General features: G+C 42.5%; 2 protein-coding genes across 2 annotated transcripts; one reads left to right on the top strand and one right to left on the bottom strand.

Annotated features, from left to right (window-relative positions):
- Positions 1-5,054: 5,054 nt before the first annotated feature.
- On the bottom strand, positions 5,055-7,892 carry LOC110491287 (beta-crystallin A1). The gene is made up of 5 exons (XM_021564639.3): positions 7,841-7,892; positions 6,799-6,990; positions 6,414-6,555; positions 5,936-6,078; positions 5,055-5,683 (listed from the first exon to the last, which is right to left on the bottom strand). Exons 2-5 carry the CDS (start codon positions 6,963-6,965, stop codon positions 5,536-5,538), a joined length of 600 nt encoding a protein of 199 aa, XP_021420314.3. The 5' UTR covers positions 6,966-6,990; positions 7,841-7,892; the 3' UTR covers positions 5,055-5,535.
- A 4,291-nt stretch (positions 7,893-12,183) lies between these two features.
- On the top strand, positions 12,184-63,939 carry LOC110491276 (protein unc-119 homolog A). The gene is made up of 5 exons (XM_021564629.3): positions 12,184-12,683; positions 50,338-50,451; positions 50,585-50,684; positions 50,910-51,082; positions 58,862-63,939. Exons 1-5 carry the CDS (start codon positions 12,560-12,562, stop codon positions 58,972-58,974), a joined length of 624 nt encoding a protein of 207 aa, XP_021420304.1. The 5' UTR covers positions 12,184-12,559; the 3' UTR covers positions 58,975-63,939.
- Positions 63,940-72,089: the final 8,150 nt, after the last annotated feature.

The following is a 72,089-nucleotide window of genomic DNA, read 5'->3' as shown; positions in this document are numbered from 1 at the left end:
CTTCTGTGTGTTCTCTGACCAGCTCATGTTATGGACAGAAATGCGCTACATGGCAGACCAATCCAAACTCATCTCTCGGCATGTCCAGCCCACTCATTATCTCAGCCAATCATGGCTAGTGGGAAACCCCTCCTGTCTTGCCGTCTTTTTCTGTGGCTAAACCAACTAGGCTTGTAATCTGGGTTGGCGCCGTTGGGTTGTGCCGTGGCGGAGATCTTTGTGGGCTATACTCGGCCTTGTCTCAGGATGGTAAGTTGGTGGTTGAAGATACTGTATCCCTGGTGTGGGGCTGTGCTTTGGCAAAGTGGGTGGGGTAATATCCTTCCTGTTTGGCCCTGTCTGGGGTATCATCGGATGGGGCCACAGTGTCTCCTGACCCCTCCTGTCTCAGCCTCTAGTATTTATGCTGCAGTGGTTTATGTGTCGGGTCAGGGTCAGTTTGTTTTATCTGGAGTACTTCTCCTGTCTTATCCGGTGTCCTGTGTGCATTTAAGTATGCTCTCTCTAATTATCTCTTTCTTTCTCTCTCTCGGAGGACCTGAGCACTAGGACCATGCCTCAGGACTACCTGGCATGATGACTCCTTGCTGTCCCCAGTCCACCTGGCGTGCTGCTGCTCCAGTTTCAACTGTTCTGCCTGTGATTATTACTATTTGACCATGCTGGTCATTTATGAACATTTGAACATCTTGGCCATGTTCTGTTATAATCTCCACCAGTCACAGCCAGAAGAGGACTGGCCACCCCTCATAGCCTGGGTCCTCTCTAGGTTTCTTCCTAGGTTTTGGCCTTTCTAGGGAGTTTTTCCTAGCCACCGTGCTTCTACACCTGCATTGCTTGCTGTATTGGGTTTTAGGCTGGGTTTCTGTACAGCACTTTGAGATATCAGCTGATGTAAGAAGGGCTATATAAACACATTTGATTTGATTTAATTTAACAATTGTATTCACATTTAAATATGGCATACAATGAGTTATTAAGGCACATGAAAGTTCACATGTTCCAGAAGGCATTTCTGCCCCAAAAAATATTTTAATAAAAAAATAAAAGTTAGGTTCAAATGTGAACTAGTGACTCGCGACATATGCCTAGTTGCCTGAACCGAGTCACTAATGGGAAAAAAAGACAGTCAAAAAAGAATAATAAGGAATAAGGTCTTGAAGTGTCTCTCCTATATCTAGGAGATATACAGTGGCTTGCGAAAGTATTCACCCCCTTGACATTTTTCCTATTTTGTTGCAACCTGGAATTAAAATGGATTTTTGGGGAGTTTGTATCATTTGATTTACACAACATGCCAACCACAAGAAATAAGACAAATAAACAGAACTTGAGTGTGCATAACTATTCACCACACTAAAGTCAATACTTTGTAGAGCCACCTTTTGCAGCAATTACAGCTGCAAGTCTCTTGAGGTACGTCTCTATAAGCTTGGCACATCTAGCCACTGGATTTTGTCCATTCTTCAAGGCAAAACTGCTCCAGCTCCTTCAAGTTGGATGGGTTCCGCTGGTGTACAGCAATCTTTAAGTCATACCACAGATTCTCAGTTGGATTGAGGTCTGGGCTTTGACTAGGCCATTCCAAGACATTTAAATGTTTCCCCTTTAAAGCACTATATTGTTGCTTAACAGTGTGCTTAGGGTCATTGTCCTGCTGGAAGGTGAATCTCTGTCCCAGTCTCAAATCTCTGGAAGACTGAAACAGGTTTCCCTCAATAGGCTTAAATCTGAAACAGGTTTCCCTCAATGTTTGGGGAGTCTTCCCCATGCCTTTTGGTGAACACCAAACGTGTTTGCTTATTTTTTTCTTTGAGCAATTACTTTTTTTCTGGCCACTCTTCCATAAAGCCTAGCTATGTGGGGTGTACAGCTTAAAGTGGTACTATGGACAGGTAATCTTATCTCCGCTGTGGAGCTTTGCAGCTCATTCAGGGTTATCTTTGGTCTTTTTTTGCCTCTCTGACTAATGCCCTCCTTGCCTAGACCGTGAGTTTTGGTGGGCAGGCCTCTCTTGGCAGGTTTGTTGTGGTGCCATATTCTTCCCATTTTTTAGTAACACCAACAGGTGTTCTGGCACTATGGCCTTCCGGAAGACATTGTCTCCGACTGTGGCATGCAAATCCCCTCACGGGTATGGAAAGCCTTCATGGGGAAGCTGGGGGTCACGGTCAGCCTCACTTCTCGGTACCAGCCTCAGTCTAACGGGCAGGTGGAGAGGATGGTCCAGGATCTGCGGAGGTTCCTGCAGGGGGAGTGGGCCAGGACCGGCAGGGGGAGTGGGCCCGATTCCTTCCCTGGGCGGAGTACGCTCATAATTAATTCCATCACTCCTCCACCGGGCTGACTACCTTGTAGTGTGTTTTGGGTTTTCAGCCAGCCCTTGCTCCCTGGACCCTGAGCCAGACTGAATCTCCTGCGGTGGATGAGTGGTTCAGGCGTGCAGAAGAGGATTGGAACAATGCCCAGGTGAGGCTCCAGTACGCTGTCTGCTGCCAGTAGGAGCAGGTGGATCGCCACCGCAATGAGGCCCCTGTGTTCCACCTTGGTGATCTCGTCTGGCTCTCTTCCAGGAACGTCCAACTCTGCCTACCCTGTAAGAAGCCCCCAGTTTGTGGGGGCCCAGCCAGGTAACATAGATTACAGCTCCCCACCAACTACTGGATCTCACCCACTTTTCATGTTCATTTCCGTCCTCAGGCCGGTGGTTCCTGGTCCACTGGCTGAATCCGTCCCCCACGATGCCCCGTCTATGCTGTCAGATCCCTCCTGGACTCCCGATGTTGTGGGGCTGGTTCCTGTAACTGGTGGACTTGGAGGGTTACGGTCCAGAACAGCGGTGTTGGGTTCTGGTGGACTACATTCTACAGTATATCACAAAAGTGAGTACTCACTACTTTACATTGGAGCAAAGTGTCATTTCTTTAGTGTTGTCACAAGAAAATATATACTAAAATATTTACAAAAATCTGAGGGGTGTACTCACTTTTGTGATTTACTGTATATCCGAAAATCATCTGAGATTTCCACCTTCGCCTTCCACCTTCCACCTTCGACCGTCCTCGCCCTCGGGGCCGTCGTCCTGGCCAGTGTCGTCTTGCGGCTAGAGCCACGGTTAGGGGCTAGGGGGATGGGGGGCTACTGTCCCGCTCCGGTGCTCAATGTCACTGGTTTACTAACCACCGGTCCTGGCAACCCATCATGAGGCACATCTGGACTTCATCACTACTCTGATTATTCCCCCTTTATCTAGCACTCCCTAGCATCACTCTTCAGGCAGTGTTGTTTGTGTGTTCATGTCCAGGTGCTCTCTTGTTATTATTAAACTCACTACCTCCTTCCTGACTCTGAGCGTCATCGTTACACATAGTGGTAATTAGAAACAAAATCTGTATCACCAACTCGAAAACCAATAGCTTTGTGAAACATAGCCTTCATCTCCAAAGCCAAAAAATGTCCAACAAAGTTGAATAAGTGGCTTTTGATTCAGATTCACCAACCCAATATCCACAGTGTAAAACAGTTTGCTCACTCTTTTGATCGAGGAGTTTTCCCCGATTTCTCTTAACCTTTGTACAATGTATGGTTCTTCCTTGAGATCACACACAATTGTTTCAGCTACCCCTTGGACAGTGGTGTAAAACCAAAAGCTTTCAGAACCCTGGCCAAGACGTGTTTCAGTCTTGTTGTAAAAAGTAATTGTGCGATGTCCTCAAAGTACTGTAGCGCTCAAAATAATAAGCTTCTAGTTGGCTAGGATGGCCACCTTACGCCCTATGCCTGATTTATTTAGCTTGATCGCATTGATATGTTCCAGAATAAGAGCCAACATTGCCTTGATCATCAAAGGTGGTGGTGAGACAACTGTCCGCGTTGTTTTGTAGGTCTGTTAGATTCAAAGGTCCTATTTCTGAAGCAATCTGATCGAGCCAGTGGTAGTTCATTCACAGAAAATAATCCAGAGTTGCATGTTTTTGGTAAAGGTATGAGTCAGGATAGCCGATCTCTGCGTTGTCATCCAAGGCCTCACAACACCAGTCACTAGATCCACGGTCTTGGAGGTCACATTGTGGATCATCTTGAGACATACTCCTCAATTGCTGGAAGCAACTCATGTCGATTGGTTGTCTTCCCTCTTTTTAACCTGTTGTTCTGGTAGATAGGTGCAGGGGCGTAAGTGCTACCACCCACAGTCACACTCTAATTGATCTTCAACATCCGACGGGATTAACTCTGATCTGACAGCCTCAACCCTTCAATACATTTCTATTCTATTAGGAATATATTTTGACTGAGACACACAAAACACACTTGAGGTAAAATCTACCTTATGTCTTACAAAATTCCTTGCCTTTATTTCATTGAGTAAAATGTAAGCATAGGTTGTGAAGGCATGAAAACACCACCAATACGACCATCTGAACATTTCCACTCATGCCCCAACATGTCTGGATGTATTTGAAGAATTTGTGTAAAATTAGGCATTGGTTTCTTGAGCAATGACACAATCTTTGCGTCTTCATTATCCGGATGGACCCTCTTGGTGGCCTTAGTAGACTAGACCCCTTGATAGATTTCTCGGGTGTTTTAATCTACATGGTGGGTACTTGACCAAGCCCCATAGCTGTTTGACTGGATATATAAAATAACCCTATGTTCTGTGACGTATATATAGCCAAAATTGATTAAAAAAACAAAAAGATCAGAGCATGTTCGGATCAAAGTAATCATATCATGGCGACCCCACAGTTATAACATTTTATAACCAAATTGTATTACCTCCTGCCACGCCCCCCTCATAAATCCTTCGGCTCCACACCTTTCAATCAAGACACTATACAGTACAATATTCCCAAGCCAAGCCTCATCTGTATCCCCCCTCTCCCCAATATTTGTGTGTGTGTGTGTGTGTGTGTGTGTGTGTGTGTGTGTGTGTGTGTGTGTGTGTGTGTGTGTGTGTGTGTGTCTGTGTGTGTGTGTGTGTGCGTGCGTGCGAGGCAGGGACAGGACGAACGCAGTGTGAGTTACATGCCAGTCATTGTCTTGTCTCTCGCTTTCTTTTGCTCAATCTCTTTATTCATCAATCTCATACAGTGTTTACCATGACAACCACAGTGACAGGCAATAGTGATGATGATGGTGAAAAAGAAGCTGATGATGATGTGGATGAAGAAAAGCAAAAGGTCCTGAGGTGTTTTCATAGTTCTGCGACCAGCCTCTGGGAGGAGTCGCGGATGTATTCTTCCATGGTACTGTTTTTCTCAGCTCTGTTATTCCCTCTATCTTTCTTTCTTTCAATTTGTTTTTTTTCTGTTTTTTTCTTTTGTGCCATGAACATGTAACGTCGTCAGTAAGCACCTGAGGACCGGCCCAGAATCCTGCCTTGACTAGCCTGATTAGTGGAACTGGGAGGGGCAAGGGAGAGGAGGTGTAGGAGAGGGGAGAGAAGAGTGGGAAGAGGAGTAGGAAGTAGAACAAGAAGAAGAAGAAGAAGGAGTGGAGGAGTAGAAGAGGAGGGATGAAGGTGGTTCCTGCTCAGTGCTGAATCCTCCTGATGGACTGGATCTGAGGGGTCTGGGCATGGGAGCCAAACTCACGGTAACACTTGTACTCTCCTCCGTGGCAGTCACACTCCATGATGTACTGGTGGCCACGGTAGCCGGGGAACTGGTAGCACACGAAGCTACAGGGAGAGACGAGAGCAGGCCAATCAGATACACTGTTACTGTGAGGTGAGTCTGTGCTAGAAATGTACTAGCAGTAGTAGCACGAGTTGTAGAAGCAGTCATTATTAGTAGTGGAGATTGGTCTGGGTCGGTAGTGTACAAGTAGTAGTAGAGTAGTAGTAGTCGGCGGCAATTGTGTACAGAAGTAGCAGTGGTAGTATATTTAGTATGAAGTGGCAGTGTCCCTGTCATGGCATTAGTATACTTACGCTCCGCTCTGGATGAGCATGGATCCAACCTCATTGTTGAACCAGCCCATGGCCTGCAGGGAGGGGTAGTCATCACACATCTCAAACTGGCGGCCAATCATGTTCTCCTTCTCATAGATGGTTATGCGGGACTCCTTGTGGCTCTGATAGAGATGGAGAGAAGGATATAGATAGAGAAAAGAGGGATGTGAGAGCGATGAGCAATAGAGAGATGATGGGATGAAAAGAGAGAGATATTTTAACACACAGTTTACATTCTTATAGTATTTCATATATTGTTATTGATAATTGAATGTATCATAAGGTTATACAATGTTATGCAGTGTAAATATAATCTGGTAACATTGGCATGGCATTATGATGGGATGTTATGTTCATTATGTAGTAAAGTAAAAATATTGAATTTAATGTATTGTAGATACTGTTGATAATGTTGCCATGATAATGTGATGATCTGTGATAATGTGGAGTGACTCACAGCGGAGCAGATGGGTCTGAAGGAGATCATCCTCTCGATGCGGTAGGAGTTGCTGCCACTGTAGGCCTCGAAACGGGGGTAGTCTCCCTTCTCCAGGACAAACTGCTGGCCACTGAAACTGGAGTGCTCATAACCCACCCAACTAGAGGGAGGGAGAGAAAGGGAGATGGAAAGAGGGAGATAGTGATGGAGGGAGATGGAATGAGAGAGAGGGCGATGTAGCGAGACAAAGGAAGGTAGGGAGAGGGAGGTAAAGAGAAAAGAGTGAGATTGAAATCAAGGAAGGAAAGACAGTGATGGATGGAGAGAGAATTGAAGGAAGAGATGAATAAGGAGAGAGAGTGATTAGTTAGTGCCCACTGTAAAGGGTTTTGGGACTACTTACGCTCCACACTCAACCTTCAGGGATCGGATGTTCTCCATGCCACACTCCATGATGTTTTGGCAGCATGCGGTGAACTCCATACGTTTTCCCTGGAAGTACTCCTGGTCGTACACTGTGATCTTCCATGGGCCCATGGGCATGGTATTCATAGGTTTGGTCAGAGCCATTATGTCCTTCTGTCTCAGTGCTGACCTGGAGAGAGAGAGGAGGGAGGGAGACGAGGAGGTGAGTTAAAACAAATAAACATCATCATCCATACTTACATTCTTCTCTAAGCATGTCTCTGCACATAGACATTAATCACTGTATAAAAACATAGAAGCTCTCACGGAAATAGTCTGATTTACATATAAATAATTCAGTTAATTCTTGACAAAACATATTTTTAGGACGTCTACACCAAGAAATCCCACCCTGTCTTGAAGCTCGCATAGCCTCTGGTCCACTGACCTGTAGCTACAGAACAACACAGTTCATTGAATCATGAGGTAAAGCCTTAGACAGATGCCTGACCAGCCCTATTAAATAAACAGAGTGATCTATGCATAATGACCAGTCATTCATACCTCTCCACTGAAACTCCCTGTCATCAGAGCCTCAATGGTTGTCAGACTATTTTATACCACGATCCACCTAAACTGAAGCCTTTCAAATAGTAATATTGTAATCCTCCAAATAAAACAAAACAAAATGTATCTTGATACTAACAAGTCTTCAGTGAGAACTCCCAGTCACCACCTACCACTGGTTCCAGACACATCATTTGGGAACACTACCCTGTAGTCCCGTTCTAACTGCCCCGCGAAGCTCTATCACACAGACAAACAGAAGTCTATGGGCCGGCTTCCGGGACATAGATCAAGCCTGAAGCCTAGCGTCCAGTACTAAAAAACATGGTCAACGGAGAATCTCCGATAAAACAGCTTTATAGTTCATGTTTTTTTTTAAAAGCTATGTGTCAAAGCCCATCAGATCTATCCAAACAGATAGGACTAAATTAAGTATGTTAGATAAACATGGAGCTATGTGCTAGCAGACCTACCTAAAACGTAAGCTGTGTGTGTCACAGGGTTCCACTGAGCGGTCTGCCAGAGAGGTGTGTGTGTGGGTATATATACATCCCGGGGCCTGGGGCTAGGGGGTCAGCCACACCCGATTCACTGTCAGCACTTTGCTTTGGGATCCATTGTTACTGAGCCTGAACCTGCCTGAGATGGGGTTAACACACATACATATGCATACATGGCCGTATGCAGGCGCACACACAGAAATAATTAAGGCAGGTCTTTATACCTTAAGAGTGTACATATATGGATTAATTGTGTATTCAGTAAATGGACATGCACACACACACACACACATTTGCTCACAGAGACACACTTACAGACACATACAGTCACACCACTGTAGATACAGGTGGGGGAGGGGGGGCAACTCAATATTAGGAAGATGTTGCTAATGTTTGGTATACTCAGTGTATAAAAAAATATGATTATGATATATGATATAGTTTGGGTCCTGGATGCTGATTGATTGAAACAGCATTTCAGCTGTGTATATATCAGACAATAAAACATGGGTATGAAACAAATAATACTTGTTTACTGTTCTATTGATGTTGGTAACCAATTTATAATAGCAAAAGTATTTGCGTCGGACAGCCCTTAGCCTTGGTATATTGGCCATTATAAACTGGGTGGTTCGAGGCCTGAATGCTCATTGGCTGACAGCCGTGGTATATCAGACCGTATACCACGGGTATGACAAAACATTTATTTTTACTGCTCTAATTACATTGGTAACCAGTTTATAATAGCAATAAAGCACCTTGGGGGTTTGTGGAATATGGCTTGGTTTGTGGAATATGGCCAATATACCACAGATAAGGGCTGTATCCAGGCACTTCGCGTTGCGTCGTGCGTAAGAACAGTCCTTAGCCGTGGTATATGGGCCATATACCACACCCCCTCGGGCCTTATTGCTTAAGTAACTAACTCTTTATTATGATAAGTGTAATATAACTTTACTTACTATGCATTTTTATCTCAGTGTAACAGTGTTGGTCAAAAATACACTTTATCGGTAATTTGTGAATGACATAACTGATCAGTATTTTGGTAATAGTAGAAGGACATTTGTTAGGATGAGGGGGCAGTGGTACAATGCCAGGGGGGTAATGAGGGAGCAATATAACCCTGGTCTCTGCCATGGAGGATAAAGGTTGGGTAGATCTATGCACTGGTAAAGTCTGGTACAGTTTACTGGTACTGGCTGGTTATTTCTGATCTAGTGAGAATGGACCATGATTTAATAACATATCAGATGTGGGGGTGGTATAAAAGAGAGAGAAAAAGAAGAGCTCTTGTTGCCATGGATACAGAGAGAAAAAGAAGAGCTCTTGTTACCATGGATACACAGAGAAAAAGAAGAGCTCTTGTTAACATGGATACAGAGAGAAAAAGAAGAGCTCTTGTTGCCATGGATATAGAGAAAAAAAGAAGAGCTCTTGTTGCCATGGATACAGAGAGAAAAATAAGAGCTATTGTTGCCATGGACACAGAGAAAAAGAAGAGCTCTTGTTGCCTTGGATACAGAGAAAAAGAAGAGCTCTTGTTGCCATGGATACAGAGAGAAAAATAAGAGCTATTGTTGCCATGGATACAGAGAGAAAAAGAAGAGCTCTTCTTGCCATGGATACAGAGAGAAAAATAGCTTTGTTCTTCTCTGGAGAATGTTGACATTTTTGGATGAGATTCAGAAGAGTTGTTTGTCAATGTTACTCACTGTTCACATAGGCATTGTTCATTTGTTTGTGTTCTAAAGTAGTGCATAGTTAAGTATGTAGCAAATTATTTACAGTAGCATCAACATTTCAGTCGTATTCAAGATTCTTCCTAGATGTATTTTGTTTGTGTCTATATGCTTGTGTATGTACCCTCTCTGTCCTAAGTAAATGCACGGATGTGCTGAAAGCAGTGACAAATTGTGTCTTGGACTAGTTTCTAGAAAGCATGCATTTACCAATATGCTGGAGGCAGAGCAATTTTCCATCTCCTTTTTACAATCAATCTAAATGAACATGAATTGTGGAACTGTCATTATTTCCATGTACAGTACGGTGTACATCCACACTTAAGGCAAAGCAGGCACGCTCTGTCTGGTACAATGGGAGATCAGACAAGACAGAGCTATAGTAAAATGCCTATTCTAAATCTCTATGGCTCTATGCCTCTCTCCCCTGTATGTCATTGTGCTGCTAAAGCAAACAAGCAGAGATGGGACAAAACAGTATAGCGAGAGACTGGTGGGACTGTAGAATGCTTAACATCTAACAGAGGCTACAGCATCCATCCATCCACTCCTCTCACCAAACAATGAACTCGTTGGGAACAGCTTACTGAGGTCAGCAAATTGCCCAGACTTCTGTGTGTGTGTGTGTGTGTGTGTGTGTGTGTGTGTGTGTGTGTGTGTGTGTGTGTGTGTGTGTGTGTGTGTGTGTGTGTGTGTGTGTGTGTGTGTTTCACAGTGAATGTTGGTCTATGCATATGTTTTGGATGTTTCGGGGGTGCAGCGGCTTTGTTGCTAGTATGTGTATAAAGCATATCAATGTGTGTGTGTGCGCGTGTGTGTGTCTCTGTGTGAGTGTGTGTGTGCGTCCGTGTGACACCCTTAGCATGTATTCCTCTGTGTGTGTGTCGGTGAGTGTTTCTGCTGATGTTAGCAGCCCAGAAGTGACAAAGAGACAAGCACTGTCAGCAAGCCTATGGGAGGAGCTCTCTGTGACCATATATACTCTACCGTATACAGACATCAGCCATTCAACACACACGCAGGCGGCACAGACACACACACGCCTTAGACCTGTGCTAAGAAACACAACCACCTTATCAGATGAAAATGTACACAGGTTGCTGTTTGTTTAGGATGAACAGATTCTTCTCTTGCTGCAAACATTTTTTGGGGGGTGAAAAAGCTCAACATAATCCACAAAGAAAAGACTGCTAATAATTCTCCACAATCATAGAGTCCGCCCTTTTCTTTTACAGTGTTCTCTTTCCGTTATTGCACCTTTTATGAAAATGTATTCTAGTAAACAAACTCAGCAATGTATTTTTTACAAATGGACTTCAGGAAAAATTTGAAAATGCTCATTTTCAGCCTTGATGACAAAGCAAACCATGACAAACCCATCCTGAAATGTCCACTGTGACTGGCTCTGCAGTAGAGGCAGCTGGCCTGTAGGATGCAGCATTTCCTCATGGATGAGTGAGAACTTGTGGAACAACTGTGACATTCCAGAATGTCTTGGATATTCACTGGAAATCTCATGGACTAGACTCTATGTAATTGGCCATACTGGCAAAGGCCTGTCCATTATCCATTAGGTACCATATGGTACATTTTAATAACCATACACCTACCTTCTCACCGATCTGAAAGAACAGGCCAGCCAGATGAATGCAAGCCTTTTGCAAACCTTTGGCATTTGCTTTATTGCAGAGGCAAGGAGAGAAGGCCACTTAATTAATACGCAACCTATGACCATATAGGAAATAACCTCAAATGATGTATAGACTGCTGTCTAGTCCAGTGACACTACACGGTCTGGTCAGTACAGGGTAGGGTACTAATAGGCTGTGGTATCCAATGAAATGCTAGTCTCGGAAAGTCAAACCCACTCTCCACAGGTTTTCAAGGGTACAGTATATTCAACCTAACTTCCATTTCCCCTGAAAATGGAAGTGGGAACTCCGTTTAGGCATCTTTTTACGCCTGCTAACTGCTACCTAGGCAAGCTGGAATATTGGTACATTGTGTGAGGTAACCAGTACGTCTAGAGAGACAAATGAAATACTACTAAGGCATTCAGTGTTGTGGTTCTGACCTATTACTCAATTGCACTTCCTAATGCGCCTGCTGCAAATAATGAAAGAATCTCGAGAAATGTAGGATATATAGGTTTATAGGCCTACCCCACATGATTAATGTATCTGTTTGGTCCTCTGACAAACCAATAGGCCTAATTGACTTCTCTTGATGGAAATCAGTAGGCAGTATCCTTTAAGCTTACATGGCAAAACATTTTTGGATTGACATCCAAATGGACCATACATAATTGAGAGATAGGGGTAGCGCCCAAAAGGGATCAAACAATATATCAGATCTCTAAATCCTTGCATTGTTTTTAAATGCAACGTGTTAGTGGAGAAGCTGCAGTTTGGGCATTTGGATCTCAACCAGTGCCACTTCCCTTTTTCCAATTACGACGAACAGGCACAACGCTCACTTTGCCTTGCAATCTTTACGAGGCAGCTGCAAGCCCGCAGACGACCCCACCAGAGACTGTTTCAGCCATACAGTGCGCTGTAGGTGGATTTGTTCGATGTTAGGAGGAGAGAGAGCAACTCTATAGCAGTATCATCTCCTGCAGACGGCAGACTTCAACTCAGAAATAAGAAGGGCTTTGAATTAAGCACCAAGGAGCTACAGACAGCAGCTGTGCAGGCTTTGGAGAGGGAGGGAGGGAGGGAGGATGACTGTTTTGTATCTTACAGGCATGGGCTAGGAGAAGTGGGAGGAGGGACAGAGAATTAGCTATTCTTGCACCAGCAGAAGCAACAGCCGGGACCGTTGAGCGCTAAGAAGTCCACCGGTAATAATCCTGGCAGTTGCTGTGTCAGAAGAGATACCGGAGGAAGCAGCAGTAACAACATCAACGTTCACTGCGAGCCCGAGCGCAAACCAGAACCCAACAGCAACAATGAAAGTCAAAAAAGGCTGCAACTCAATGGATGTGGGGGTACCGGCGACCACGGAAGAGGAACTGCTCGGGAACATGGCGATCACTCCCGAGGACGTATTGGGCTTGCAGAAGATCACCGAGAGTAAGTTCGATAGTCCATACGCCACACTAGGCTTACCGATTGACTGGCTGCTTTTGGTAGCCTAGTAATAAGACACACATAAAACCCCATTCATTCAGTGAATGAAGTGTGAAGCGGCCTAAGCAAAGTGTTGCAAAGAGGGTGTTTCTTTTATTAGACAGTTTCCTTCCCTTCCACGCTGTTCATGCATTCATTGCAACAATGTAAGCACGTTCCATCTTCTCTGGTTAATCAATAGATTGTCAACAGCTGATGTTTACTGGAAACTGCCCAGCTAGCACAGTGAATTTGGGCCGATTCGATGAGAGTCAGACTCGGCCGAAGTCATTAACCCGAGTCTGGGCCGCCTTCAGCAGTATTACTTATGTCTACGATGTGGGGATTGAGCTCGGGCCGATTCAGGTGTGAGTTATCTGTCCCAAATGTATTACTTGGGGCTCGGGCAGATTGGGGCTACTCTCTGGCAGATGATTACAGGGGCTGCTTTATATAATTAACATTTCATTATTTGTTTTTCCATATTTTCTCAATGTTTCTGTGAACAAAAAATACATGTAACATTTAAATTAAATTCTTTAAGAGGCCTGTGTAATATTTTAGTATTTTGATACTTTGTGCAAGGCAATTGATAAGCATTAAAAACTTTCTTGAGTGGCGCAGTGGTCTAAGACACTGCATCGCAGTGCAAACTGCGTTGCTACAAATACTGGTTCGAGACTTGTGCCGGCTGTGACCGGGAGACCAATGAGACCACCCGCAATTGGCCCAGCATCGTCTGAGTTAGTGGAGTGTTTGGCTGGCTGGGATGTCCTTGTCCCGTCACGCTGTAGTGACTCCTGTGGAAAAGGTTAGGGTTTCTGAATACTTTTCGAATGCATCGTGGAGAGAGAGAGAGTGGTTTAGCAGCTATATCTATCCATCTCTGATGCCCTAACCCCACTAACCTCCAGGAAGTTAGGTAACAGGTGGCCTGTAGGGCCCTTGACTATTTTAAGTAATACCTTCTTACACAACAGGTGATGTCCCAAATGGCACCCTGTTCCTTATATATGTAGGGAATAGGGTGCCATTTGATGCCCATCCAAACACCCCTCCATCCCCTCACACGTAGCCTATAAACTGCTGGTTGTTGTTTAACTTAATCAAATCAAATTACATTTATTTATAACGTCAGCTGATATCTCAAAGTGCTATACAGAAACCCAGCCTAAAACCCCAAACAGCAAGCAATGCAGGTGTAGAAGCACGGTGTTTATGAAAAACTCCCTAGAAAGGCCAGAACCTAGGAAGAAACCTAGAGAGGAACCAGGCTATGAGGGGTGGCTAGTCCTCTTCTGGCTGTGCCGGGTGGAGATTATAACAGAACATGTCCAAGATGTTCAAATGTTCATAGAGGACCAGCAGGGTCAAATAATAATAATAATCACAGTGGTTGTCGAGGGTGCAACAGGTCAGCACCTCGGGAGTAAATGTCAGTTGGCCGGTCATTCAGAGACATCTTCTCTTCTCTCTGCTCCTGCTGTCTCTAGAGAGTTGAAAACAGCAGGTCTGCGACAGGTAGCACACCAGGGTTCCATAGCCGCAGGCAGAACAGTTGAAACTGGAGCAGCTTCTGTTCTGGATAGCATTCTGACCTCCAGCCAGCCACTTATAAATTAGGATTCTTCCTCTGCACAACAGGGATGAGAGTTCCTCATGGAACCTTTTTTATCCAGAAATTCAGAACATTTTTTTAACATCTTCTCTATTTTAACTTTATTTAACTCAGTTAACAAATTCTTATATTCAATGACAGCCTAGGAACAGTGGGTTAACTGCCTGTTCAGGGGCAGAACGACCTTGTCAGCTCGGGATTTGAACATACAACCTTTAGGTTCCTAGTCCAACACTCTAACCACTAGGCTACCCTGCCGCCCCAATTTCTTTCTATGAAAGAAAATGGTTATTTGTTAGGTGAAAAGGTTCTACCTGGTCAGAGAACCCTTTCTTATACAGTGCTACTGCCATAGAAACAGAACAAGAGTAGTGTTGAACAATGTCCAGCTGGGAATACCCTAATGAGCCCAACTCCCAGGCCGGGACAAGCTCCAACTCGGGGGGTGTCGGGACGAGAGGGGAGTCATGCTTGGATGGCTGCAGCATCTTGAAAAATCTCTCCATGGTTACAGCAGCCTATCTCTCTGTGGCCTAACAGGAACACACACACACAGACAGTCCTCTCTGTGTCAGTCAGGAGGAAGAGTCTGTCTCTCTCTGTCCATTTGTCCGCCTGGCTGTCTGTCTGCCTGCCTCGTTGGCTTGCTAGCTGGCTCATTCGCTGTCTGCCTGTCTGCTGGCCTTGTGTCCTCTGTCCCCTGAAGAACAAAGGGATCTCACTCTTTCAGAGGCTGGCACCATTTCTTCCAGTCAGAGAGAAAGAGGGAGACCGACAGAGAGAGAGAAGGACGCCTTACAGTGAGTGTTTGTGTGTGAGTTTATTGAGTTCTGACAGAGCACACAATGGACAAGAAAGGAGTCTGACAGTCAGTGACTTTCATTTAGTTCTGTGACGACCCTCCCACTCTGTCTGCCGAATTCTTTCTCTTTGCTCTTGTTTTCCTTATTAGGATGTCGGTGGGCGGAGCTGGGAGGGTCGTCAGCAAAATGGGACACACCCGGGATAAATACACCTTTTCCCCATTCATTGAGGAGACTCTCTCCATGCAGACACACTGTCGGATTTTGGTTGTGGCATTTTTGTAACCTTTTCGATTGTTTGCTTTGGCACCTTTCAACACCTCTCATTAGCACATCTATGTATGCAACCACTCACTTACACTACTGATTACTGACTACACACCCCATTAATTGTATTTAGGTTACCTCAGTTAATAAATATATTTTGTTATTCCATATCTCCACAGTCTCCCTTTTTGTTACGAGCTGGTTCGTGACAGTTCACTGTTCTTGTCCTTTAAAGACATGCTGCGGGACTTTAGCAAATTGGGCTAAACTACGTTAGTATGTTTTAAACATCCCGCTTTAGGCTGGATATGTCAATGTGTAGTTCATACATGCATCATCTATGAGCAGAATTACTGTTTTACCTTAACAAGTCATGAAATCCCTAATTTGAAAGCGACTGTTTTTTGGTAACTGTGTGGCGCAATTTTCCCATTCAGGGAATCTACACACATTTTGGTGACGTACTGCAAGCTTGGCCCATGTGGGCCAGCCTGCTGGCGATTTGAGTTCCAGCCCCTTGCTATTATCTTCAACATGTCAACCAAATAAGGTTTACAAGCGGTGATTTACGAACTGATGTATTTTATAACATAACTGTTTGCTAGTCGATAACTGTTTGCTAGTATAGCCAGAGCTATATTATATATATATACACACACACAAAATAAATGGCTCTGTAGTAGCTAATGCAAATATTCTACTGATAAAGCTACAGGATTAGCAGTACCCATTCATAACTTCAGTAATTACTTTTAATTACTTGCAATTTACATAACATTTAAAAAAACAAAAGTATATTAGTAGCTTGCGTCCTATATTGATAATCAATTTATAAAATGTGTTGCTCATCATCAGACTAGCCGAGGGAAAGAACATGATCTACGGATAAAGGTGCTCCCCTGGGCCAGGCTCGAGTTGCACAGGGGCGACGTTCAGCAGAGGGGCTGGAATAGATGGTCCAAGTCTAGGGCCGAGGAGAGACAGGAGCAGATGGTGACGCAATAGGATACGAATTTCGCTCAGCATAGCAAAATGTCAAAAAATAATGTTGCAACCACAAGGTTTCTTTATCGAATACCCGAGCCGACAAGGTAAAGATCTGTCATTCTGCCCAAGAGCAAGGCAATTAAACCCCACAAAAACTGCTCCCGGGAGCCGATGATGTTGATTAAGGCAGCCCCCTGCACCTCTCTGATTAAGAGGGGATGGGTTAGAAGACACATTTTGATTGAATGCATTCAGTTGTGCAACTGACTAGGTACAGTGCATTCGGAAAGTATTCAGTCCCCTTCACTATTTCCACATTTTGGTACAGTACAGCCTTATTCTAAAATGGATTTTAAAAAATCCTCAGGAATCTACACACAATACACCACAATGACAAAGAGAAAACAGGTTTTTAGAAAAAATGTGAAATGTATTACAAATAAAAAAAACATCTTATTCACATAACTATTCAGACCCTTTGCTATGAGACTCGAAAAAGAGCTCAGGTCCATCCTGTTTCCATTGATCGTCCTTGAGATGTTTCTACAACTTGATTGGAGTCCACCTGTGGTAAATTCAATTGATTGGACATGATTTGGAAAGGCACACACCTGTCTAGATAAAGTCCCACAGTTAACAGTGCATGTCAGAGTGAAAACCAAGCCATGAGGTTGAAGGAATTGTCCGTAGAGCTCCGAGACAGGATTGTGTCGAGGCACAGATCTGGGGAAGGGTACCAAAAAATGTCTAACATTGAAGGTTCCCAAGAACACAGTGGCCTCCATCATTCTTAAATGGAAGAAGTTTGGAACCACCCATAATCTTCCAAGATCTGGCCGCCCAGCTAAACTGAGCAATCAGGGGAGAAGGAACTTGGTTAGGGAGGTGACCAAGAACCCGATGGTCAGTCTGACAGAGCTCCAGAGTTCCTCTGTGGCGATGGGAGAACCTTCCAGAAGGACAACCATCTCTGCAGCACTCCACCGATCAGGCCTTTTTCAGTAGAGTGGCCAGACGAAAGCCTCTCCTCAGTAAAAGGCACATGACAGCCCGCTTGGAGTTTTCAAAAAGGCACCTAAAGGACTCTGACCATGAGAAACAAGATTCTTTGGTCTGATGAAACCAAGATTGAACTTTTTGACCTGAATGCCATGCGTCATGTCTGGAAGAAACCTTCCACCATCAGTGAAGCATGGTGGTGGCAGCATCATGCTGTGGGGATGTTTCTCAGCAGCAGGTACTGGGCTCCAGAGCGCTCAGGACGTCAGACTGGGGCGAAGGTTCACCTTCCAACAGGACAACGACCCTAAGCACACCAACGACCCTAAGCACACAGCCAAGACAACGCAGGAGTGGTTTAGGGACAAGTCTCTGAATGTCCTTGAGTGACCCAGCCAGAGCCCAGACTTGAACCTGATCAAAAATCTCTGGAGAGATCTGGCTTCGATCTGGCTCTGATGCCACGGTGCCAGGACCGGCTGATAACCTAGTACACACTGAAAAGGAGATAGGTTAGTGGAGGAGTGGTGGAGGAGTGGTGGAGGGAGTTTTGGGCCATCTCTGCCCAAGGGATGAAAGCCGACCACTCCCCTGCCGGTCCTGGCAATAGGACCTCAGAAACCTACCCACATCCTGGTTACCTCTATCCACCTGCCCGTTACTCTCGGGGTAAAAACCTGAAGTGAGGCTGATCGAGACCCCCAGGAGTTCCATAAACGCCCTCCAGACCCTCGACGTGAACTGGGGACCCCACTCAGAAACTATATCCTCAGGCACCCCGTAGTGCCGGAAGAGGTGGGTGAACAGGGCCTCCAAAGTCTGTGAAGCCATAGGGAGACCGGGCAAAGGAAGGAGACGGAGGAAGATCCGTCACGAAATCGACCGATAGGTGTAACCACGGCCGTTGTGGAACGGGTAGGGGTTGTAATTTCCCAATCGGTGGTGCTGGGGGACGGAACTGACGGACCCGGATCCGGACGTCCGTGGGAGGCCAAAAGGTTATCCAGCCGGATGGAGAGGTCCACCAGCTGGTCAAAGGTAAGGGTGGTTCCCCTGCAGGCTAGCTCCCTACGAATGTCCTCGCGTAGACTACACCTTTAGTGGTCGATCAGGGCCCGCTCATTCCATCCCACGCCGGTGGCCAGAGTTCAAAAGTCCAGAGCGAAGTCTTGTGCGCTCCACATGCCCTGTCTGAGATGATACAAGCGTTCCCCCGCTGCTCTCCCTTCAGTTGGAGGATTAAAAATCGCCCGGAAGCGGCGGGTGAAATTTTAATAGTTGTCCAACGTCGGTCCTTCCCTTCCCCAGATGGCGTTGGCCCATTCCAGTGCTTTACAAGTCAGACAGGAGATGAGGGCGTTCACACTATCGCGTCCCGAAGGAGTCGGGTAAACAGTTGCCAGGTAGAGCTCCAGCTGGAGTAGGAACCCCTGGCACCCGGCAGCCGTTCCATCATATACCCTCGGGAGCGTAAGCCGAATCCCACTGGATCCAGGTGAAGGAGGGGTGGACAGCGGTGTGGGTTGTTGTGGGAGCTGGGGTGATGATGATGGGGTTTCTGGAAAATCCCCTCTCTCCCATCGCTCCATGGTTTGCAGCACGCGATCCATGGCTGTGCCGAGACTTTGCAACATAGTTGCGTGCTGCTGGACACACTCCTCCACAGGTAGTGGAGGGCTGTGTGCACCTGCTGACTCCATTAGTGGTGCGTGTTTCTGTCAATAGTCTCGGTGGGTAAGGCAGAGTCAGGCGCAGGACACAGAGATGAGTAATAATCGTAACTTTACTCAATAAACAATCTTCCATCAAGGAGAACAAAATTCCAGAGCACATAAACGCCGCCCGAACAAGGAGAGGCACCAACTTCGGCGGAAGTCGTGACAGAATACTTATGTAAATGTATATTTTTTTGTATTTTATATACATTTCTAAACAATTATTTTTGCTTTGTCATTATGGGGTATTGTGTGTGTAGATTGATGAGGGGGAAAAAAAACAATTTAATCAATTTTAGAATAAGGCTGTAACGTAACAAAATGTTGAAAAAAGTGAAGGGGTCTGGATACTTTCCGAATGCACTGTATCCCCTTTTCCTTTTCGCTGTGTGTTTTCTTAGCGAGGTACGCAATCATATAATATTGGCCTTTAAAAATGTGTATAATTTTCACATGGCACATTACAGTTATTAGAGCTTACTGCAGCCATAGCTTCATAGAAGTCTTGTTGTATTATGAAAACTCATGTTGACATTTGTCTGTGTGAATTTGTTATTTATAAAGTTCAAAAGTCCACTGTTTTTTAAAATTAAGTTTAAAAAAAACGGAATAGTATTTGTATTTTTTACATAATGTGCTTCTTGCTCGAGGATGGCAACTCCAATACAGAAGTTGTTTGAGACTCAGTGTCTCAACCAACTCCTCTATTAGAGTTGCCATCCTCAAGCAAGATGGTAAGGGGGTATTCCGAGGCCACAGGAAGGAAAGCCACAGGAAGGTCAGGGTGTGGTGGATGCGTGGCTGGTGGGTCAGCCACGCATCCACCAGGGCATACATGTATCAACTTTCACAGTGAATGCTTTTGTTCAAATGGTTTGTGTGCGTATTAATTGAATATTACCAAATGCATAAGTAAAAAATATTGCACCTATTTAATGTAAGACTTGCCGTTTGGAAATAAATAAGTTAACTTTTGCATCCATAGCATTAAAACACATCTGAAGTGCAAGTGCACTGTTTAGCTCAAATCTGAAGGCTGGTGGGCATTTAGGACGTCTACTGCTGATCACTAAAATATCCTAATGATTATCACACTTCCTCAAGTTAAATATTATGGTGACACTATACCAAAGATGGTTTGGTATGGTTTTGAAACCAAGCTCGAGTTATCAGTATAGCCCTGATACCAATCCACAGATGGTGTTGAGATCCAGAATGTTCTCCACTTGAACCCAACACCGCTCCTCTGGACCATACCCCTCCCAGTCCACCATGTACTGGAGCCATCCCCAAGACGTCGGAGGTCCAGCAGAGATCTGGCGGCATAGGCCGGACCCCCCTCGATGTCCAGGGGGGACAGCATCATTGGACCAGGAACCACCGGCCTGAGAAGGGAGACATGAAAAGGTGACATACGATAGTCACTGGGAATCTGTAGCCTATATGTCACCTCGTTCACCCTTCGGATAAACTTGAATGGCCCCACAAACCGGGGGCTCAGCTTTTTGCTGGCCAGGCGGAGTGGGAGATTCCTGGTAGAGAGCCAGACAATCCCCAGGGTGATACATGGGGGGGGCACTGGTGGTATTCTTCCTGCTCCTTCTGACGGTGGATGGCACGCTGGAGTCTCACGTGAGCATCGCGCCACACTTTTTCTGCACACCTGAACCACTCATCAACCACAGGAGCTTCGGTCTGGCCCGGGGTCCACGGAGCCAGGGCCAGCTGAAAACCCAGAACACACTGGAAGGGGGTCAACCCAGTGGAGGAGTGAGGTAGCAAGTTCTGGGCGTACTCTGCCCATGGAAGGAATCGAGCCCACTCTCCCTGCCGGACCTGACAATAACTCCTCAGGAACCTCCCCCTCCTCCTGGTTCATCCTCTCCACCTGAGGCCTATACCTGGAAGTGAAGCTGACCGTGACCCCGAGCTTCTCCATAAATGCTCTCTATACGCGTGATGTGAATTGAGGCCCATGGTTGGAGACGATGTCCTCCGGATGACCATAATATTGCAAGACCTGTTTGAATAGTGCCTCATCAACCTGGAGAGCAGTAGGGAGACCAGAAAGAGGGATTAAACAGGATTTTGAAAGTCTATCCCCAACCACCAAAATGGTGGTGAAACAGTCAGAGAGGAGATCAGTAACAAAGTCAATGGATAGACGGGACCAGGGATGCTGAGGCACAGAAAGGAGTTTTCCTGCTGGAGAGTTCCGGGGGGATTTGGTTTGGACACATACGGAACAGGAGTTGACGTAGCGAGTGACGTAGCGAGTGCCAGGGTGGGCTACCAGTACTTCTCGGGGATAGACTGGGTAGTGCAAGAAATACCTGGATGTCCAGCGACGACAGCTGTGTGTGCCCAGGTCAGCAGCCGGTCCCTAATCCCTGTGGGAACGTAGGTGCGCTCGGGAGGACAATTAGTTGGTGCGGACTCCCTCTCCAAAGCCTGGCGAATGTCCACCTTGCTTGGCACAGATTCAGCCTCCTCGCTGTTCAGGTTCCGATGGTCGGTTAGGACGACGAATGGTTCCTTGGCACCCTCCAGCCAGTGTCTCTACTCCTCTACTACTCACCGCCAGGAGCTCTCGATCATCAATGTCGTAATTCCTCTCTGAAGGGGACAGTTTTGTAGAGTAATATGCACACGGATACAATTTCTGTGGATTACCCTGTTGTTGAGACAGAACTGCCCACCTCTGAAGCGTCCACCTCCACCACAAAGGATATCGTGTGATCTGGGTGTTTGAGTAATGGGGCGGAGGTGAAACGTCCCTTGAGGAGATGGAAGGCCTCGGCTGAGGAGAGCGGTGAGACGGGCGGCAACGGAGCGGAAGTTCCTGATGAAACAGCGGTAGAAGTTTGCAAACCCAAAAGACTGTTCTAACCCCTTTATGGTGGTTGGGACTGGCCATGACCTAACCACATCTACCTTCTTGTCATCCATCCTCACTCCCTGCAGGCTGATTTGGTAGCCTAAAAAGGAAACAGCCTTCTGATTAAATTGGCACTTCTCAGCCTTGACGAACAGGTGGTTAGCAAGGAGGCATTCCAGGACTGCTCGAAGGTGAGAGATGTGATCCTCCAGGGTAGCCGAGTATACCAGGATGTCATCAAGATACACAACCACCTGGCATCCGAGGATTTATATTTTATTTTTTTATTTCACCTTTATTTAACCAGGTAGCCTAGTTGAGAACAAGTTCTCATTTGCAACTGCGACCTGGCCAAAATAAAGCAAAGCAGTGTGACATAGACAACACAGAGTTACACATGGAATAAACAAACAAGCCAATAGCACAAACAAGTCAATGGCACAGTAGAGAAAGGAAAGTCTATATACAGCGTGTGCAAAAGGCATGAGGAGGTAGGCAATAAATAGGCCATAGGAGCGAATAATTTCAAATTAACAGATTAACACTGGAGTGATAAATGAGCAGCTGATGATGTGCAAGTAGAGATACTGGTGTGCAAAAGAGCAGAAAAGTAAATAAAATAAAAACAGTATGGGGATGAGGTAGGTAGATTGGGTGGGCTATTTACAGATGGACTATGTACAGCTGCAGTGATCGGTTAGCTGCTCAGATAGGTGATGTTTAAAGTTGGTGAGGGAAATAAAAGTCTCCAACTTCAGCAATTTTTGCAATTCGTTCCAGTCACTGGCAGCAGATAACTGGAAGGCCAAATGAGGTGTTGGCTTTGGGGATGATCAGTGAGATATACAGTGCCTTGCAAAAGTATTCGGCCCCCTTGAACTTTGCGACCTTTTGCCACATTTCAGGCTTCAAACATAAAGATATAAAACTGTATTTTTTTGTGAAGAATCAACAACAAGTGGGACACAATCATGAAGTGGAACGACATTTATTGGATATTTCAAACTTTTTTAACAAATCAAAAACTGAAAAATTGGGCGTGCAAAATTATTCAGCCCCTTTACTTTCGGTGCAGCAAACTCTCTCCAGAAGTTCAGTGAGGATCTCTGAATGATCCAATGTTGACCTAAATGACTAATGATGATAAATACAATCCACCTGTGTGTAATCAAGTCTCCGTATAAATGCACCTGCACTGTGATAGTCTCAGAGGTCCGTTAAAAGCGCAGAGAGCATCATGAAGAACAAGGAACACACCAGGCAGGTCCGAGATACTGTTGTGAAGAAGTTTAAAGCCGGATTTGGATACAAAAAGATTTCCCAAGCTTTAAACATCCCAAGGAGCACTGTGCAAGCGATAATATTGAAATGGAAGGAGTATCAGACCACTGCAAATCTACCAAGACCTGGCCGTCCCTCTAAACTTTCAGCTCATACAAGGAGAAGACTGATCAAAGATGCAGCCAAGAGGCCCATGATCACTCTGGATGAACTGCAGAGATCTACAGCTGAGGTGGGAGACTCTGTCCATAGGACAACAATCAGTCGTATATTGCACAAATCTGGCCTTTATGGAAGAGTGGCAAGAAGAAAGCCATTTCTTAAAGATATCCATAAAAAGTGTCGTTTAAAGTTTGCCAAAAGCCACCTGGGAGACACACCAAACATGTGGAAGAAGGTGCTCTGGTCAGATGAAACCAAAATTGAACTTTTTGGCAACAATGCAAAACGTTATGTTTGGCGTAAAAGCAACACAGCTGAACACACCATCCCCACTGTCAAACATGGTGGTGGCAGCATCATGGTTTGGGCCTGCTTTTCTTCAGCAGGGACAGGGAAGATGGTTAAAATTGATGGGAAGATGGATGGAGCCAAATACAGGACTATTCTGGAAGAAAACCTGATGGAGTCTGCAAAAGACCTGAGACTGGGACGGAGATTTGTCTTCCAACAAGACAATGATCCAAAACATAAAGCAAAATCTACAATGGAATGGTTCAAAAATAAACATATCCAGGTGTTAGAATGGCCAAGTCAAAGTCCAGACCTGAATCCAATCGAGAATCTGTGGAAAGAACTGAAAACTGCTGTTCACAAATGCTCTCCATCCAACCTCACTGAGCTCGAGCTGTTTTGCAAGGAGGAATGGGAAAAGATTTCAGTCTCTCGATGTGCAAAACTGATAGAGACATACCCCAAGCGACTTACAGCTGTAATCGCAGCAAAAGGTGGCGCTACAAAGTATTAACTTAAGGGGGCTGAATAATTTTGCACGCTCAATTTTTCAGTTTTTGATTTGTTAAAAAAGTTTGAAATATCCAATAAATGTCGTTCCACTTCATGATTGTGTCCCACTTTTTGTTGATTCTTCACAAAAAAATACAGTTTTATATCTTTATGTTTGAAGCCTGAAATGTGGCAAAAGGTCGCAAAGTTCAAGGGGGCCGAATACTTTCGCAAGGCACTGTACCTGCTGGAACGTGTGCTACGGGTGGGTGTTGTTATCGTGACCAGTGAACTGAGATAAGGTGGAGCTTTACCTAGCATAGACTTATAGATGACCTGGAGCCAGTGGGTCTGGCGACGAATATGTAGCGAGGGCCAGCCGACTAGAGCATACAGGTCGCAGTGGTGGATGGCATAAGGTGATTTGGTAACAAAACGGATGGCACTGTGATAGACTGCATCCAGTTTGCTGAGTAGAGTGTTGGAAGCTATTTTGTAGATGACATCGCCGAATTCGAGGATCGGTAGGATAGTCAGTTTTACTAGGGTAAGTTTAGCGGCATGAGTGAAGGAGGCTTTGTTGTGAAATAGAAAGCCGATTCTAGATTTGATTTTGGATTGGAGATGTTAAATATGAGTCTGCAAGGAGAGTTTACAGTCTAACCAGACACCTATGTATTTATAGTTGTCCACATATTCTAGGTCGGAACCGTCCAGGGTGGTGATGCTAGTCGGGCGGGCGGGTGCGGGCAGCGAACGGTTGAAAAGCATGCATTTTGTTTTACTAGCGTTTAAGAGCAGTTGGAGGCCACGGAAGGAGTGTTGTATGTCATTGAAGCTCGTTTGGAGGTTAGTTAGCACAGGGTCCAAGGAAGGGCCAGAAGTATACAGAATGGTGTGGTCTGCGTATCGGTGGATCAGGGAATCGCCCACAGCAAGAGCGACATCATTGATATATACAGAGTAAAGAGTCGGCCCGAGAATTGAACCCCGCGGTACCCCCATAGAGACCGCCAGAGGTCCGGACAACATGCCCTCCGATTTGACACACTGAACTCTGTCTGCAAAGTAGTTGGTGAACCAGGCGAGGCAGTCGTCAGAAAAACCAAAGCTATTGAGTCTGCCGATAAGAATACGGTGATTGACAGAGTCGAAAGCCTTGGCCAGGTCGATGAAGATGGCTGCACAGTACTGTCTTTTATCGATGGCGGTTATGATATCGTTTAGTACCTTGAGCGTGGCTGAGGTGCACTTGTGACCAGCTCGGAGGCCGGATTGCACAGCGGAGAAGGTACGGTGGGATTCGAAATGGTCAGTGATCTGTTTATTAACTTGGCTTTTGAAGACTTTAGATAGACAGGGCAGGATGGATATAGGTCTGTAACAGTTTGGGTCTAGGGTGTCCCTGAACACCTCGTTAACGAATGCCTGGAACACTGACAGAGCGTTGGCTAAGCCAAATGGCATCACCAAGTACATGTAGTGGCCAGACATTGTGCTAAACGCAATCTTCCATTCATCCCCCTCCAGGATGCTGATGCAATTGTATGCACTCTGTGGGTCTAGTTTAGTAAAGAACCGGGCACCACGGAGCTGTTCGATGGCTGCCGGGACCAATGGGAGAGGGTAACGGTACTTTGTGGTGATTTAATTGAATCCTCTAATCAATGCAGGGATGTAACCCTCCATCCTTCTTGGCCACTAAGAAGAAACCAGCCGACACAGGAGAAGTGGACGTGCAGTTGAAACATTGTTGGAGCGTCTCTTGGATGTAATCTTTCATGGCCTGGGTATCAGCCACCAATAGAGGGTAGATGCGGAGTGTATCTTGCGACCTGGTGCACTGGTGATGAAGTGGATGTTCTCCTGATGAATGGACTCCACAGTGAGTGTGATGGTTCCGGATCCTAGTGGCCGATTATCGAGGCTTTGAACCGGGAAAGGAGAGTAGAGTGGGTATGTGATGATGTTATGAGAGGCAAGGGTCTAGTCCACATATGTCAGAGTCAAGGCCCGCGGGCCACATCCGGCCCGCAAGAAGGTTTTTTACGGCCCCTGGGATGATCTTGATTTATTATTAGAACCGGCCCGCAGCAAGCCGGCAGCCCGCAGATCTTTTACACGCACCAATACTACATTTCCCACAATGCAAAGGTGACGCACCGAGCAGTAGGCTGCTTCATTTCAATATTTATTGGCACAGCAGTCGTCAGCATCACAGTAAAATTAACTTTCAGATACCCATCAAAAATGGCAAAACGGAAGGTGGATACTGAGAACCGGGGGTTTCAAACAAGGTGGGAGTCGGAGTATATGTTCACGAAGGTAGCTGGAAAACCTGTGTGTCTTCTGTGTGGAGAAAGTGTGGCGGTACTGAAAGAGTATAATCTGAGACGACATTATGAAACGAAACACGCGGACAAAAACAAGAATATGGACATGGAACAAAGGCTACAAAAGGCAGAGGAATTAAAACGAGGCCTCAAATCTCGACAGGCTCTGTTCAAAAAAGCCAAATCACAAGGCCAGGCTGCTGTCAAGGCCAGTTTTATTTTGGCAGAAGAGATCGCTAAATCAGCCCGGCCATTTACGGAGGGGGATTTCATCAAAAACTGCATGATTAAAGTTTGTGACGAAGTTTGCCCAGAAAAAAGGCAACTCTTTTTAAATGTGAGTCTGAGCAGAAACACCATTGCCGAGAGAGTAGACCAGTTGTCCATCAATCTAAAAGAGCAGCTTGTGAAAAAGGGAAAAGATTTTATTGCATATTCCTTGGCTGTGGATGAGAGCACCGACATTTCTGACATTGCCCAGTTGTCAATTTTCATCCGCGGAGTGGACTCCAACCTAAGCGTGACAGAGGAGTTTTTGGCTTTACGTCCTATGCATGGCACAACTACGGGGCATGATTTGTATGAAGAGGTGTCAAGATGTGTAAATGAGATGGAGCTGCCTTGGGAAAAACTTGTGGGTTTGACAACCGACGGAGCACCTGCGATGTGTGGACACAGGAGCGGACTGGTGGCGAAGATACGGGAAAAGATGCAAGAGGAAAACGCGACAGGTGAGCTGACAGCTTATCATTGTATCATACACCAGGAAGCGTTGTGCGGTAAAGCCTTGAAAATGGAGCATGTAATGAGCATCATCACGCGCACAGTTAACTTTATCAGAGCCAAAGGTTTGAATCACCGCCAGTTCAAGGCATTTCTGACGGAGTTAGAAACGGAGCATGGTGATTTGCCTTATCACACAGAGGTGCGATGGCTAAGCCAGGGAAAGGTGCTTCAAAGATGTTTCGAGCTTCGTGAGGAGATTTGTCTGTTCTTGGACAGCAAAGGGAAAGACACAACACAACTCCGAGACGAAATGTTTCTGTGTGAAATGGCTTTTCTGTGTGACATTACGAGTCATCTGAATGCAATAAACTTGCAGCTGCAGGGTCGGGATCGTGTCATCTCTGATATGTACAGTACAGTGAAGGCATTTAAAACCAAACTGACTCTGTGGGAGACGCAGATGCGGAAAGAAAATTTGAGCCACTTTCCCAGCTGCCAGACCATGAAAGAGAAGCTCTCTACCAGTGCGTTCCCGAGCACACAGTTGGCTGATAAAATAGGTATGCTTGCCGCTGACTTTCGACGCCGATTTGCTGACTTTGAAGCACAAAAAAGCAGGTTGGAACTGCTCGGTAACCCATTTGCTGTTGACGTGGAAAGCTCACCACCAAACCTCCAAATGGAGTTGATTGACCTCCAATGCAATGATGCACTGAGGGCAAAATATGCGGCAGTGGGTGCTGCGGAGTTCGCCCGTTTCCTCCCCGGCACAATGCCCCAGCTGCGCATCCAGGCTGCTCAAACGTTGTCTATGTTTGGCAGCACATACCTGTGTGAACAACTGTTTTCTTTGATGAACCTGAACAAAACATCACACAGAAGTCGACTTACTGCTGAACACCTCCACTCAATTCTGAGGATTTCTTCAGCTCAGAGCCTTACCCCGAACATTGATGAACTTGTGGAAAAGATGGGACACCACCAAGTATCACCCTCAACCTCAAACAAGTGAACATTACTGTGCAATCACATATTTAGAGTTTTTACTCAGTTCAAGTTTAAAAGTTAAAATTTAATATTTGTTTTCACTGCATGTTACTTCTCCTTAAACAAAGTGTTGTTTTTGATTAATAGATTTTTGCACTTTATTTTTTTGTATTTCAATCCAATTATATTTTAAAAATATTTCAGTTGAGTGGATGATAGAAAATTGCTATTATTGTTTTTTCTTTGAAGTAAATTTAGCCCACTTTTGCTAAAATAGAAAATATAGTCTACTGATGGTGCCTTGAATACCGGTTTCTTTCATTTAATGTTCATGTTATGGGGATATTTATATAAAGGAAATTTGTCTTTTGTGTCTGTTGAAAATTAAAGATTACTGACAGAGCCATAAGAAAATATTGCTTTATTTATCTGATCATATTGTAATATATTTGTTAGGTTTTCAGTAGGTTCAATTAGGTTCACTAGACTATATGCGTCATTTAAAATTTTTTCAATGAACATTCGAACAGTCCGGCCCTCGTCTTGTAGCTGATTTTTTTATTTGGCCCTCCGTCCATTTGACTTTGACACCCCTGGTCTAGTCAATAAAGTTCCCCGTGGCACTGTAATCCACCAATGCTGTAGTTGACTTTCCCTCATGTACTGTGTCTAGTGTGATGGACAAAAAAAAAAGAGTTTAGCAGAAAGTGATGAAGATGAAATACTCACTCCTGCACCAGGAGGTGGAAGATCACTTGACCATCCCTCTGCTTGTGGATCCGGGATTAGGATGTGCCGGATACCGCTGGAGCTGGTGCCTTCCTTGACCACAGTACAGACAGAGCCCCAGCTGTCTCCATCTGCATCTCTCCATCGCGGGGAGACATGTGACCCCTACCTCCATGGGTTCAGGCTCTGATCCAGAGTTTTCACTGAGGGAGGGAGAGAAGCAATGCGTGTACCGACACTCCTGAAGTAGGTTATCCAGACGGATGGCCAACACAATGAATGCGTCTAGGAAGAGGTTGGCGTCGCGACAGGCCAGTCCTGTCTGGACCTCCTCATGCAGACCTCTTCTGAATAGCGTACGAAGCATCCGCTGGATGCTGCTCCTGTCTGGAAGGTGAGCGTGCCATAATTGAAGTAGGCGCTCACCCCTCTCTCTGCCCTCCGGGGAATGATCGAAGATGAAATTGAACAGAGTCTTGAACCCCTCATATAAATCTAGCACCTCCTTTCCTCTCTCCCAGATGGCCGTAGCCCATTCCAATGCTCGCCCGGTCAGCAGAGAAATAACTGTGGCAACATTAGACCTCTCGGTGGTGGGGGACCCATGTGGTGCATAAAGTATAGGGAGCACTGAAGCAGGAAGCCATGGCATTTAGATGGGGTGCTATCATATTTAGCGGGGAGGGACAAATGGGCATCGCTGACCTGAGTGGGTTGCTGAATGGGCTGTTGTGCTGGCTCTCTGGGTCAACTGGTTGTAGAATATTCTCCGCTAGTTGACGACAACGACTCCCGGGTGTGTTCAAGATGTTGCACATTGTGAAGAACCTCTTCCATAGCCATCCCTTGTTGTGCCAACGGGTCATAGTGTTGACATAGAAAGTATCCTTGCTCGTCGACCGTCTGGGAGATATTCTGTTTTCTTGCTACTTCCATTGTTTGAGTCAGTGTTCTGTAACGAAGAAGCTGAGAGTCGAGAAGCAGGTGAAAGGTTTAATAAAACAATAAACATGGAACGAGACAACATAACAGCACGCAAAAACACAGGAATAATACTGACTGGGGAAAGAACCTAGGGGTGTGCCAGATATAGGGGAGGTAATAAGTGAGGTAATGGAGTCCAGGTGTGCCTCATGATGACGTACAAGTGTGCGTAATGATTGATGTTAGGTGTGCGTAATGATGGATACCAGGACCGGTGGTTAGTATACTGGGGACGAGCAGAGAATACGTGACACTAAGAAAATTGAGGAGAGAGCAAACCCCAGTTTAATTAGGTCTGTAATCAACAGCCTAACTGTTAAATGTGCCTGGCTTTATAAATCCTCCACATACAGTACCAGTCAAAAGTTTGGACACACCTACTCATTCAAGGGTTTTTCTTTATTTGACTATTTTCTACATTGTAGAATAATAGTGAAGACATCAAAACTATGAAATAACACATATGGAATCATGTAGTAACCAAATCAAAATATATTTTAGATTCTTCAAAGTAGCCGACCTTTGCCTTGATGACAGCTTTGCACACTCTTGGCATTCTCTCAACCAGCTTCACCTGGAATGCTTTTCCAACAGTCTTGAATGACTTCCCACATACAGTTGAAGTCAGAAGATTACATACACCTTAGCCAAATACATTTAAACACAGTTTTTCACAATTCCTGACATTTAATCCTCGTAAAAATGCCCTGTCTTAGGTCAGGTAGGATCACCACTTTATATTTAGAATGTGAAATGTCAGAATTATAGTAGAGATAATTATTTATTTCAGCTTGTATTTCTTTCATCACATTCCCAGTGGGTCAGAATTTTACATACACTCAATTAGTATTTGGCAGCATTACCTTTAAATTGTTTATCTTGGGTCAAACATTTTGTGTAGCCTTCCAGAAGCTTCCCACAATAAGTTGGGTGAATTTTGGGCCATTCCTCCTGACAGAGCTGGTGTAACTAAGTAAGGTTTGTAGGCCTCCTTGCTCGCACACGCTTTTTCAGCTCTGCCCACACATTTTCTATGGGATTGAGGTCAGGGCTTTGTGATGGCCACTCCAATACCTTGATTTTGTTGTCCTTAAGCCATTTTGCCACAACTTTGAAAGTGTGCTTGGGGTCATTGTCCATTTGGAAGACACATTTGCGATCAAGCTTTAACTTCCTGACTGACGTCTTGAGATGTTGCTTCAATATAGCCACATATTTTTCCTGCCTCATGATGCCTTCTATTTTGTGAAGTGCACCAGTCCCTCCTGCAGCAAAGCACCCACCCACAACATGATGCTGCCACCCCGTGCTTCACGGTTGGGATGGTGTTCTTCTGCTTGCAAGCCTCCCCCTTTTCCCTCCAAACATAACTATGGTCATTAAGGCCAAACAGTTCTATTTTTGATTCATCAGACCAGAGGACATTTCTCCAAAAACAATTAACTTTGTCCCCATGTGCAGTTGCGGTTTTGGAGCAGTGGCTTCTTCCTTGCTGAGCGGCCTTTCAGGATATGTCAATATAGGACTTGCTCTATTGTGGACATAGATACTTTTGTACCCGTTTCCTCCAGCATCTTCACAAGGTCCTTTGCTGTTGTTCTGGGATTGATTTGCACTTTTCGCACCAAAGTACGTTCATCTCTAGGAGACAGAACTCGTCTCCTTCCTGAGCGGTATGACGGCTGCATGGTCCCATGGTGTTTATACTTGCGTACTATTGTTTGTACAGATGAACATGGTACCTTCGGGCATTTGTAAGTTGCTCCCAAGGATGAACCAGACTTGTGGAGGTCGACAATTATTTTTCTGAGGTCTTGGCTGATTTCTTTGATTTTCCCATGATGTCAAGCAAAGAGGCACTGAGTTTGAACGTAGGCCTTGAAACACATCCACAGGTACACTTCCAATTGAATCAAATGATGTCAATTAGCCTATCAGAAGGTTCTAAAGGCTATGCATAATGTTCTGACATTTTCCAAGCTGTTTAAAGGCACAGTCAACTTAGTGTATGTAAACTTCTGACCCACTGGAATTGTGATACAGTGAATTATAAATGAAATAATCTGTCTGTAAAGAATTGTTGGAAAAATTACTTGTGTCATGCACAAAGTAGATGTCCTAACTGACTTGCGAGAACTATAGTTTGTTGACAAGAAATTTGTGGAGTGGTTGAAAAACGACCTAAGTGTATGTACATTTCCAACTTCAACTGTATGCTGAGCACTTGTTGGCTGCTTTTCCTTCATATTGCGATCCAACTCATCCCAAACCATCTCAATTGGGTTGAGGTCGGATGAGGGTGGAGTCCTCGTTATCTGATGCAGTACTCCATCACTCTCCTTCTTGGTCAATAGTCCTAGCACAGCCTGAAGGTGTGTTGGGTCACTGTCTTGTTGAAAAACAGAATGCTGTGGTAACCATGTTGGTTAAGTGTGCCTTGAATTCTAAATACATCACAGACAGTATTACCAGCAAAGCACCCCCACACCATCACACCTCCTCCTCTATACTTCACTGTGGGAACTACACGTGGAGAGCATCCGCTCACCTGCTCTGCGTCTCACAAAGACACACCGGTTGGAACCAAAAATCTTACATTTGGACTCATCAGACCAAAAGACAGATTTTGGTCTCATGTCCATTGCTCGTGTTTCTTTGCCCAAGCAAGTCTCCTCTTTTTATTGGTGTCCTTTAGTAGTGGGTTCTTTACAGAAATTCGACCATGAAGGCCTGATTCCCTCAGTCTTCTCTGAACAGTTCATGTTGAAATGTGTCTGTTACTTGAACTCTGTGAAGCATTTATTTGGGCTGCAATCTGAGGCTGATCTAACTTTAAACATCTTATTCTCTGCAGCAGAGGTAACTCTGGGACTTCCTTTCCTGTAGCGGTCCTCATAAAAGCCAGTTTCATCATAGTTCTTGATAGTTTTTGCCGACTGCACTTGAAGAAACGTTCAAAGTTCTTGAAATTTTCCGTATTGACTGACCATCACGTCTTAAAGTAATGATGGACTGTCGTTTCTCTTTGCTTATTTGAGCTGTTCTTGCCATAATATGGACTTTGTCTTTTACCAAATAGGGCTATTTTCTGTGTACCACCCCTACCTTGTCACAAGTGATCATGAACTAGAATGTATTGGCCTGAACGTTACACTGTCTCCCCAAATGTCTTTTACCCTTATTGGAATGTATAGGCCACCTTCAACCAAAAGTGTGTTTTTTGATCAGTTTAATAACAGGGAATAGGGAATGCGATTTTGGGAAAGAGGTCATCTTAATGGAAGATTTTAATATTAAATATTAAGACAGGTCTTGTAGGAAAACCCTCAAATGGATCACTAATACCTTTGACCTTACACATAAAGGACCATCCAGGGTGACTTGTTGCTCTAAAACACAGATTGATTTGGTGTTCAGTAATAAACCAGAGAGTGACTAAATCATTCAATATGGTTACTGGGTTATCTGATCATTATCTGACACTTATAGCCAGAAAGCTGTCCAAGAGCAGGTTTAACCTCTCTACTGTTAGAAAGCCGGATCAACTAAGAATACCTAAGAGTGAATTAAACTATTTTGAAAACGCAATTAAGGGAATTAACTGGAATGATCTCTTGTCCTATACAGAGGTGGAAGCTGATAGTCAGGTTTTTCTATCCACAATCCAGACAATAAATGGTTTCCTAAAGAAAATCAAAACCCCGACCTGGCCAAAAGAGCACTCTTCCTTGGCTGAACGGAGAAATCTGGAAATTGATGAAAGAACGAGATTATGCTCTAAAAATAGCCCTAAAAGCTCTCATCCAGAGTATGAGAAATAAGGTGATGAAAGAAATCAGACAGGCCAAAGCAAACGTTTTTATTAACATAATTGGTGAAGCAAAGGGAAATTCTAAACTGATCTGGGAGAATCTAAAAAGTTAACAGGGAAAGACCATAGTAACACTGCAAAAATACTAGAAATCATGGTGAATAACAATCTAACACAGGATGCAGTCGAAATAGCAATAACCTTCAATTCCTACTTTATTGACTCTGTCAGGGTACTGACACAGAACCCCTCCACTGGTTTCTTGGGCTCAGTGCTAGTGAATGACGCTCAACCTGTCTTCATCATAAGGGAGGTTTATGAGTCAAAGGTGAACAAGGTGATTAACTCACTAAAGAACTCTAAAGCCAAAGATGTGTTTGGGCTGGACTCTTTCTTAAAAACTACAAAGAAACACTTATTGGCCCCATTACTAAGGTCACCAACACATCTATTGGTCTCGGGGTGTTTCCAAGGGTGACCCTGCTGACGTGAGTAACTACAGGCCCATTAGTATACTACTACCTGTGGTGTCAAAGGTTGTTAAAGTGTGTAGCAGAACAACTGATTGCCCACCTCAACAACAGCCCCTTCACATTACACTCCATGCAGTTTGGCTTCAGAGCGAAACAATCACCTTTCTCTGTGAGACCTTCCCATGTCTAGAATACACTGCCATCAGACACACATAACTGCACCACAGATCACACTTTCACAAAATGCATGGCTAAAGGTCAATCAGATTTGTGAACATAATCCCTAGCTGTGTATTGCCGCTTTCCATGTTGTCTGTTGTCTGTAGCTTGTGAGGTGTGCTTTTATGAATTTTGTCTTGCTGCTTTTTGTTCTATTTTGCTCTGTCTGTATGTGACTTCTTGCTTGTTCTATGTTGCTCTGTCTGTATGCTACGTCTTGCTTGTCCTATGTTGTTCTGTCTGTATGCTATGTCTTGCTTGTCCTATGTTGCTCTGTCTGTATGCTTTGTCTTGCTTGTCCTATGTTGCTCTGTCTGTATGCTTTGTCTTGCTTGTCCTATGTTGCTCTGTCTGTATGCTTTGTCTTGCTTGTCCTATGTTGCTCTGTCTGTATGCTTTGTCTTGCTTGTCCTATGTTGCTCTGCATGTGTTCACTGCTCAATGATTGTCTATAGTGTAATTGTTTTTAATAACCTGCCCAGGGACTTCGGTTGAAAATTAGCCGGCTGGCTAAAACCGGCACTTTTACTGAAACGTTGATTAATGTGCACTGTCCCTGTAAAAATAAAATAAACTCAAACAACTGATTGGCTCAAATGCATTAAGAAGGAAAGAAATTCCACAAATTAACTTTAAACAAGGCAATTGAAATGCATTCCAGGTGACTACCTTATGAAGCTGGTTGAGAGAATGCCAAGTGTGCAAAGCTGTCAGCAAGTCAAAGGGTGGATACTTTGAAGAATCTCAAATATAATATATATTTATTATATTAACACTTTATTTAACCAGGCAAATCAGTTAAGAACAAATTAGTATTTTCATTGACGGCCTTCCCTGGCCAAACCCTCCTCTAACCTGGACGACGCAGGACCAATTGTGCGCCGCCCTATGCAGCAACTCCCGATCACGGCCGGTTGTGATACAGCCTGGGATCGAACCAGGGTCTGTAGTGACTTGTCTAGCGCTAAGATGCAGTGCCTTAGACCGCTGCGCCCCTCACGAGTTACTCATTCGCCCTACCCTCTGTAGCGCCTTGCAGTCAGATGCCAAGCAGTTAACATACCAAGTCAAGATGCTCTCAATGGTGCAGCTGTAGAACTTTCTGTGATGTGGACAACCCGCTCCACAATAGTTCCGTCGATGTGAAGGGGGACTTGCTCGGCCCTCCGTTTCCTGTAGGCCACGATCAGCTCCATTGTCTTCTTGACATTGAGGCAGAAATTGTTGTCATGGCACCACACTGCCAGATCTTTGACCTCCTCCCTATAGGCTGTCTCAGCGCCCTCTGTGATCAGGCCTAGGTCGTCAGCGAACTTAATGATGGTGTTGGAGTCTTGCGTAGCCACCAATCGTGGGTGAACAGAGAGTACAGGAGGGGGGGAATAAGCATGCACCACTGAGGGGCGCCGTGTTGCGGTCATCTTGGTGGATGTGTTGTCTACCCTCACCACCTGGGGCGGCCCATCAGAAAGTCAGGATCCAGTTGCAGAGGGAGGTATTCAATCCCAGTGTCCTTAGCTTAGTGATAAGCTTGGAGGGCACGATGGTGTTAAACGCTGAGCTGTAGTCGAACAGCATTCTCACAAAATAATTCTAATTTTACAGTAAACAAGCACAGCACTTACACAAATAACTGATGATTGGCTGAGAGAAATTGACACAAACAAGGAGGTGATTCCACCTCGGGAGGAATCACCAGTGGCAGTAGGGGAGCATGCCAGGCGTGGTCAAGCCACTGTTACGTGTTCAGCCCGCACACAAGCTTACACAGCCGGAGCACCGTGCCGAGACAGACCATAGATCAAGAACATCTTTTCATTTATTTGGGCATGGTGTTGAACCCGAACCCGGCTTGTTAGCCTTCGTCGTTTTGGTTGCGTTAGCCATCTTAGCCAGTTAGCCAGGCTAAACAGGCCTAAGAATAAATAACAGATTCAGCAGGAAACTCACAAAACCAGAAGGATGAGCACACTCTCTTTAAGTGGGACAGTTAAGTTGCAGTAAAGGCTGATAGATTTCACCTTTACATGTTTATTTTGTGTGAAATTGTTCTGCTCAGCTCGAGTTGAATAGCGGAAGAATTTAAGGAATTTATCTGTGCCTCGGTTATCACCTGTGGAAGGCGGGGCTTCCGGTGAGGCACAGTGTTCATTGGCCTTGTCAGGTGTGTTTAAAATGTTATTCAGTAGAGGGCGCTAGCGCAAACTCCCCAAAGCTGTGTTGTACCTAGTTGACCGACTGAAATGGAACTGAACAAACACTCCCAATAACAACCTCTGCTTTAGACTCAGGTGTCAAGTCTCTAAGATGCTGGCCAAATGAATACACTCTGCCTTTGTTCTGTGGGGGTTCTCCCTCTCTGTCCCCTGCTTCCATCTGTCTGCCTGCCAGCCTGCTTGTCCGTCCATCTGTCTGTGTAGTGTTGCGGTAGAATGAAGTGACCCATCCTCTGATTGGAGATGACTACATGGTCACACCATGACAACATCATGGATCACCTAGCCCTGGGGAGTTAGTGTTCAGAGGCAGGGCTGAACATATACTACATGCCACTGTTACGAACATGTCAAAATAGTAATTCCCTGTTGCGAACGTGCCTGTTACGAACGTGTCAAAATAGTAATTCCCTGTTACGAACGTGTCAAAATAGTAATTCCCTGTTACGAACGTGTCAAAATAGTAATTCCCTGTTACGAACGTGTCAAAATAGTAATTCCCTGTTACGAACGTGTCAAAATAGTAATTCCCTGTTACGAACGTCTCAAAATAGTAATTCCCTGTTACGAACGTCTCAAAATAGTAATTCCCTGTTATGAAGATTGTATTTTGGCAGCAGACCACCATACTGTACCCTCCTTCCCTCCCTCAGATCTTTCCAACCCTGCCTACCTACCTCACCTGCTCCCTCCCTCTACTAACCATACTGTGTCCCCTCTGGTCCTAAACCTTCTCCCCTACCCCCTCTCTTGCTCCCCCCCACTCTCCAGTGAGTGATAAAATGGATATGCTTCCTTGCGAGTCACTAAACCGGATTAGTCCCGTTGAGCTGTGTTGAAGCGCAGTGGCTTCCTGCTCGTCCCTGATTGGCTGTTCAAACAGACCTGAGTGGTCACTCTGGCTGCACACGTATTCTTTTATAATCCTGTTTTATTCTCCTCTCCTTTGATGGCTAGAGAGTGACACGTATGGTCATCATGATCCTCATGGTAATCTATTGAGTGTTAACCTCTTAGAGCTCTAGGGGCGCTATTTCATTTTTGGATAAAAAACGTTCCCGTTTTAAGCGTGATATTTTGTCACGAAAAGATGCTCGACTATGCATATTCTTGACAGTTTTGGAAAGAAAACACTCTGAAGTTTCAGAATCTGCAAAGATTTTGTCTGTAAGTGCCCCAGAACTCATTCTACAGGCGAAACCAAGATGATGCATCACCCAGGAATTAGCAGAATTTCTGAAGCTCTGTTTTCCATTCTCTCCTTATATGGCTGTGATTGCGCAAGGAATGAGCCTACACTTTCTGTCGTTCGCCCAAGGTCTTAGCAGCATTGTGACGTATTTGTAGGCATATCATTGGAAGATTGGCCATAAGAGACTACATTTTCCAGAGGTCCGCCCGGTGTCCTTTGTCTAAATTTGTGCGTAATCTTCAGGTGCGGTCATTTTCTCCTGGGATTCAGGAGAGAAAGCATGTATCCAAGAACGATGTATCAATGAAGAGATATGTGAAAAACACCTTGAGGCTTGATTCTAAAAAACGTTTGCCATGTTTTCAGTTGATATTATGGAGTTAATTTGGAAAAAAGTTTGCGTTTTGAGGACTGAATTTATGGATTTTTTTTGGTAGCCAAATGTGATGTATAAAACGGAGCTATTTCTAATACACAAGGAATCTTTTTGGAAAAACTGAGCATCTGCTATCTAACTGAGAGTATCCTCATTGAAAACATCAGAAGTTCTTCAAAGGTAAATGATTTTATTTGAAGGCTTTTATGTTTTTGTTAATGTTGCGTGCTGGATGCTAACGCTAATGCTAACGCTAAATGCTAACGCGAAATGCTAACTCTAGCTAGCTACTTTTACACAAATGATTGTTTTCCTATGGTTGAGAAGCATATTTTGAAAATCTGAGATGACAGTGTTGTTTACAAAAGGCTAAGCTTGAGAGATGGCATATTTATTTCATTTCATTTGCGATTTTCATAAATAGTTAACGTTGTGTTATGCTAATGAGCTTGCTGATAGATTTACACAATCCTGGATACAGGGGTTTTTTCATAGCTAAACGTGACGCAGAAAACGGAGCGATTTGTCCTAAACAAATAATCTTTCAGGAAAAACTGAACATTTGCTATCTGAGAGTCTCCTCATTGAAAACATCTGAAGTTCTTCAAAGGTAAATGATTTTTTTGAATGCTTTTCTGTTTTTTTGTGTAAATGTTGCCAGCTGAATGCTAATGCTAAATGCTACGTTAGCCATCAATACTGTTACACAAATGCTTGTTTTGCAATGGTTGAGAAGCATATTTTGAAAATCTGAGATGACAGTGTTGTTAACAAAAGGCTAAGCTTGAGAGATGGCATATTTATTTCATTTCATTTGCGATTTTCATGAATAGTTAACGTTGCGTTATGGTAATGAGCTTGAGTCTGTATTCACGAACCCGGATCCGGGATGGGGAGATCAGAAAGGTTAAGGAAAAGACAGGCTATTCTCCATTCAAACTAAGCTTAATGTGATGTTAGTTTTGAGAAATACAACTTTGTTATATGTCAAGCTCAAAACTGCAACCTACATTTGAAAAGAGAACACTACAATCTTCACTCCCCACAACTCCAGTTCAAACCCCCACTGTTTCCTTTGAGGCATGCTAGATGTATTTAGCCTTCAGACAGTGTATGTCTGTTTTATTATACCCATATACAACTAAAAGCCAAACTCTGTAGTTACAGTGACACAGACTCTGCTCTGCCATTCATTTCACAACTCTGTTTTATGTAATCCCTACTGTATGTATTTACAGCCACATCCTGATTCGCATCCTGATTGGCTCAGTGGAGAAAGAACACTGTCCGGGACAACTGTGATGATGTCAGGGTGATGATGTCAGTTAATGGTGTCATCATCATCATCATACTTTACATCTCCAGGTGGGGGGGGTTGGATAGAGAGGTGAGGTGGCCAGTGTGAGCAAGTGATTCGAGGGCAGGGGACAGACACTTAGGTTTCCATGGTAACGCTGCTGCCAGTTTCCAGTGATTAGAAGGCCACCCATCACTGTGAGAGTCAGTTGGCTTCCTTTGGTACAGAACCTGTCTTCTCTGCTATGTTCTGCTCTCTTGCTTTTTTTCGGTTCCCATCCGCTCCTCCTTTGTGCTCTGTTCTCTCTCTCACTCTCTTTCTCAATGTTTTCTATTCTCTAAACACACACACACCCTACTAATCCCCAGGAGGCTAATCTGAGATCGAGGATTAGTGTCTAAATAAAGGCACAGTCGTCCCTCAGCTTTCTGTCCCCATATTCCACCGTCACATGACATCACCCACATGACCCAGGCATCCCACTGCTTGCCTCTGAAGCTAAACATGGTTGGTCCTGATCCAGATATTGGTAAAAGGGATGTTGGAGGGCCAGTAGGAGGCACGTTAAAACAGGTGTCCTGACTCTCTGTGTTCATGGTAAGAGTAGGGGTGTTAACCCTGGTGTCCTGGCTAAATTCCCAATCTGATCCCCCCCCAATCTGACCCAGCTCCTCAGTAAAAGGCACAAGACAGCCCGCTTGGAGTTTGCCAAAAGGCAACTAAAGGGCTCTCAGACCTTGAGAAACAATATTCTCTGGTCTGATGAAACCAAGATTGAACTCTTTGGCCTGAATGCCAAGCGTCACATCTGGAGGAAACCTGGCACCATCCCTACAGTGAAGCATGGTGGTGGCAGCATCACCATCATGCTGTGGGGATGTTTTTCAGTGGCAAGGACTGGGTGACTAGTCAGGATCAAGGGAAAGATGAACGGGGCAAAGTACATAGACATCGTTGATGAAAACATGCTCCTGAGCGCTCAGGACCTCCGATTGGAACGAAGGTTCACCTTCCAACAGGACAATGACCCAAAGCACACATTCAAGACAACGCAGGAGTGGCTTCGGGACAAGTCTCTGAATGTCCTTGAGCGGCCCAGCCGGAGGCCGGACTTGAACCTGATCAAAAATCTCTGGAGAGACCTGAAAATAGCTGTGCAGCGACGCTCCCCATCCAACCTGACAGAGTTTGAGAGGATCTGCAGAGAAGAATAGGAGAAACTCCCCAAATGGGGAGGCGGGGTAGCCTAGTGGTTAGTACTAGTAACCGGAAGGTTGCAAGTTCAAACCCCCGAGCTGACAAGGTACAAATCTGTTTTTGAATTTGTTTTTAACTGACTTGCCTAGTGAAATAAAGGTAAAATAAAATAATACAGGTGTGCCAAACTTGTAGTGTCATACCCAAGAACACTCAAGGCTGTAATCGCTGTCAAAGGTGCTTCAACCAAGTACTAAATCTGAGTCCTTATGTAAATGTGATCTGTTTTTAATTTTTAATACATTTTCAAATATTTCTAAAAACCTGTTTTTGCTTTGTCATTATGGGGTATTGATGAGAAATTAACAATTTAATCATTTTTAGAATAATCCTGTAACATAACAAAATGTGGTAAAAGTCTCATGTTTTTTTTCAAGTAGGATAGCAACCTACACAAGAAATAACTGAACCATTCATACTGAAAAAATATATATTTATAAATGCAACATGTGTTGGTCCATGTTTCATGAGCTGAATAAAAGATCCCAGAAATTTTCAAAAAGGTGAGAATTTCTCCTTTGCCAAGATAATCCATCCATCTGACAGGTGTGGCATGTCAAGAAGCTGATTTAACAGCATGATCATTAGACAGGTGCACCTTGTGCCGGGGACAATAAACGGCCACTCTAAAATGTGCCACAGATGTCTCAAGTTAAGGGAGCATGCAATTGGCATGCTGACTGCAGGAATGTCCACCAGAGCTGTTGCCAGAGAATGTAATGTTAATTTCTCTACCATAAGCCAAAAGAATGAATCGCATGACCGATTGGTTTACAAAACAACAATTGCAATTGTAACCTAAACCCCACCACCCCCAATGTTGTTTTAGAGAATTTGGAAGTATGTCAAACAGCCTCACAACCATGTGTACCCGCGCAAGCCCAGGACCTCCACATCCGGCTTCTTTACCTGCGGGATGGTCTAAGACGAGCCACCCAGACAGCTGATGAAACTGTGGGTTTGCACTACTGAAGAACTTCTGAAAAAACTGTCAGAAACCGTCTCTGGGAAGTTCATCAGCGTGCTCGTCGTCCTCACCTGGGTCTTGACCTCACTGCAGTTCGGCGACGTAACCAACTTCTTCAGTGGGCTAATGCTCACATTCCATGGCCACTGGCACAGTGGAGAATTTTTGTTCAGTGTAGATGTCCCCTTGATACATACAGTCTACAACTCAATGGTGAGGGCATGAATGGCATGAGTGACAGAGCCTGGAATTGAACCCAGGTTCTCTAGTGGCACAGTTAGTACTGTAATTCAGTGTCTTAGACCACAGCACCACTCAGGAGGCCAAGCAATATTTTTAACAAAAAATAAACTATCGTTAGTTTTATAACTGAAAATGTACAATTATTTGTGTAAGACTAGCATTGAAATACAACTCTGGCTTAAAAACAGAAGTCTAAACTCTCGCGGTACAGTAGTTGCATGGTAAGAAACGGAAAGAAAAAAAAACAGCTCAATCAAAACCATCTAACCAAAAGCAGAGCACTTTCGACATACTCCACTCCTTTCTACACGCCCAGTACTTTCCTTTCGACACACTCGCCCATACTTTGACCCCTTGACTTTTTCCACATTATGCTACATTAATCTTATTAAAAAATGAGAAACAATACCCCATAATGACAAAGTAAATAAAGTTTTTTTTTTACATTTTCAGAAATACGTTATTTACATATGTATTCAAACCATTTGCTATGACACACAAAATTGGACTCAGGTACATCCTGTTTCCATTGATCATCCTTGAGATGTTTCTACAACTTTATTGGAGTCCATCTGTGGTAAATCCAATTGATTGGACATGATTTGGAAAGGTACACACCTGTATAAATAAGGTCCCACAGTTGACAGGTTAATTTGAGATTCTTCAAAGTAGCCACCCTTTGCCTTGATGACAGCTTTGCACACTCTTGGCATTCTCACAACCAGCATCATGAGGTTGTCACCTGGAATGTATTTCAACTAACAGGTGTGCCTTGTTAAATTGTGGATGTGTTTGAGCCAATCAGTTGTGTTGTGACAAGGTACAGGTGGTATACAGAAGATAGGCCTATTTGGTAAAAGACCAAGTCCATATGTGACCAAATGCCTTGATTCAGTCTTATGTAGCAAAAATCGAAATTGTGTTTTTTACATTGGATAACAGGCACAGAGCAACAAGTTGGCATATCATCCACAGCATTTGAGGAACAATGGGAAAGTAATTCTGCTTTGGAAGTTGATAAACTTGTAACCTCACTTTTTTTGGTCTCTACTGGAGAGCTCTTCTTTGTCTACACCCATTCAGCATCGTTCACACCCTCTTAAGCTTTAGCCCCCACCCGAACTCTAACCATTTTACTCGCCCTAGCAGAGATGGTTAGGCTGTTTTCATGTTATCCAGAGCATTGGTGACTGTAACTGTGCTGCTTACAACAATTTATTACACTTTTTTGCCAACGTTTACTGACACCGGCCATGGATGTTGAGCGTTCGTAAATTCATCAGATATTCTGAGCTTTGGCACACTCAGAAATCGGAGTAGATGGCCAGACTGAATTTACAAACCAACCCGAAATGGTTACTTGCACAGTGGAGTCTTTTGTTAAGACATTTAGCTAGCTAACTAGGTAAACAATGAAACGTAATCTCAACTCATGACGTTACTACCCTGCTTGAATCTGCAGGTAGCTAACCTACCAGGTTCAATGTCAGCTAGCTAACATTAGGTTATAACTAGCAATGCAAATGGCTCTGAGATACAAATAATAAGATCATACACGTAACGTTAGCTAGTGAGCCAGCCAGCTAATGTTCGCTAGCTAACAGTACACTAACTTGAAATTAAACCACTTTCAAAAATAGAAATGTGTAATGTCTGAAAATGGAGCTAGCTAATCTTACCTGTATTCATCATGGATGGACACGTCTCCTGTCACAGATGCTATGGTTGCACTTAGTTTGAAGATGTAATCTGGAGACAGGTGTTTTTGCTATCATACTCTAATTCCACTGATTTCAAAACTTGATCCTCCAGAAAGTGGAGAGCAACACCTATGCAGTTTTACGACACAATACATTAACACAAAAATAAGTGTTAGACAGGATTACCTACACATACTGACCAGCTCAAATAGTCAGAACCGTGCAATATAGTAGACAAATCCAAACTCCTCTCTCAGCATGTCCAGCCCACTCATTATCTCAGACAATCATGGCTAGTAGAAAGGTTCCTTTCTTTTTCTGTGGCTAAACCAACTAGGCTCATAATTTAACAATTTTATTCGTATTTACAGATTACATAAGTTTAAGGCACATGAAAGATAACATGTTCGAGAAGGAATTTCTGCCAATTAACGCATTTTGATCAAAAAAAGTTTTTTTTGAAACGGCTCTCCTGACAAACGCCTAGTTTCTTGAAATGGGCCACATATTATGGCATGACCAGCTCAAATAAGCAAAGAGAAATGACAGACCATCATGACTTTAAGACATGAAGGTCCGTCAATCCGGAAAATGTCAAGAACTTTGAAAGTTTCTTCAAGTGCATTCACAAAAATCATCAAGTGCTATGATGAAACTGGCTCTCATGAAGACCACCACAGGAAAGGAAGTTCATTAGAGTTCCCAGCCTCAGAAATCAGCATTTATCTGCACCTCAGATTGCACATTAAAGAGTTCAAGAAACAGACACATCTCAACATCTACTGTTCAGAGGAGACTGTGTGAATCAGGCCTTCATCATAGAATTGCTATAAAGAAACCACTACTAAAGGACACCAATGAAAAGAAGACTTGCTTGGGCCAAAAGACATGAGCAATGGACATTAGACCGGTGGAAATCTGGTTTTTGGTCTGAGTTTGAGATTTTTGGTTCCAACCGCCGTGTCTTTGTAAGACGCAGAATAGGTGAATGATGATCTCCGCATGTGTGGCTCCCACCGTGAAGCTTGGAGGAGGAGGGGTGATGTTGCTTTGCTGGTGACACTATCTGTGATATATTTAGAATTCAAGGCAACATAACCAGCATGAATACCACAACATTCGCTCTTGTCTTGGTAAGCAACTTCACTGTATATTTGGCCATTGTATAATACAAACAGTATGCATATATTGGAATATATCTATTCTGGTTTCCTTTTTACTCTGTCATGTAGGTTAGTATTGTGGCGTATCTAAAATGTTGTTATTCTATCCTCAGTTTCCTCCTATCACAGCCATTAAACTCTGTTACTGTTTTAAAGTCACCATTGGCCTCAAGGTGAAATCTGAGTGGTTTCCTTCCTCTTTGCACCCTAACAGAGAAAGAAAGCATCTGTCAAAAGACACACACACACACACACACACACACACACACACACACACACACACACACACACACACACACACACACACACACACACACACACACACACACACACACACACACACACACACACACACACACACACACACACCCACACCAAATAAAACATCTAGCACAGACAAACATGCAAGCAAAAACAGGAAACTGACAAAAGGACAAACCGCTACAATAAGTCCACCACTTACAAAGACCGTGACGCCATCGTGCCCAAACACACTACCACAAACAATTTCCCACAAAGCAGGTGGGAGATAGGACTTCCTAAATATGATCCCCAATTAGAGGCAATGATTACCAGCTGCCTCTAATTGGGAACCATACAAAACCACCAACATAGAAATACACATTCTAGAATGCCGCCTAGTCACACCCTAACCTAAACCACTATAGAGAATCCAAGGGCTCTCTATGGTCAGGGTGAGACACTTGTAAAATTCCAGATGATGATGTCATGGCTTTAGAATCTACTGATAGGCTAATTGACCTCATTTCAGTCAATTGCGAGAGGTAGCCTGGTAGTTAGAGCATTGAACTAGGAAGCGAAAGGTTGCAAGATCAAATCCCCGAGCTGACAAGGTAAAAACCTGTTTTTCTGCCACTGAACAAGGCAGTTAACCCACTGTTCCTAGGCCGTCAATGAAAATAAGAATTTGTTCTCAACTGACTTGCCTAGTTAAATAAATAAATAAAAATAGAGGTGTGGATGTATTTCAAGGCCTACCTTCAAACTCAGTGCCTCTTTGCTTGACATCATGGGAAAATCTAAAGAAATCAGCCAAGACCTCAGAAAAACATTGTAGAACTCCACAAGCCTGGTTCATCCTTGGGAGCAACATCCAAACGCCTGAAGGTACCACGTTCATCTGTACAAGCAATATTATGCAAGTATAAACACCATGGGACCACGCAGCTGTCATACCGCTCAGGAAGGAGATGCTTTCTGTCTCCCAGAGATAAATGTACTTTAGTGTGAAAAATGCAAATCAGAACAATAGCAATGGACCTTGTGAAGATGGTAGAGGAAACGGTTACACAGGTATCTATATCCACAGGAAAATTATTCCTATATCGACATATCCTGAAAGGCAGCTCAGCAAGGAAGAAGCCACTGCTCTAAAACCGCCATAAAAAAGCCAGACTACGGTTTGCAACTGCACATGGGGACAAAGATTGTACTTTTTGGAGAAATGTCCTCTGGTCTGATGAGACAAAAATAGAACTGTTTGGCCATGGTGACCATCGTTATGTTTGGAGGGAAAAGGGGGAGGCTTGCAAGCCGAAGAACACCATCCCAACCGTGAAGCACGGGGGTGGCAGCATCACGTTGTGGGTGGGTGCTTTGCTGCAGGAGGGGCTGGTGCATTTCACAAAATAGATGGCTTCATGAGGCAGGATAATGATGTGGCTATATTGAAGCAACATCTCAAGACATCAGTCAGGAAGTTAAAGCTTAGTCGCAAAAGGGTCTTCCATATGGACAATGACAAGCCTACTTCCAAATGTGTGGCAAAATAGCTTAAGGACAACAAAATCAAGGTATTGGATTGGCCATCACAAAGCCCTAACCTCAATCCTATAGAAAATGTGTGGGGAGAACTGAAAAAGTGTGTGCTAGCAAGGAGGCCTACAAACCTGACTCAGTTACACCAGCTCTGTCAACTTATTGTGGGAAGCTTGTGGAAGGCTACATGAAACATTTGACCCAAGTTAAACAATTTAAAGGCAACACTATCAAATACTAATTGAGTCTGGACTTTGACTTGGCCATTCTAACACCTGGATATGTTTATTTTTGAACCATTCCATTGTAGATTTTGCTTTATGTTTTGGATCATTGTCTTGTTGGAAGACAAATCTCCGTCCCAGTCTCAGGTCTTTTGCAGACTCCATCAGGTTTTCTTCCAGAATGGTCCTGTATTTGGCTCCATCCATCTTCCCATCAATTTTAACCATCTTCCCTGTCCCTGCTGAAGAAAAGCAGGCCCAAACCATGATGCTGCCACCACCATGTTTGACAGTGGGGATGGTGTGTTCAGCTGTGTTGCTTTTACGCCAAACATAACATTTTGCATTGTTGCCAAAAAGTTCAATTTTGGTTTCATCTGACCAGAGCACCTTCTTCCACATGTTTGGTGTGTCTCCCAGGTGGCTTGTGGCAAACTTTAAACAACACTTTTTATGGATATCTTTAAGAAATGGCTTTCTTCTTGCCACTCTTCCATAAAGGCCAGATTTGTGCAATATACGACTGATTGTTGTCCTATGGACAGAGTCTCCCACCTCAGCTGTAGATCTCTGCAGTTCATCCAGAGTGATCATGGGCCTCTTGGCTGCATCTCTGATCAGTCTTCTCCTTGTATGAGCTGAAAGTTTGTAGGGACGGCCAGGTCTTGGTAGATTTGCAGTGGTCTGATACTCCTCCCATTTCAATATTACCGGTTGCACAGTGCTCCTTGGGATGTTTAAAACTTGGGAAATCTTTTTGTATCCAAATCCGGCTTTAAACTTCTTCACAACAGTATCTCGGACCTGCCTGGTGTGTTCCTTGTTCTTCATGATGCTCTCTGCGCTTTTAACGGACCTCTGAGACTATCACAGTGCAGGTGCATTTATACGGAGACTTGATTACACACAGGTGGATTGTATTTATCATCATTAGTCATTTAGGTCAACATTGGATCATTCAGAGATCCTCACTGAACTTCTGGAGAGAGTATGCTGCACTGAAAGTAAAGGGGCAGAATAATTTTGCACGCCCAATTTTTCAGTTTTTGATTTGTTAAAAAAGTTTGAAATATCCAAAAAATGTTGTTCCACTTCATGATTGTGTCCCAATTGTTGTTGATTCTTCACAAAAAAATACAGTTTTATATCTTTATGTTTGAAGCCTGAAATGTTGCAAAAGGTCGCAAAGTTCAAGGGGGCCGAATACTTTCGCAAGGCACTGTATATTAAACACAGGAAAATTTTCATTTTTTACTGCACTGAGCCTTTAATTCGTAGACTGTCTGAAATTGGCCTGTAGCAGGCAGCCTGCAATTAGTTTGAAAACCACCTGACAGACAGGACACAATGTGTTTCTTCTGATGGTGTTAAATCACGTTTCCTAGATATTACCAAAGGTGTCCACCAAGGGTCGATTTTGGGCCCCGTACTTTTTATTATCGCTAACCAGGTTTCCATCCAACCTTTTTATGCAAGTATATTACATGTCGGAAACAAAATATGACAGGCCTGATGGAAACAGAAAATTTGTCAGTAAACTTTACGAATGTCGACTAAACAAAATACACTAGACATGGTGGGATCTTTTTGTGTCTGTAAAATTAATTATGCGAGAAATGTCAGTGGAAACGCTTTTATGCGCAAATATTGTTGTGTGCTCCTCCCAGTACGACTCATCGGGAAAGCATGCAGTTTATTAGGCTACAGATAATATAAGTAATGATGAACTTCACAGTGTGGTGAAAGTGCAAGGTGATGAGCTTGATGGTCCTTTCCAATAAAGGAAATCTTATTCTGGTGACATGATAATCGATACTTAGCTACCATTTGACAAATACAAATAATCTTGCTCTTTTGTCCATAAAAATTCATAATAATTGTGCTTTCAAGACAACTGGGAACTCTGGGACAACTGGGGGGAAAAAATAGATCAAATCATAAAGTCAGAGATAATCAGGTCGGTAAGTCGAAGCTCGAGTTCCCCACCTGGAATTCCGAGTTGGATGACCGGTTAGAACAACTTTTCCCAGTTCCGTGTTGACTTGGAGATTTCCAAGTTCCGACTTCCCAGTTGTTTTGAACACAGCATAATCATCATGGGTACTCAACTCTTACCGTACGAGATCCAGAGACTGCTGGTTTTCTTTTCATAATTAATTGCACACACTTGGTGTCCCAGGTCTAAATCAGTCCCTAATTTGAGGGGAACCCATGCGCAATTCAATATTAGAAAGGTGCATTGCTTGCTGTTTGAGAAAGGTGCATTACCTGCATTGCTTGCTGCATTTACCTGCACTGCATTGCTTGCTGTTTGTGGCTGGATTTCTGTACAGCACTTTGAGATATCATCTGATGTACGAAGGGCTATATAAATACATTTGATTTGATGATTTTGATTTGATTTGTACATTTTTTGTGGACTCAGGATAAATATTTGGGTATCTGGATTGATGAAAAGTTATCTTTCAAAAAAGCATACTGATGAATAGTTTTTAAGAAGTTAAGAATTAAAATGGGCCTCCTTTATAGGAATAGGGCATGCCTTTCGTTAAATAGCAGAAAACAAATAATTCAGACAACATTCATTCCGGCTTCAGATTATGGCGATATGGTCTATATGAATGCAGCTGTCACTCTATTTAAGCCATTGGACACAGTTTATCATAATGCACTATCCTTTATTGAGGGTGATAGGGTCCATACACATCACTGAATTCTTTATCAGAAAGTAGGCTGGACATCTCTTAAAACTTGCAGATCAATGCGCTGCTCTCTTTTTGTTTCTAAAATCCTTACTTCATTATTGAATGACAGACATTTGAGTCACCAGGCCCGATCACAGGCATGGCTAACTTTGGAGATCCCTTCGGTCTCCACAGAGTTAAGTTTAGTTTTTTTGCACCTTACTAGAGGAATGATCTCCAGAACTCTCTAAAGGTGGATGTTTTGGTGCCACTAGGGGCAGTTCAGATGGTTGAGGAATGTGTTTGTTTTTCATGATTAGATTTTGTAAGTTACTTTTCTTACATTTCTTGTAAATATAGTTTTTCTTTACTTTGCTATTGTGAATTTATATGATTGTGTGCCGGGCTCCCTTGTAAAATAAGCTTTGGTCTCAATAGGATGTCCCTGTTTAAATAAGATGTAAATAAAGATAGAATATTGCTTTGGTAATCTCCTGCCTGTGTATTCCTAGTAACCTAACCTATTTACACTGTATGTGTGATCCTCAAGGTTATTGTTATGCACTCAGCATTGGCAACCATTTATTTAAAGACTTTACAGAAACAGAGGATCAGTAGATGAAGACTTCCTTTCTTCTATAAAGAAAGAAAATAAATAGTATATAATTGTGTTTATATTAACATCCTCTCTTTCTCTCCTTTTCCCTCCCTTAACACCCACTCTCTTTCTCTCCCTCCCTCCCTCCCTCCCTCACCCTCTATCAGACTACTTATGTGGGCCAGGTGAGAATGTGTACAGCATTGACTTCACCAGGTTCAAGATCAGAGACATGGAGACAGGCACAGTGCTGTTCGAAATCACCAAACCTCCTCATACAGGTGAGACACACACACACACAGGGGTCTGATTGGCCTATTATGATGACTGTTACCTTTGTCTGTCTGTCTGTCTGTCTGTCTGTCTGTCTGTCTGTCTGTCTGTCTGTCTGTCTGTCTGTCTGTCTGTGCGTAGATAAAGCAGGAGATAAAAGCGTCATTGATACAAACGCCGGGAGGTTTGTCCGCTACCAGTTCACCCCCGCCTTCCTCCGGCTAAGACAAGTTGGCGCCACGTAAGTCTAACCCATTAACTCACAAAGAGGTCTGTAACCCTAATCCCCATTTTACACAGAAGTCTAACCCTAACCCTCAATGTACACAAAAGTCTAAACCTAACCCTCAATTTACACTGAAGTCTAACTCTAACTCTACAAAGAAGGACACATTTTAATCCCAAGGAAATTGCCTTTCCCCCCCACTCTTTCTGCCTTTATCTCACCATCCTTCCCCTCTCTCAGTGTTGAGTTCACCGTAGGAGACATGCCCATAGAGAACTTCCGGATGATTGAGAGGCACTACTTCAGAGAGAAGCTGCTCAAAAGCTTTGACTTTGAGTTTGGCTTCTGTATGCCCAGTAGCAAGAACACTTGCGAACACATCTATGAGTTCCCCCCTCTGTCTGAGGATATCAGTGAGTACGCACACACACACACACACCACACACACACACACACACACACACACACACACACACACACACACACAGCAAGAGAGAGAGAAGCCTGGGAAATGTGCTGATGGACAGTAGTTGTGTCCGAATACCCATACTTGGGTATTAATTATTAATATTAATGAAAAATTATGTTTAATAGTATGCAACATTTCCAAAATCGAGCATACTTTAAATGCCTGGATGTCATTAATTTCGGCTTTGACAACAGCTGATCAATTAGATATGGGGATGTGCTACCGAAATCAATGAATAGCAGGAAACAATGCAATTGCACATGACGCATTCTCAGTATGCAAAAATAGAATTATAGTTACAGTATGTACATTTTCAAAAATAGAGTATGGTATAAATGCCAGGATGTTATACTAATTTTGGATCTTCGTCTAGTAGAATTCGATGCCCACTTTTCCACAATACATTGGAAGAGGTGGGCTGCGAGTGATAGGACATAGTTCTCTTCAAGTAGCCAAACAACAAAACTAGACTACTTAATTGGGAAGAAGCCGAATAGCAAAGCTTCTGCACGGGTGTTCAAATGTAGGCTAAGTAGTTTTGTTCTCCTTAACATGATCACAAGTATTGCATCGTAGCCTACTTGAAAACAGAAGTCTATATATGTTTTGTTTTACCCAAAGTGGATTTCTGTTTTCTCATTGAAAAGTGTTTCTGGTTTTCTTCGTCAGAGCTTCAAATAGATTAAATTAAGATTGTTTTGGTCCGTGTTTACACACAATACTTAATACTTAATTTTTACAAATTAATTACAAAAGAAAAGCTGAAATGTCTTGAGTCAGTAAGTAAGTATTCAACCCCTTTGTTATAGCAAGCCTAAATAAGTGCAGGAGTAAAACTGTGCATAACAAGTCACGTAATAAGTTGCATGGACTCACTCTATGTGCAATAATAGTGTTTAACATGATTTTTGAATGACTACCTCATCTCTGTACCCCACACATACAATTATCTGTAAGGTCCCTCAGTCAAGCAGTTCATTTTAAGCACAGATTCAAGCACAAAGACCAGGGAGGTTTCCCAATGCCTCGCAAATAAGGGCACCTATTGGTAGATTTGTAAAAATGAACAAATCTGACATTGAAGTTATTAATTCCACTTTAGATGGTGTATCAATATACCCAGTCACTACAAAGATATAGGTGTCCTTCCTAACTAAGTTGCCGGAGAGGAAGGAAACCGCTCAGGGTTTCCACCATGATGCCAATGGTGACTTGGCTGTGATCCAATACAACACATTACTGAGTATCACTCTCTATATTTTCAAGCATAGTGGTGGCTGCATCATGTTATAATGGGTATGTAATCGTTAAGGACTGGGGAGTTTTTCAGGATAAAAATTATCCTAGAGGAAACCTGGTTTAGTCTGCTTTTCACCACACTGGGAGATGAATTCACCTTTAAGCTGAACAATAACCTAAGGCCAAATCTACACTGGAGTTGCTTACTAAGAAGACAGTGAACGCTCCTGAGTGGCCGTCTTTTGACTTAAATCTTCTTGAAAATCTATGGCAAGACCTGAAAATGGTTGTCTAGCAATGATCAACAACCGATTTGACAGAGCTTGAAGAATTGTTTAAATAATAATGGGAAAATGTTGCACAATCCAGGTGTGGAAACTCTTAGAAATGTACCCAGAAAGACTCTGTAATCACTGCCAAAGGTGGTTCTACAAACTATTGACTCAGGGGTGTGAAAATGCAGAGGGAGTCGAAAAGAGAACACAGAAGGCTGTGTAATCTCCGAATTACATCTTCAAACTAAGGGCAACCATCCGTGACAGAGAGGGAGAAAGATCTGATGATTCTTATGGCATTGCACATGGTCAGTGTGAACCAGAGTGACTTGATACAAAGGGGCCAAGCAAGCTGTACAAACTAAACAGAAATGACACATGATGTCTTATTCAATGAAAGGGGTTGCAGTCTGGCGTGAATCATTCATCCATGTATACGGGTAAGAGTCTAGCTACATTTTCAGATATTAGAAGTTTCTCATTTTGTCAGAAAGTTGTTTTCGTTGCAAGTTAAAACGTACTGTTAGCTAGCTAACATTGAACCTAGTTGGTTGGCTTTAGCTACCTACAGATTCATACTACATAATCTCATGTATGGTGTATAGCTATGACAATTCGTTTCTATTGCTAATGTATGAGGATTATGGTTCATTGTTTAGCTAGCAAGCTAGTAGCATGTCTAAACAAAAGACTCCACTTCGCCAGATGTGAACAATCAAGTTAACCAGGTGTACAGTCGTGGCCAAAAGTTTTGAGAATGACACAAATATTAATTTTCACAAAGTTTGCTGCTTCAGTGTCTTTAGATATTTTTGTCAGATGTTACTATGGAATACTGAAGTATAATTACAAGCATTTCATAAGTGTCAAAGGCTTTTATTGACAATTACATGACGTTGATGCAAAGAGTCAATATTTGCAGTGTTGACCCTTCTTTTTCAAGACCTCTGCAATCTGCCTTGGCATCCTGTCAATTAACTTCTGGGCCACATCCTGACTGATGGCAGCCCATTCTTGCATAATCAATGCTTGGAGTTTGTCAGAATTTGTGGGTTTTTGTTTGTCCATCCGCCTCTTGAGGATTGACCACAAGTTCTCAATGGGATTAAGGTCTGGGGAATTTCCTGGCCATGGACCCAAAATATCAATTTTTTGTTCCCCGAGCCACTTAGTTATCACTTTTTCCTTATGGCAAGGTGCTCCATCATGCTGGATAAGGCATTGTTCGTCACCAAACTGTTCCTGGATGGTTGGGAGAAGTTGCTCTCGGAGGATGTGTTGGTACCATTCTTTATTCCTGGCTGTGTTCTTAGTCAAAATTGTAAGGGAATCCACTTCTCACTGGCTGAGAAGCAACCCCACACATGAATGGTCTCAGGATGCTTTACTGTTGGCATGACACAGGACTGATGGTAGCGCTCACCTTGTCTCCGGACAAGCTTTTTTCCGGATGCCCCAAACAATTGGAAAGGTGATTCATCAGAGAAAATGACTTTACACCAGTCCTCAGCAATCCAACCCCTGTACCTTTTGCAGAATATCAGTCTGTCCCTGATGTTTTTCCTGGAGAGAAGTGGCTTCTTTGCTGCCCTTCTTGACACCAGGCCATCCTCCAAAAGTCTTCGCCTCACTGTGCATGCAGATGCACTCACACCTGCCTGCTGCCATTCCTGAGCAAGCTCTGTACTGGTGGGGCCCCGATCCCAAACCTGAATCAACTTTCTTGCTGGACTTTCTTGGGCGCCCTGATGCCTTCTTCACAACAATTGAACCGCTCTCCTTGAAGTTCTTGATGATCCGATTAATGGTTGATTTAGGTGCAATCTTACTGGCAATAATATTCTTGCCTGGAAGCCCTTTTTTGTGCAAAGCAATGATGATGGCACGTGTTTCCTTGCAGGTAACCATGGTTGACAGAGGAAGAAGAACGATTCCAAGCACCAACCTCCTTTTGAAGCTTCCAGTCTGTTATTCAAACTCAATCAGCATGACAGAGTAATCTCCAGCCTTGTCCTCGTCAACACTCACACCTGTGTTAACAAGAGAATCACTGACATGATGTCAGCTGGTCCTTTTGTGGCAGGGCTGAAATGCAGTGGAAATGTTGTTGGGGGATTTAGTTAATTTGCATTGGCAAAGAGGGACTTTGCAATTAATTACAATTCATCTGAACACTCTTCATAACATTCTGGAGTATATGCAAATTGCCATCATACAAACTGAGGCAGCAGACCTTAGCTAGATGTGGCTGGTGGGTGGTTAAAACATTTCTTTCACATGCCCCATCAATTGAGACAAGTGTGTCTGTGTTCACAAAAATGCATAAACAACATCAGGGGATGACTTTTGGTGTCTGGGAAAAATCTAAGAAACGTACGTTTTTGAGTGTAGTTGCCCTTAATTTAGTGTGCATGCCCTGCGCTGTTGTTTGGTTAGCTGTGTTTCTGTAGCTCAGTAAAGCGCACATCTGATGAGTTTGCAAATCAAGTGGCCACTTTTATTTATTGTAATATCATTTATTTTGTAGTTGTTCACTTTTTAGAGTCGAATATGTTGGGGGAATTCTTTCTGAAGGCACTGTATAACTCTATTCCTATTCTATTCAGAGTTTAGAGAGAAAATCAAATTGGATATTAGCTATTATCCGAGCTATACTGACATATGGAGTTGTTTTAAGATTATTTAGCTATTTGATTTGGAGTTTTAAGATCTTAGGATATGTAGAAAAATGATTTGATAAAATATATATATTTTGGTCTTTACTACTAACATCCTTAGAAACACATTGAATAACACATTCATAAACGGCAAAAAAGGACAGTCAAAAAATACATCATAATAAGCTATTTTTGAAATGTCTGTTCTAAATGTAGGAGATGTAAAAATAAATTTAAAAAATAAATTGTTTTTAACCAGTACCGGTAACCTTCAGATGAGAACACCATCGTGTTCATTAGAGTCCCCCCTTTTCACAGTGGGGTCCCATTCGTTTGTAGCCCAAACGGTTCGGACGCTACCAAACAGAAGTTGGCACATTGAAGGTACTGACTTCAGACGAGTCTCCTGACACTCGTGGGGGCCGTAGAGCAAAACGTTGAACACCATTGTGTTTGTGAGAGTCTCCCCTTGTGTTCCACGCATTAGGGTGCTAGTGTCTGGGAATGAGATTAGGTGTAATGTGACTAACATGACTTCACTTTAGATCATGTTCAGCTTCAGCACAACATGTCACCCATTATTAAGGACATTATTAAGGACATGTTTATATCATATTCGACATAGTGGGTTATGTCACATTTGACATGGGTGATTATGTCACACAGTTATGCCACATTTATGATACTAATACTTATTGTCCACCATAATTTGCAAATAAATTCATTAAAAGTCCTACAATGTGATTTTCTGGATTTTTTTTCTCATTTTGTCTGTCATAGTTGAAGTGTACCTATGATGAAAATTACAGGCCTCTCTCATCTTTTTAAGTGGGAGAACTTGCACAATTGGTGGCTGACTAAATACTTTTTTTGCCCCACTGTATTTTTACCCATCTACCAATAGGTGCCCATGTTTGTGAGGCATTGGAAAACCTCCTTGGTCTTTGTGGTTGAACCTGTGTTTTAAATTCACTGCCCGACTGAGGGACCTTATAGATAATTGTGTGGGGTACAGAGATGAGGTAGTCATTCAAAAAATCGCTTTAAACTCTATTATTGCACACAGAGTGAGTCAATGCAACTTATTACGTTACTTCTTAAGCACATTTTTCCTCCTGAACTTATTTAGGCTTGCCATAACAAAAGCGTTGAATACTTATTGACACAAGACATTTCAGCTTTTAATTTTTTATTATTTTGTAAGCATGTCTAATAACATAATTCCACTTGGACATTGAGGGTTACTGTGTGTCGGCCATTGGAACAAAATCTAACTTGAATCCATTTTAAATGCAGGCTGTAACACAACAAAACGTGGAAAAAGTAAAGGGGTGTGAATACTTTCTGAAGGCACTGTGTAACTCTATTCCTATTCTATTCAGAGTTTAGAGAGAAAATCTAATTGGATATTAGCTATTATCCAGGCTGGTTAATGAGAAGTCTGTTGAATTTGAAAAAAAAAACACCCTCACTCGGCCCCGCCCCGCCCCACCTTCTCAGCCAGTCAGGATCCGCTAGTCCAATGTGGGCATGGCATACTGCATGCTTTTTATTGAACAGTATGTGCTATATAGTATGTAACGATGAGTAAAAATTATTCAGTTTAAGTATGTAGTACGCTAGTATGGGTATTCGGACACAGCCACAATGTTGTTATGTGGTGATTTTGATCTGTTTGGTAATTAAAAACCCAATAATGTTGTTGGTCCGTAAGATCCGCGAACATTGGGTGAACAAAAACATGAATGCCACACAAGGGTTACAGTTATTTTCAATTGCTAACATGCATTGGTCAAAACTGAAGACACATTGTTAAAACTCTTCACACAGTCAGCGAAACAGAACTGTATGTGGAAAAACGGTTAATCATTTTTCATTGCTTTCACACAAAATACATTCAGTGACCACATTCTCCGAAATCCATGACCTCTTTTCTCATTCATACTCCACCACCTACTAAATTATATATGCAGCACATGTTTTCAAATGCTAACACACTGTTTCCAAAACGGTTAAAAACACATTGAAAACAAAATGATGGCAAATGTTGTGCATTTCTGCAGTAACCAGATTGAAACATAGAAAATCTCAGAAGAATATTTTATCGTTCCAAACACAGCTGATTGCAATTTCATCTGATAGCCTACCCAAGTCTTAGTCTTGTTACCAAACAGACAAAAGAGGACGGCTTCGAAATTATTTAGTTTGGAAACATGGATCAAGGAAGACAGGCAGGCGGTGGGGAAAGAAGAGTGGCAGGGAGAGGGAGAATGTGTGGATTACAAAACGAGAGGAAGACCAAGAGCGGTGGTCTCTGATGAGATAAGGGCCACAATTATTCACCATGTTGTAAACCATGGTCTCTCTTTGAGAGAGGCCGGTTTAAAGGTCCAGCCAAATCTGCAGTGTTCAACAGTTGCATCTATAGTACGAATTTTCCGGCAAACAACTGGTGAGATGTGCATCCTTCAATGATAATTGAACTACATACTACATACAGTACAATACAGTATGTTCACATTTTTGTTCAGTATGTTCACCCCCGCTAAACATCAGTCTCAACATCAACAGTGAAGAGGTGACTCCAGAATGCTGGCCTTCTAGTCAGAGTTAAAAATTTAAAAAAGCCATATATCAGACTGGCCAATAAAAAGAAAAGATTAAATGGGCAAAATAACACAGAGACTGGACAGAGGAATTCTGCCTCTTCACTGTTGACATTGAGACTGGTGTTTAGCGGGTTCTATTTAATGAAGCTGCAAGTTGAGGACTTGCGAGGCGTCTGTTTCTCAAACTAGACACTCTCACGTATTTGTCCTCTCGTTCCGTTGTGCACCAGGGCTTCCCATTCCTCTTTCCATTCTGGTTAGAGCCATTTTGCGCTGTTCTGTGAAGGGAGTAGTACACGGCGTTGTACCAGATCTTCAGTTTCTTGGCAATTTCTCACATGGAATAGCCTTCATTTCTCAGAACAAGAATATACTGACGAGTTTCAGAAGAAAGTTCTTTGTTTCTAGCCATTTTGAGCCTGTAATTGAAGCCTCAGATACTCAACTAGTTATTTGAATGGACAATTTTTTTTTTTTTTTCTTTCAAAATCAAGGACATTTCTAAGTAACCCCAAACTTTTGAACGGTAGTTTACTTTAGTTCAGTCAATATAGTGAAAAGGTGTTATTCTTATTCTATAATGAAATACTGATGTATGTGAAAAATAATTCACACTTCAAGGAGAAAATCATTTACATAATGCTCCCTGTTGTTAGTGTTTTTTAGGTCAGTGTGTTATGAGTGACAATGTATGCTTTCTGAGTGAGAATTGTTACCGGTGTTATGGTCGAACGAGCTTATTTTGAGAAATGGACAGTATGAAGTGTTTTGGTGGTTTGAGTGAGTTTTGGAGGTGAGATTAATTGTTCGGCCAAGATGCGTGTTGTGAATGCAGACTGTGTGAACAGTTTTGAAAAAGTGGCTTCAGTATTGACCAATGCTTGTTAGCAATTGAAAAAAAATGAATATATATAATGTGTTGTGTCTCTGTTGCTCCCTGCAGTGCGAGAGATGATCCTGCACCCATACAAGACACAGTCCGACAGTTTCTACTTTGTGGACAACAAGTTGGTGATGCACAACAAGGCAGACTACTCCTACAGTGGCGGCCCATAGAGGATGGAGGACCAACCAGGCTCTTGCAGACAGACAGACAGACAGACAGACAGAGGGACCATGTTACTCAGTCTTAACAACCTACTGATCCCATGCTCTTATCCTCCCTCTCAGCCCTATGGAAAGCTACAGAAACACCACTGAACAGACCCAACTCGAACCCAGTTGCTGTGTGTGTGTGTGTGTGTGTGTGTGTGTGTGTGTGTGTGTGTGTGTGTGTGTGTGTGTGTGTGTGTGTGTGTGTGTGTGTGTGTGTGTGTGTGGCTTGTCTGGGAACACATGCACCAACACACATAAACACACACAAAGTGACAGAGGTAATAACACCAGCAAGTTTCTGTATAGGACCAGTAGAGGCTAGAGAAGAAACGTGTGTGTGTGTGTATATATAAAATGTCTCTGTATATTTATTCTGTGGGTGTGTGTATGATTGTGTGTACAAGTCTGTATGTTTGTTATGACTGTGTGTGTGCGCGCATGCACGTATGTGTCTGTCAGTGTGTACAACATGTGAGTCTAAAACTTAAATGAGTTGACTGATTTTGAAAAGTGTTTTAGTTATACTCTTCGTCCATCACTATAACTCAGTTTTACTGCATAATATCATATGACTGGTAAATATACATAGACTTAACATCACATATCATAGTAAATATACATGTACATTTCACTTTATATTTTATGTTTATCAAGAATAGGGAATTTTTATGGAACTTTATGGACAGAGGACTTTCCAAATAGAGTTAAAACTAGTTCATTTGGTACAGTGCCTTTAGAAAATATTCACAACCCTTGACCTTTTCCACATTTTATTGTGTTACAGCCTAAATTTTAAATTGATTAAATTGAGATTTTGTGTCACACACAATACCCCATAATGTCAAAGTGGAATTATGTTGTTAGATATTTTTTACAAATGAATAACCCTTTTGTTATGGCAAGCCCAAATATGTTCAGGAGTAAAAAATGTCTTAACAAGTCACATGGACTCTTTGTGCAATAATGTTTAACATGATCTTTTAATGACTACCTCATCTCTGTACCCCACACATACAATTATCTGTAAGGTCCCTCAGTCGAGCAGTGAATTTCAACCACAAAGACCAGGGAGGTTTTCCAATGCCTCGCAAATAAGGGCACCTATTGGTAGATAGATAAAAAAATACAAAAAGCAGATGTTGAATATTCATTTCAGCATGGTGAAGTTATTAATTACACATCAGATGGTGTATTTTTTAACCTTTATTTACTAGGCAAGTCAGTTAAGAACAAATTCTTATTTTCAATGACAGCCTAGGAACAATGGGTAAACTGACTTGTTCAGGTGCTGAATGACAGATTATTATTATTTTTTACCTTGTCAGCTTGGTGATTTGAGCTTGCAACCTTTCAGTTGTTAGTCCAACACTCTAACCACTAGGATACCTGCCATCCTGCCCCATGTATCAATACACCCAGCCACTACAAAGATACAGGCTTCCTTCCTAACTCAGTTGCCGGAGAGGATAGAAACGGCTGACCCGGGATTGCCCCATGAGGCCAATGGTGACTTTAAAAAAGTTACAGTTAATGGCTGTGATAGGAGAAAATGGAGGATGGATCAACAACATTGTAGTTACTCCACAATACTAACCTAATTGACAGAGTGAAAAGAAGGACGCCTGTACAGAATATAAATATTCCAAAATATGCATCTTGTTTGCAACAAGGCACTAAAGTAATTCTGCAAAAAATGTGGCAACTCAATTAACTTTTTGTCATGAATACAAAGCATTATGTTTGGGGCAAATTCAATACAACACATTACTGAGTACCACTCTCCATATTTTCAAGCATAGTGGTGGCTGTATCATGTTATGGGTATACTTGTAATCATTAAGGACTGTAGAGTTTTTCAGGGTTAAAAAGAATAGTCAAAATACTAGAGGAAAACCTGGTTCAGTTTGCTTTCCTCCAGACACTGGGAGATGAATTCACCTTTCAGGAGGACAACAACCTAAAACACAAGGCCAAATATACACTAGAGTTGCTTACCAAGACGACATTGAATGTTCCAGAATGGCCTAGTTATATTTTTGACTTAAATCGACTTGAAAATCTATGGCAAGACTTGAAAATGGTTATGTAGTAATGATCATCAACCAACTTGACAGAGCTTGAAGAATTTGTGCAAATATTGTACAATCAAATCAAAATCAAATGTATTTATATAACCCTTCGTACATCAGCTGATATCTCAAAGTGCTGTACAGAAACCCAGCCTAAAACCCCAAACAGCAAGCAATGCAGGTGTAGAAGCACGAGGTTTGCAGAGCTCTTGGAGACTTAACTAAAAAGATACAGCTGTAATCACTGCCAGGTGATTCTAACATGTATTGACTAAGTGGTGTGAATACTTATGTAAATTAGATAGTTCTGTTTTTCTTTTTCAATAAATTTGCTAACATTTCTAAAAACATGTTTTCCCTTTGTCATTATAGGGTATTGTGTGTAGATGGGTGAGAGAGAAAAATATTGAATCCATTTTGAATTCAGGCTGAAACTCAACAAAATGTGGAATAAGACAAGGGGTATGAAAACTTTCTGAAGTCACTATATAAGATAGCCAATAGATAGTGTATCCATTCAAAACAAAATTATTATATTTACCATACATACAGTACCAGCTAAAACTTTGGACACATCTACTCATTCCAGGGTTTTCCTATATTTTTCCTATTTTCTACATTGGTGAATATTAGCGAAGACATCAAAACTACTAAATAACACATATGTAGTAACTAAGTGTTAAACATATGTAGTAACTAAGTGTTAAACAAATCAAAATGCATTTTATATTTGAGATTGTTCAAAGTAGCCACCCTTTGTCTTGATGACAGCTTTGCATATATTTGGCATTCTCTCAACCAGCTTCATGAGGTAGTGACCTGGAATGCATTTAAATGAACAGGTGTGCATTGTTAAAAGTTAAAAGTTCATTGGTGGAATTTTGTATTGTGTTGTGACAAAGTATGGGTGGTATACAGAACATAGCCCGATTTGGTAAAAGACCAAGTCCATATTATGGAAAGAACAGCTCAAATAAGCAAAGAGAACTGACAGTCCATCATTACTTTAAGACATGAAGGTCAGTCAATGCGGAAAATAACTTTGAAAGTTTATTCAACTGCAGTCGCAAAAACAATCAAGTACTATGATGAAATTGGCTCTCATGAGGACCGACACAGGAAAGGAAGACCCAGAGTTACCTCTGCTGCAGAGGACAAGTTCATTAGAGATACCAGCCTCAGAAATTGCAGCCCAAATAAAAGCTTCACAGAGTTCAAGTAACAGACACATCTCAACATCAACTGTTCAGAGGAGACTGCGTGAATCAGGCCTTTATAGTCAAATTGCTGCCAAGAAACCACTACTAAAGGACACCAATAAGAAGAAGAGACTTGCTTGCGCCAAGAAACACGAGCAATGGACATTAGACCGATGGAAATCTGACCTTTGGTCTGATGAATCCAAATTTGAGATTTTTGGTTCCAACCGCCATGTTTTTGTGAGACGCAGAGTAGGTGAACAGATTATCTCCGCATGTGTGGTTCCCACTGTGAAGCATGGAGGAGGAGGTGTGGAGGTGCTATGCTGGTGACACTGCCTGTGATTTATTTAGAATTCAAGGCACACTTAACCAGCATGGCTACCACAGGATTCTGCAGCGATACGCCATCCCATCTGGTTTGCACTTAGTCCCACTATCATTTGTTTTTCAACACAACAATGACCCAACACACCTACAGGCTGTGTAAGGGCTATTTGACCAAGAATGAGAGAGATGGAGTGCTGCATCAGATGACCTGGCCTCCACAATCACCCAACCTCAAAACAAATGAGATGGTTTGGGATGAGTTGGACCGCAGAGTGAAGGAATAGACCCCAACAAGTGCTCAGCATATGTTGGACCTCCTTCAAGACTGTTGGAAAAGCATTTCAGGTGAAGCTGTTTGAGAGAATGCCAAGAGTGTGCAAAGCTGTCATCAAGGCAAAGGGTGGCTACTTTGAAGAACCTAAAATCAATTTTGATTTGTTTAACACTTTTTTGGTTACTACATGATTCCATAAGTTCTTTTTCAGAGTTTATGTGTTCACTATTAGTCTACAATGTAGAAAATAGTAAAAATAAAGAAAAACCCTTGAATGAGTAGGTGTGTCCAAACTTTTGACTGGTACTGTATATCAAGTATTTTGCACTGTTCCTTAGCAATCATTTAAAGCACAACACCTTAGTTTATCCATTGTCATCATGGGAGAAAAACTAACATTTTATAACGTTACTATACCAGCAGACCTGTCCAGTCAGTCTTTGTTTTCACACAACATTTGTGTTAGGTTCTGTAAATGTTACAACTGTGTTATTGTCAGCACTATGAAATTGGGGCTAGTTCAGGGCTTCAGGGTTTTTCTTTCAGGTAATTTAGAAAATCATTTTGAGAATGTTCAGACGTTTCTTTGTTATGAAACGTATCGCAGAACGATTCATACGTAGCAAATATACTGGATACTTCTTTCTTTCTTTCTCTTTCATTCTTTGCACGTATCATCTGGGTTCCTCTTACTCTCTTGTTTGTCTTTCCCACATCTCTCCATTCCTCCTCTCTCTCTCTCTCTGCCTCTCCCTCCCTCTCACTCTCTCCCACTGTCCCGACACATCCATCTCGGTCTCTCACCTTTCCCTCCTCTCTTTCTATCAGAAACACATTCCAGTGAGTTAAGCAGCATACAGGTGTCATGTTCCCCAGTAAGATCAAATGGATGAACTGGAATGACCATTTTTGTCTAACAAGTTCAACAGATTTTGTGATTCATTTATGATTTAGAAAATGAACTGATAAATATGTAATGTTTTTGACCATTCTATTGCCAGTCTGGGTGAACCAAAAATAAATAAAGTTTTATGTGAATTTTTGAAATAAGAAATCACTTTTTTATTTGAAAAAATTATTACAGGTTTTGTGTGTGCGTGCGTGTGTGCATGTGCTTGTGTGTGCATGCGCACATGTGTTTATAGTGTATCTATATTTGTAGCTGATGCTGATGTTGAAAGTGAAAGTTATGTGCCCTGTCTGCACAGATTCTCTAGATACAGTACAGTACCTCTAGATACAGTAAAGAAATGTTATGTAAACATCTCTGAGCAAAGAGCAGAATTTGCAGTGTTACTTGATTAAAAATAAACAACTGCATGAATGGTATATTATATACAACATATTATTATTGATTTTTTTTGTTGACAGGGACAACCCAGCAAACCAAAATTGGTTCTGTGAAAGTTCGCAGAAAATAGTTCTCGTAACACAAAATCTGTTTGCCCGCAAGAACATTCCCAGAACGTTGCTCTCACGTTTTGCATTGGCAGTATGTTCTAAAAACATTACTTGTGTTATTACTTTACCTGGAAACCCAATGACAACATCTGTGGTGGCTATCACAACATTTGAGTGAATTTTTGGAGAATATTCCCAAGTATATTTAATTTAAACATTTTCTGAAAAACAACAACGTTTTGATATCAAAAACATTATCCTAATGTCACAACTAATGTTCTGGGACTGTTCCCAGTTTTCTGGGAATGCAAATCAATCAACATTTCTGTAAATGTGCCAGATTTAGACTTCTGGCTAGTTTTAAACCGTAGTCCCTGGGCAGATCGATATATGTGACCCATTTCAGGAAACCAGGCGTATGTCACGGGTCACTACTTCACAAGAGAGCTGTTAGAACGTAAACTTCTCGAACATGTCAAATTTAATGTTTATTTTATTTATTTATTTCACCTTTATTTAACCAGGTAGGCAAGTTGAGAACAAGTTCTCATTTACAATTGCGACCTGGCCAAGATAAAGCACCTTAATGTACCTTAATATCAAACTTGTATGTCATCTGTAAATACGAATACATTTGTTAAATTACCAGTCTAGTTGCTTTAGCCACAGAAAAAGTCAGCAACCTTCCCGCTAGCCATGATCGGCTGAGATAATGGCTGGACATGCTGAGAGATGTATTTGGATTGGTCTGCCATATAGCATGCTTCTGTCTATTTGAGCTGGTCAGTATGTCTAGGTAATCCTGTCTAACACAGCTTTTTTAATGTATTTTTTATGTATCGCGTAGTAAAACTTTATAAGCTGTTAGTGTTCCTTCCTTACATCCTTGTCAATCATTGGTTCATTGGTGAAATTAGCATTATGCCAATATATTTTATTAAATCATTCAAAAACCTTTATTTATGCAATTTCAGACAGAAGTTGACAATCAGGAACATAGCACGCCTGTTCCCGAGTAAGTTCTGCATCAAACAAAAAGTCTCCAGTTGTTTTGTTATACCCTCAGTCTATCCTGGTGATGTCACTACCTACGTCATTACCTTTTTACTCCTGAGTCCAAAACCCTATATAAACAATGGCTTTTAGTGTAATCTAAAACTTAGCAGTAAAGTTGATTTATTGTGGAATGTTTGACTAGTCTTATCTCCTCCACTCCCCTGCAGAGCTCCTTCTTCACAGTCACACATTCTCAGAGGGACCTTTTTTTAAGAAAGAGAGAACTAAAAAACAATTGTGGAATACTAAACCTCTACAATTAATATCTATTGTTAATCTGGTTTTACAACCCCTCCCCTTTTATTAATATTACATAAGAATAATAAATTATTCTAATACATCAAACATTTCGGTACAACCCTTTTCGTGAACCCCGACAAGCCTAATGTCAAGTTAAAGTATACTGTTAGCTAGCTAATGGTAGCTTGCTGGCTCGCTAGCTAACATTACGTGTATGCTCTCCGCTTTCTGGAGGACCGAGTTTTGAAATCAGTGGAATTCGAGTATGACAGCTAAGGAGATGGAGAAAACACCTGTCTCTGGATTACATCTTCAAACTAAGGGCAACCATGGCATCCGTGACAGGAGACACATCCATCCATGATGTATACGGGTAAGATAGTCTAGTTAGCTACATTTTCAGACATTAAATGTTTCTAATTTTGACAGAAAGTGGTTTCATTTCAAGTTAAAGTGTACTGTTAGCTAGCTAACATTAGCTGGCTGGCTGGCTCGCTAGCTAACATTAGGTGTACTATCTTATTAATCGTATCTCAGAGCCATTTGCTGGACTAGTTATAGCCTAATGTTAGCTAGCTGACATTGAACCTGGTTGGTTAGCTAGCTGCAGATTCATGCAGGGTAGTATCGTCATGAGTTGAGAATATGGTTTGTGGTTTACCTAGCTAGCTAGCTAACGTTAGCTGGCTAGCTCTCTAGCTAACGTTACGTCTATGACCTTATTATTCGAATCTCAGAGTCATTTGCTTGACTAGTTATAGCCTAATGTTAGCTAGCTAATGTTGATCCTGGTTTGTTAGCTAGCTGCAGATTCATGCAGGGTAGTAACGTCATGAATTGGGATTATGGTTCATTGTTTAACGTAAACTCACTCACTTTTGTACATCGCGTTGGTCCGTACAATTGACCTTATTTTAGCGCCCAAAAAACGTAATACTTCCAGATCAACTGTAATATCAATAGCATTGTAAAGCACAATTTCTCCCCTTTCCAACTAAATCAATGACGAGCCCTTCATGATGCCCATCTCTGCATAATTCAAGAAGGCAATGAGCTTTGTCTGGTCTTTTTCAAAATGTCGAGTGGGGAGCAAAGGCTACATAGTGATCTTGAAAGGGGGACATATGTTGTGTGAAGAACAACATGCCTATTTTCCACCATAATTTGCAAATAAATTCATAAAAAATCCTACAATGTGATTTTCTGGATTTTTTCTCAATCATTTTATAGTTGAAGTGTACCTATGATGAAAATTACAGGCCTCTCTCATCTTTTTAAGTGGGTGAACTTGCACAATTGGTGGCTGACTAAATACTTTTTTGCCCCACTGTACATGTCTTAATAAAATACTCTCGTCTGAGTGTGCCAGAGCGCAGGATAACTGATGAATTTACAAACGCTCAACATCCATTGAATATGGGCGGTGTCAGTAAACGTCAGCAAAAAAGCGTAATTAAATTGTTGCCAGCAGCACAGTTACAGCACAGTCACCAACGCTCTGGATAACATGAAAACAACCTAACCAGCTCTGCTAGGGTGAGTAAAATGGTCAGAGTAAGGTTTTTTCTTATTATGTGTCTGGAAGTAGCTAGCAAGCTAGCCAATGTTAGCCAGTTAGCTTGGGTGCTTGACTGCCGTTGTGAGGTCAGAACGTTAGAATCAACCCTACTGATTGGCCAGAGCTTCCAGTGTGCGCTCTGAATTTACAAATGGACAATCTGACATTCCAGTCACCAAAGCTCTGGCTAACATAACAGCCTAACCAGCTCTGCTAGGGAGAGTAATGTTCAGTGAGCTGTTCTCTCATTTGTGTCTGGAAGTAGCTAGCAAGTTAGCTTACCTACTTTGAATCTGTGTATAAATAAGGTCTTTACTGGGGTCCTTGCCAGATGTTGTTAGTACAGAACGCTCAGAACAACCCTTAAGGAGATGGGTGGGGCTAAAACATAAGAGGGTGTGAACAATGCTGAATGGCTCTCCAGTAGTAGTACCAAAACATTTAAAGGCCATTTTCTCAAAAGTGAGTTTACAGTTTATCAACTTTCAAAGCAAAATTACTTTCCCATTGTTCCTCAGCTGTAGTGTATGATAACCATTTTGTAGCTCTGAGTCTCTACTTTTATCCATGTAAAATAAACCATTTCAAATTTTGCTACATGAGACCGATTTGAGCCGGTCTGTCACATATGCAACAGCATGGATAGAGAGGCACTGTAATAATTATTATTATACCAGAGTTAGAACAGCAGTTGCTTATTGTGTATTCAATAGGACTGTGACTGCGTCCCAAATTGCATCCTATTCCCTATTTAATGTACTACTTTTGATTCTGGTCAAAAGTAATACACTATATAGGGAATAGTGTGCCAATTGGGACACAACCTGATTGTTGTTTAGGAGCCATAAATATGATCCATAATAAGGAAGTTCTAAAAGTCCAATTACCGTCCTCTCATATCTCAGATGCTCAAATTAAAGTCAAACTGAGGACAAATTCCCTGTATTTAAAGGCCATGAACTACTCGTCACGGTATCTCTATGAAATCACCATCCTATTTCACTCACCACTCAACACACCTCCACACCCCACAACCTATTCCACTCACATATCAGATACCTTACCCATATATGATCATATTATGAACATTTACTATTGAGAGATTTGCGTAGGCTTTCCTCATAAGCCCTGTCTTCATATCACAATGCTTGTCCTCATGCCAGAAGTCTTGTTCTCACATATCGTCAGGCTTGCCCACATAATCCAAAACTCGTGCATCAATTGTAAAGTCTTGTCCACGCAAGGCACAATGCTGGTCTCCATATCGCCAGGCAAGTCCTCCTGTTGACCAGTTAGAGGGCAGGAGCTGCAGAGAAACCCCTCCCCAAAGAAGAGGAGCACTGTGGTGATAAATCCCACGTACAGCGATCCCCCATCTCCATCTCACCCGCTTGGTTGCTATAGCGATCTTGGCCCTGGGCGATTTTGATGGTTACCCAGGCAATGAGGATGAGGAGCCCCAAGAAAATGAAGAGGACCCCATTGGTGAAATCTTTCCCCTCGCCATCCTCGCCAGTAGTCTATGTTGGATATTTTCTGTCACAAATGTTATGAGGGGGAGATGTATGGGTGTGGTGGTTATTGTCTACTCTTTCACACTCCCATGCTAGACTGGCAGGGGAATTTAATTATACGGTACCCCAATTTCTACTATCCATGAGCCTCAAAAAATGGGAATATGCTAGCTAACTACCTATCAATGGACAGCAAGGGATTCCACTCAAAGTGTGTTGAACTCTATTGTCATGGTCTTTTTGTAGTGATGATGTATTTATAGTGATGCAGGCTAGTTAGCTACTAATCATAGGCCCTTGTTTTTTTCCATATATACTGAACAAAAATAGAACAACAATTTCAAAGATTTTACTGAGTTACAGTTCATATAACGAAATCAGTCAATTTAAATGAATTAATTAGGCCCTAATCTATGGATTTCACATGACTGAGAATACAGATATGTATCTGTTGGTCACAGATACCTTAAAACAAAGGTAGGGGCGTGTATCAGAAAACCAGTCAGTATCTGGTGTGAACACCATCTCCTGAACCTGAACCATGAGATGATGATGATGGATGAATGGCACTACAGTGGGCCTCAGGATCTCGTCACGGTATCTCTGTACATTCAAATTGTCATCGATAAAATGCAATTGTGTTCGTTGTCCATAGCTTATGCCTTCCCATACCATAACCCCACCACCACCATGGAGCACTCTGTTCACAACGTTGACATTGACAAACCGCTCGCCCACACAACACCATACTGTTCAGTACAGTTGAAACCGGGGATTGATCTGTGAAGAGCACACTTTTCCAGAGTGCCAGTGAAGGTGAGCATTTGCCCACTGAAGTTGGTTACGACGCCGAACTGCAGTCAGGTCAAGGTCAAGACCTGGTGAGTTAGTGCAGAAATTATTTGGTTATGCAAACCCACAGTTTCATCAGCAGGTCTCTGACAATCCCACAGGTGAAGAACGTGGACTGCCCTGGGCTGGCATGGTTACACGTGGTCTGAGTTTGTGAAGTTGGTTGTACGTACTGCCAAATTCTCTAAAACGATGTTGGGCTTATGATAGAGAAGTAAACATTAAATTCTCTGATAACAGCTCTTGTGGACATTCCTGCAGTCAGCATGCCAATTGTTGACGACACACAACATCACTGGGTTCATGGGGACATATTCATTTATTCCTCAATAAACTACCTACACAACACAGTGAAATAAGAAAATAGGGAGTAGTTCATGTCTGTGCATGATCCAATAATAGTTCAAAAGCTGAAGAATGACAAATCAGGGGATTTAAACACGGAAGCATCATCTTACATTTTAAGTTTAGAGCATTTTCATCAATAAACCAAGAATGGTTTGAATAAATTGTAACATTTCCCAAACTGCTTTCCCACCTGGTTTCAACATCAAGCTAACTTGAAATTCAATCTCTGCTTTCTTACACAATTCAATGTCAGGGGTAGCCAGGGGGAAGAGGTGTTGACACAAGGCCTCCTGAAGTTTGGTTGCTTGATCAAACTCTGCAAGGATCTCCTCCATTTCCTTCCCATGAGGTAGCCCAAGTCCATCAAGGCTTTTTGCACACATGGCATGGCTACCTCAATGAATTGGGGAACTTTTTAAGCCCCGCAAGTTTGAGATAGGAGCCATGAGAATCATACAGGCTGCTGTGACGGTGTTGTGAGGAGATTGAATATTCGCCCAGATGATCCTACCACAGACAATTTAAGGTCAGATTAATTAAAAAACGACAGAACAGATCTTTTGCATATAATTTGCCGTTCATGTGTTCACATGATTTTGTGGGCTTCTGTTGATTCGGGTCAGCGTTGCCATGTAGAGAGGTCAGGTTCAGGTGCAGCTGTCATTGACAGTCTTCAGTAAGAAAAATAAAGAAAAGTTTAATAAACATTTAGAAATTGTTGAATTGCTAAATTGTTGATTTGTTAAATTGTTGCACTGTAGCCTCTGTTGGAAGTAGAAGTTCTGAAAGCTCTCAACATTCAAGCTTTTATGTCAGCCTGCTCCCCACACTTACGTTATAAGCTTTACTTATGTGACTGACCTTATGTAGCAAAATTTGAAATGGTGTTTTTCACATTGGATAAGAGTAGATATTTGTATATCATACACTACAGTTGAGGAACAATGGGAAACTAATTCTGCTTTGAAAATTGATACATTTGTAACCCCACTTTTGATAAAAATGGCCCCTGAATCTTTTGGTACACCTACTGGATTCCTTGTGTACACCCATTCAGATTCGTTCACACCCTCTTAAGCCTTAGCCCCACCCATCTGTTTAAGGATCCACATGTGAGGCCATGTGCTAAACATAGAGTACGGTAGTGTACTTAACAACCAAAGATTTCAAGACTAAAGGCTGGTTTCTACTGGAGTCTGGTTTTTAGGTCTGTAGACAGTTGTCTCAGTGACATCATGAACATTCTATTGTCATCCGACATCAAACTTGTCATTGTTGTTATGAAAAAGTATAAACACAAAAACAACAGGCTGCATGACATCAGCAGCCTGGTGGTCCAACATAGCATAAATTATGTATTTAAACACCAATAAACCCATCCATTTAAAAATGAATTTAGTATATGTCAATATAGCAAATCAGGCAACTAAAAGCAACTTTCTAAACAATGTTTTGGTTAATTTCTAGCTTGTTAGCTAGTTATCTAACGTTAAGCTAGCTGGCTAGACAGCTCAAATAATGACCATATCATAGCTGACGACATCTTAAATTTAGCTAATTTGTAATCATTATTACAGGAAAATAAACTCACAACAAGATCATTATTTACAGGTTAATGGCTAGCTAATTACAGAAAGGTTGTGAGTGTGATGAAATAAAAGCAAGGCATTCTACCGGAGACAGTGTGACTGAGTAATCAATCCCAAAATCTTATCTTAACCTATTTTACCCTATTACAAAATATGGTTTAGTATGAAAACTCTGTGCCATTACTACGTGGAATGTTTTTGTGTTCATTGTTTGTTTGTATTTTTAATATCTTTGGCAACAAACAAAGTTGCTATCTGTAGATTCAATGTAGTTTTTTGTATGAACTGCATTTAGGAACTTACACTATTCGTTTTTAGATGCTAGATAATAAGGAGTCAGGCAGATCCACAGAAAGTAAAGACAGTATAGGTTTAAATTAACCTACAATTTGAAATGACTACACTTTTTTGGAGTTAAGCATTTTCTAAGATGTTTTAAATAAATGAATTTAAAAATCCTTGAACGTCAACTACAGGAAAAGATGTCAACCAATACACCTGAATTTTTGAACAACAAAGACATCACCAGATTCTACAATGGTCTTCCCTCTGCGTGTTTTTTACCATTTTGACATACCTTTCCATAGCATGGGCTGCCTCATGCTCAGTTCTCACTCCTTCTGGACAACTCATTATTGTGCTGATG

This window comes from Oncorhynchus mykiss, chromosome 2 (genome assembly GCF_057628025.1).
Source record: "Oncorhynchus mykiss isolate SJ-2025 chromosome 2, ASM5762802v1, whole genome shotgun sequence".
In the NCBI taxonomy this organism is placed as follows: Eukaryota; Metazoa; Chordata; class Actinopteri; order Salmoniformes; family Salmonidae; genus Oncorhynchus; species Oncorhynchus mykiss.
Note: the sequence above shows the minus strand (reverse complement) of the source record. Positions and strands in the feature narration are given on the sequence as shown.

Bases quoted from the DNA above. Each gene is read 5' to 3' on its own strand.
- LOC110491287 (XM_021564639.3), bottom strand. From the start codon at position 6,965: ATGGCTCTGACCAAACCTATGAATACCATGCCCATGGGCCCATGGAAG. The intron at 6,079-6,413 runs GTGAGTCACTCC...CATCTCTATCAG, and splicing joins TCAGACCCATCTGCTCCGCT to AGCCACAAGGAGTCCCGCAT. The intron at 5,684-5,935 runs GTAAGTATACTA...CTCTCCCTGTAG, and splicing joins ATGCTCATCCAGAGCGGAGC to CTTCGTGTGCTACCAGTTCC.
- LOC110491276 (XM_021564629.3), top strand. From the start codon at position 12,560: ATGAAAGTCAAAAAAGGCTGCAACTCAATGGATGTGGGGGTACCGGCG. The intron at 50,452-50,584 runs GTGAGACACACA...GTCTGTGCGTAG, and splicing joins CACCAAACCTCCTCATACAG to ATAAAGCAGGAGATAAAAGC. The intron at 51,083-58,861 runs GTGAGTACGCAC...TGCTCCCTGCAG, and splicing joins CCCTCTGTCTGAGGATATCA to TGCGAGAGATGATCCTGCAC.